At 43.8% G+C, this 68562-nt stretch overlaps 1 protein-coding gene across 1 annotated transcript; it reads right to left on the bottom strand.

Annotated features, from left to right (window-relative positions):
* Positions 1–2279: 2279 nt before the first annotated feature.
* Positions 2280–37123, bottom strand: LOC122638290 (probable phytol kinase 2, chloroplastic). Its single transcript, XM_043831176.1, has 6 exons — positions 36733–37123; positions 29579–29646; positions 29364–29495; positions 28730–28845; positions 2661–2775; positions 2280–2567 (listed from the first exon to the last, which is right to left on the bottom strand). Exons 1-6 carry the CDS (start codon positions 37072–37074, stop codon positions 2390–2392), a joined length of 951 nt encoding a protein of 316 aa, XP_043687111.1. The 5' UTR covers positions 37075–37123; the 3' UTR covers positions 2280–2389.
* Between the last annotated feature and the right edge of the window lie 31439 nt (positions 37124–68562).

The raw sequence follows: 68562 nt of genomic DNA on the forward strand, positions 1-68562 counted from the left end.
CGATGAACCACTGGGCTCCTCGGATTTCATAAGGGCCGTGTTCGATGGTTCCCCGGCGCAAGGTGCTATAGGGTGCGGGTTCTTTTCAACGACAGGCAATGCCCACAGTGCAGAGACGGTCATGGCACTTAAAACCGCACCTGCAGGACCTAACATTTCAAAAACTTAAATTAGGCCCGGTTTTATGAGGTGGGTCTCACAGATCTAGATTAGTATCAACCAAGACCGATCCCATATTCGAAACCGATTCCTAAAGCAATGGGTGTGATGACATGGTAATTCTGACAATTGGATAGATAGTTCTATGATTATATTAGTCATATGTCAGATTTCAAAACTTAATTCAATCAAATACCTCTTCCTATGTATTGATATGCATCCTTGTATTTTTGAGCTGTCTGTGTATGCTAATGTACCCTCTTGTAGTATCATTTTTTTTTTTTTTTTTTTTTTGGTGCAACTTGCTGACCTCTGTATGGACTGAAACTCACACAAACATTAGGAAATATAGATCTACCTGTTTACAAAATTTGGGCCACACTAAATCTACTACATGGTAGAAACTTGGGCTAAGAAGCTTATCAAGCAGTATTGGTAACTTGGCCCTTATAACCAACCACTTAAAAGAATTGTGGCTTGATGCTATGCCTAGCTTGATGAGCTAATTGGCAACATATGCACTGATACACGTACTTTCAAACCTGTGTTCTTTTCACCAAAAAAAAAAAAAATCTGGGTTTTGACAATTGACTTTTTGGGTTGCATTGTAACACTTCAAATGTGCAAATGTGGGTTTGGTGCCTAACATGATCCAAAACTAGAATTGCATATCACTTACACTACATGTCTTATAAAAAAAAATTCCTACACTGCATGTCTTGGTGACTGATTGTCACGCAAACCGGATTTTTATCAAAATAATTATATTATTTTTTTTATTTCAATCAAAACATCAATATAGATCTTTTGATTCTGAGTTAGGTGTTACGAAAGTTGTCTGATTTCAAGAAGGGGTATTAGAAGGGGTATTAAGCTAGGATTTCAAATTTTTTTTTTTATTTAATCATTTTTACAAGGTTATTTTTGCCCTTTAACTTATGGGAAAAGAATCATCAAGACGCCAGAGTATTATTTCTCTCATATGGAGTTCTTTATCATTTGCTCTTTCCTGCTCTTAACTATATGGGTCTCACTGTGAATGATACCATTCTCAACACTGCCATTGATGTGGCATGCAAATTCTCCCTACACTGGCATTGTGGAGAACCCTCCCCCTTTATTTATTGTAAAGATCAACATTAGAATAGAGAGATGACCACCAGTGAATCCTACCATGGAAGTGGTTACATGGCTACCTGATTCAGTAAAAAAAACTGATGGAGTATCTTTATCAATGTTAGAACGAATAAACAAAACACGAACAAAATCAAAAACAGAGCAAGATGACATAGAGATTTTACATGATTCACACACCGATACGATGTGCTACGTCCATTGATGAAGCTAAAGGTGTTTCACTCTGTAATGGAAGCTCAAGAACACACAAAAAACGGCACTGCTGCTCTCTCTCTGAAACTATATATAATACGAAAAACCTAATACTCGCTCACTTTACAACAAAACAGATAAAGAATATAAGTACTCCAAACAGATCGATCGTATCGGCCCAAGCCCTTTGTTACCATTGCTGATCTCATAAAAAGTCCCATTCGAATTGCCACCAAAGAATGTCGGAGCAGTTCAATCTTCAAAACGGGTACACATAACAATCAGTAATCTAAAAAGTGACATGACCTGTCGCTCCTGCCAACATCTCATCAAGGACAAGGCATCTCCTCTCCAAAAGCAAATACTTTTTGTCCCGTTAAGGATCAAAACATTAACGAGGGACTTGTGAGAACTCTTTAACATTTCACCATTTGCTCGAGGGGTATTTCAGTTGGCAAGGACTAACAAACCACAATTAAGAGATCATGAGCTCAAGTCTCCTTGAGGGTTACCTACAAAAAATACTCTTAGACTTCATGTTCCAGTTCAGAGAATGCGTGTGGCTCTATTCTCTAACATAAACAAAGGACCATAGCTTTGAATAAGTTCTGTTCTCACATGCTCTGGTGAGGGTGGATTGGAGGTCCCTCACCTTTGTCAATTCTTGCATAAAGGACATGTGAAAGACCTTATTAAAAGATAAAAAGGAAACAAGTTTTTTTGGGGAGGGAGGGAGGGGGGGGGGGGCGGAATCGTTGGTGTTTACAAGAGCTTGACCACACCACACCAAATTCAATTACCCTTACTGATACAGTGACACAGGAATGCGTGTTAAAAATACACAGGAATTGCGGGAACTCCATTTCAACGGACCAGATTCCAATTTTCCTAGCTCCGGGCATCAAAAAACAAAGCTGCCAATCAATACTGAAGTCAAAGGGACTGTGAGGTTGTCATCAAGCTCTGAACTGATTGGAAGTGATTCCACTACTGCTGTGAGTAGAGACACAATGAAAAAGCCAAAAACCATTTCCCAACTTTCGTGAACTAACCCAAACAAGGAAAAGTAGTGCATATACCTGTAGCAAAGCAACCCAAAATATCAGTCAATCGCCATACGAGAATTGAATGAACTGAGTTGTAGAACAGTGTAAATCACAACAGAAAATTACATTATTGAAGCTATGAAACCAGCAGTTGTCATTGCAATGCTCCCAGCAAAGGACTTGTTCCTGTTATAGGGAAGCTTCAGGCTTCCAAACCGCCTCCCTACTATGTCAGCTAAACCTGAAATGAAAGAAATCCAAACATTCTGCATAAGGTTAACAGAGGCGAGTCGTAAGCAATATCAATGGTAACCCCAAAAAACTCAACAAATCCAAAAGCTTTGCATTAAGTCAATATACGCAAGAACTGTGAGTGTTTCTCCTTTGCTTTAACAGTCACAAAAGTAGTCGAAAAATGGAAACACAGTAGATGCAAGAGGCGGAGAAGCATAAAAAGATAGAAAATGCAAGGAAACAAGAGAAGGAAATAGATGGTTGGAACTAAAGAAAGTAATGATCGTAGGATTTCTAGCTGTAGTGGCACAATACATACATTTTTTACAAAATTATAAAGGGGAAATCGCCACTTCATGGTCCAATTACATAAACTTATTTGGTCAGCCCATGTAATTCTATCATGTATGGATGGCAGAATGATATGGTAGTTCCAACTGTTGGATAGAAAGGGAAACATCTAGATTGGTCACATGTCCAATTCCATACTCCCATCCAATCAAAAACCCTTACGTATGTCCATCCATCCTCTCATAGTCCTCCGGTAGACCTGGAATTTCAAAGTTTTATTTCTTCACTTACAAACTCCAACTGGGTTGAAACTTGACAGGTGGACAGGGGACAATGGGGTTTACCTGCCCACAAAATTTAGCCAATCCGATATACCACATGTTAGATTTTTGGGCTGACCAGATAGGCATTTCCCTCAATAAGAAAACATTGATTGAGTAAAATCCCAGTTCAATAGCCCAGCACAATAGATATTGAAGGTAGTCTGAGAAAGCAAGAATCTGCAAAAGACTTAGCACTCTTTTACCAAAATATTGATTGGTAAAATTAAGACGAACATCTCAAACATTTTATCACTTATTTAAGCACCATGGAAGACCAAAAACAAACCAGTTCATCAAGTTATTGTACGAGGCAAAACCCACTGGATCCCAAAATAACTGAATGCCCTGAGAAAACCCCAACAGAACTGCAGAGACTGAAGTGATCAACTGTCTCTGCATCTGAATGCATACAAACTAAAGTTGGCCATGGATTTCTTTTTGAAGATAAGACATTCCACCATCAACACTCTTTGAAACTTAGTTCACAATAAAAATACTATAAAATGAAGTTAGGAAAAAGAAAAAAGTTCCCCACTCTTATCCCAAATGGTACTGGAGGGGGGGAAGTGAAAAAAGAAAGCCCCTCAACACTGAAGTCATCTATCGTCCTTTCCAAGTGCTTGGAGCAACCATTCATGATGGGCAACAAGAATGATGATGTCTTCTCTCCGATCATTTGGACATCTCTCAGTTGGAGACTCAAATTAATTGTTTGATTGAGAGGAATGATTAGACTGCCTGTGAGATAGCCCTACTTTAGTTATAATAAGTGGCATACAGGTACAAAAACAATAATGCCCTTATGGACATATTTACCCTTATACCCATATTGCAACACTCAAGTTGGTGCATAGATGTCACACATGCCCAACTTGCACATTATAGGATGAAACAACTTACTACTTAATCCCTTTGTAACAACATCTGCCAACTGATCTCCAGATTTTACAAAAAGAATTCAACTCAGTCCTTGATCTAACTTTTCTTTGATGAAATGACGATCTATTTCCAAATGCTTGGTCGATCGTGCTGGACTGGATTATGAGCAATACTAATTGCAAACTTGCTGTCACAATAAAGCATCATAAAAAGCGAAACAGGAAGGTCCAGATCTTTCAAGAGACCTTGAACCCACATCAACTAGTTAGATTTTAGGTTATGAAGGTAAGTACGACGGGGAGAAGAAGAAATGGAAGAAAGAAGGAGAAGGAGACAAGAGGGAAGAAAGTGGAGGCTAGATCGATTGTAATGTGTTGTGTTGGAGAGTATTCTCCACACAGCTATATTACTTCATTGATAATGATAAATATATTACATCCACCTCCCTGAAGAGGTAAAAGGTAAAAAAGAGAAAAATAAAGAAAATACATAATAGGACTGCTAGAACTTAACCAGTTCCTAAAATACCCTTAGACCAAAACATCTAATAACTCTAACACAACTTACAAATGCCATGAGACATGGCACGAAATTTAACTTCAGCACTGGACCGAGCAACAACTTCATGCTTCTTACTCCTCCAAGTAACCAAGTTGCCTCCCACAAAAGTGCCACAACCAGTGGTAGATCACCGATCATCTAGTGAGCTAGACCAATCAGCATCGGTAAAGGCCCCAACTCGTAAATGGCCATGAGAAGAGAGGAGGATTGCCTTTCCAAGTGCAAACTTCAGGTAGCGCAAGATCTGGAACACAGCTCTAAGTGTGAGGAGTAAGGATCATGCATATACTAGCTAACCAGACTAACAACAAAGGCAATATCTAAGCCAGTGTGGGATAGGTAAATCAACTTTCCAACCAATCGTTGATACTGTCCCTTATCCATTGGATTGCCAGTCTTACTAGAGAGATGAACATTCGCTTCAAGAGGAGTATCTGAAGGCCTACAACCCAGCATCCTTGTTTCAGATAAAAGATCAAGAGTATATTTCTGTTGAGATAGGAAAATACCCTTAGTGGAACGGACAACCTCAATACCAAGAAAATAATGCAGTTTTCCCAGGTCCTTGATCTTAAACTCTTGACCAAAATAAACCTTCAGGCGAGAAATTTCCTCTGTCACTCCCAGTGACTACAATGTATCAACGTACACAATGAGAATGGCAATCTTAGAACCAGTCCGCTTAATGAACAAACACCATAGCATTGCTTTGAGTGTAGCCTACAGACACCATAGCTTTGTGGAATCTCCCAAACGAGGCATGAGGAGATTGATTTAACCCATACAAAGCTTGCTTGAGCTTTCAAATCTTTCCCTTGGTTTTCTGACATGAGAAACCAGGAGGAATTTCCATGTACACTTCTTCTAGTTCAGCATGAAGAAAAGTATTCTTGACGTCAAGTTGTTGCAAGTCCCATCCTAAATTCACAACACAAGAAAGAATCACATGGATGGTATTCATCTTTGCATCTGGTGCGAACGTCTCCTGGTAATCTAGACCATAAGTTTGAGTAAATCCTCTTGCAACCAGCCTGGCCCTGTACCGGTCCACTGTCCCATCCATATTTTGCAGTATAGTGAAAACCAATTGCAACTCACAGTCCTTTTTTGTGGTGGAAGAGAGACCAGATCCCAGGTACCATTCTTTCTCAGGGCTTGCATTTATTCAATGGTTGCCTTCCACCGCGGTTCTGTAATAGCTTCATGCCAATTCTGGGGAATAGAAATAGATGACAAGGAAGAAACAAAGGTATGATATGAACCATAGTTGTCATGGCGTCGCCATATCGACGCCATGGCAGCGCCATAGCGTCATATCGCTGAAGAAGTAGGCATATCGACCACCGATATGGATGATATAAGAATATCGACCGATATGGCCTCCATGTCGTTGCCATGGCACCACCATGGACGCCATACCACGACATATGGCCATATCGGGCGACATGGTTGTTTCAAATTATAAAACTTAATTTTTTAACAATAATGTTTTTTTAACAATTTTTTATTTTAATGCTTTTTCCTTAACATAAAAAAAATTAAAAAAACATCAAACAGAAAACACTAATACACAATCACATATTCACATCAGCAAATTTTTTTTTTTTATTGGGCAAATTTCACGGACACCCCCTATAACTATTCGAAAAGGCAAGTATACCCTAAATTTTGCAAAAATATCAAAGACTCCCCTTATTTTGTGATTATATTTCAACTAAATCCAGTCCGTTAGTCTTTTGTGGTTAAGTTGCTGTTAATATTTTTATAATAGCAAAATTACCCTTTCAACAGGGTGAACTCCCCATAATACCCTTAAGGGTAAAACCCTAAATCTCATTATCTCTGTTCATCATTTTCACCGGGTGGCGTAAGAAACAAGAGCAGCGTCGTCGTCCCAAGCCCAAAACCATGGCCGATAACCTGGTGGAGGTGGAGGGTATGGGTACGCCCCTTGGGTAGAGTGCCGTAGAGAATCACGACCCATTTGGAATGCAAAAACTCAACCCATTTGCAGGCTTCATGGTCTTTTTGATTCAGTTAGTCAGAAAGTTTATAGTGGCTTAGAGCCATACAAGAATGCCATTGTTGAAGCTCTGTTTCATTATTATTTGAAATTGGGGAGAAAGGATTATACAGATCTTCTTTCCCCTCCCTCTTTTTATGTGTGTGAAGGAGCTAACCTGGCAAATCCCATCGATCGTGCTTGCAGATATCGACCTCAGGGATGATTGAAGCGGGCAATGGGGAAGAAAACACCTTGCGCTTCAAATCCTGGTGTGCTGAAATTGGTTCACCTGGGTGGGTATGTTGAGCTGTGTTGGGAACCCATTACTGCCCATGAAGTCATGGAGAAGTATCCAAATCACAGTGTCACTCGTCCAGATTTTTGGAGGTATCCGTGGATCGTCATCCAGCCTGATTCTGTTCTGAAACCAGGAAGAGTCGTCTACATCATCCCAAACCATGTAATATTTGATTTGGTCAAAGCTTATAGACTTCGAAATTAGCTTTCTTCATTGAAACATCAATATCAGTCTCCTAGATCTCCTAAATCTCCTAAACAATCTCCTCAACAATCTTCACCGATTGGATCAGGGGCTAAGGTGAATCAAATTTACAGGGATTATGGTCACTATGAGGCTTCTTCTCTGGCTAGAATGACTACCACCAAACAGGTTGCAGATCGACGTGTTGAGACGAATGTAGAGCAACAACCCCCAATTAGATAAAACCAAAAACTCTCTAAATTAAAGATTGCAGACTCACTCACCCACCCTAGAGAACTGGACCTCTCAATTCAGCTCAGTTTGGGCGGTGGAATCAGTTGATTTCTTACAATCTTAACATAACCAGATTCAGAGAAACACAGAAGCAGAGAGACATACAGAGAGAAGAATAATAAATGATAAGAACAAGAAGATGGGGAAAAGGGGAGAGACAGAGAGTGAGAGAAAGAAAGGAGAGGTTGGGTTTAGAAGGAAAAGGGTTGATTAACACCAAATCCATGCTTTTAGGTTCAGTTCGTTTGCTTTCCCCAGATTCTTCAAAACCCGCTTCGTCTATCACATCACCACAACCCAAATCGTTTTTCCTGGAAACCGATTGTTCACTGCTCAAATCCGACCAAAACTCCCCCGAATTCTTATGCGCGAGAGAGAGAAAGAAATCCACGAAAGTTTGCTTGTGAGCCGCCATGGATTCTTCGCTGATGTCCATTTTTGCCTTTTTCCTGCTTCACAGAGAGAGAAAAAGAAACCCACAGAGACAGCAGAGAGACAACGAGCCGAGGTGGGCTGGAAGGGGTGGCGGGGTTGCAAGGGAGAAAGAGAAGGAGGGCTGGAGGGGGTGGCGGTGGTGGTGGTGGTGGCGGCGGCGGAAGAAACAGCAGCAGGGGAGCAAGAGAAGGAGGGATTTAAATTACTAAGAGGGTAAAATTGACATTTTAATTTTGGGGGGTAACTTTACTTAACGTCAGGGGGAAGGTTGACATTTTTGCAAAATTTAAGGTGTACTTGCCTTTTCAAATAGTTATAGGGGGTGTCCGTGAAATTTGCCCTTTTTTATTTAGATGGGTTGTTTATTAGCTTTATTCACTCAATATAAATTACGTTCTTGTAATTGTTTTTTTTTTTGTTACTTTTGCAGTCACTTTTATATGAATCATATCTCAACTCTCATGATTTTTCAACTTTATTATCAGCAAGACTATTGCTATCAATTATTTGATAATCCATGATGTCATATACACTAATGGATATTACACTTTCATGAATTAAACCATAGTAGATTAGTAGTACACTTTCATGTTAATTTTTTATGTTATAGGGTATATATTATATCATACTAAATGACATTAAAAATAGAGAAATAAAAAATAAAACATGGTCGATATGATCGCCATGGCGGGCGACATGTCGATATATCGACATGACACCCCTCCACTGACTTGGATCGCCGTGACGACGTGACAACTATGATATGAAGGAGAAAGAAAGTTGTACGAAACCACCTTAGCAATAGGGTGTTGAGTACAAGATCTTGTTCCCTATCGAACAGCAATGGGTAAATCAAGGGATGGGTCAAAAATAATAGGAGAATCAGAGGGAGTATTACCTAACTGAGAGTTAAGACTTGAATCAGGAGATGACAGTTGGCTAGGTGGTGGTACAAGTATCATAGGTGCCACTAAGGTGGCATCTATTTGCTACTCACGATGACGATGGACATAAACTTTCATGGGCAGCCGAACATGAACAAGAGACTCCCCCCAAACTGAAGGAACTGGATAATTAGAGTCAAAGGCAAGAATAGGGACAGCCAGAGGCACATCTTCACCAAACAGAGAAGAATCCCCCCCCCATAAAGAGGTATCGAAGAGTAGTAGGCAGCGGACTCATGGAACACGTCCATAGAAACAAGGACCTGATGAGAAGGAGGGTGATAACATTTGTAGCCCTTCTGGGTAGTAGAGTATCCAATGAACACACACTTAAGTCCCCAGTGATCTAACTTGCCATGGAGATGATTCCGGACAAAACAAGCACATTCAAAGACTTCAGGTGGAATACAAAAGGTGGAAGAACCCTGGAGAACTGCAATAGGGGCCTTGAAGTCAAGGACATAAATCAACATCCGGTTGATGAGATAAGCGGCAGTGAGGACAGCTTTATTCCAATACTGAGGAGGAACATTCATTTCAAACATAAGAGCACAAGCCACTTCCAGCATATGCTTATTCTTGCGTTCAGCCACACCATTTTGAGCCAGTGTATCACGCAACTGGTCTGATGGATAACCCCATGAGGGGCAAGATAAGACTGAAAGGAACCCTCCATATATTCTCTGCCATTATCACTACCATAATTATCAAGGCAACCAAGGTGTTGTAGAGGATCCAAAAACAAGGCAGACCAAGGCATCCGGCTAGGCGACCAAGGAGCCTAGACGCCTTGATAACTAGAGAATTTTGATGGTGAGTTAAACTGGGTACATATCATAGTTGAAAAAAGTTGAAAACAACAAAACTGTTCACTCTTTTGATGCATCAAATAAATCCAGGTAACCCATGTATGACAATCAATAAAAATCACAAACCAATGATGACCAATAATGGAAGAACAACGGGCAGGGCCCCACACATCAGAGTGAATTAACATAAAAGGAGGACTTCTATTATTCAAAATGGAATAAGTTGAATGAGTTTGCTTGGCTAAAACACAAGCATCACAAAAAGAAATCCCTGGGATTATAGTGCTGAAATAGACTAGGAAAGTTTCAACCAAAGTGCCAACAAGAGGATGGCCTAAGCGCCTATGCCAAAGAAGTAACTCAGAAGATGTTGAAGGAGGACCGGTGTGATGAGCTTGACCCACTGAAGAAGTGTAATTGTCGAGCAAATAAAGACCACCATGCACCCTACCACAACCAATCGTTTTTCCCATCACCAAATCCTAAAAAACACGGTGAGAAGGGAAAAAGTCACTTTACAATTCAGATCAGTGATAAGAGGACTGCTAGAAAGAAGGTTAGTAGAAAAATTTAGAACATAAAGAATAGATGCTAAGGATAAAGAGGGAGAAACAAGTAATAGAACCCTTCTAGAAACCAAGAGGGAACCATCAGCCACTCGAACCTTGTCTTTACCAGAACAAGAGGAATATTGAAAAAGAGACTAGAAGAGCCAGTCATATAATCAGTGGCATTGGAATCGATGATCCAAGGACGAGAGACAATCGATGCACAATGACCACCAAAAGGAATACCTGAGTAGGCAAGGTGGGAGTCAGAGGAGACCAGAGTAGATGTAGAGGTGGAAGTAGGAGCAATGGAAGGCTTCAATCGAGTCATCAAATGCCGAAGCATAGCAAGCTCATCTTGAGAAAGAGAGGAATTGGTACTATCATGAGCAGGTTTAGAGCCTTAGTATGATGTGCAACCTGGGAGGATTGACCACTGCCACGGCCTCGTGAGGAGGTAGGTCGACCACACAACTTCTAACAGAAGTCCTTGGTATGACGTTCCTTGCCGCAGTAGTCACACCTAACCAGTTCCCTATCAGAGGAGACACGATCACTGGATCGAGGACCACTTTTAGGCTAAGTGGACCCAGACAGTAAAGTTGATCAATCCTGAGTAGTATGTTGTAACATAACATTGCGGCGGCTGTCCTCCAATTGGATCGATGAATAAGACTGCTCCAAAGTAGGGAAAGGGTCTCGGTTAAGTACTTGGGCACATGGAACAAAAACTCGATTGAAACCTATGGTTTCGGTCGAGACAACTCGGTTTCGTGGCTACCCGAGACGAAACCAAAGGGAAATTTTAAAAATCCTTGGTTTCGCCCTTAACTCGACTGTTTTGACCATGTTTCAGTCGAACCTTATCTTCTTTAGGTTCTAAAATCACCTAACTCGATCGCAAGCCTTCATTTGAATAAAAATTTACAAAATAAATACCTTGCAGAGTTAACTCTGGCTTCCACCACCGCGGTTTATCCAATCATCAAGCATTGCCGAAAGTATTTAGTTCATGATTTTAAAAATCGGGAATCGGGCAATTTGGATTGGAATCGGTTGACACTTATTCCGATTTCCACCAATCCTAATTGTTATTACCTGAATTGGATTCGGATAGTCCAAATTGGATCTGAATTGGTCGATTCATAGTCATTTTCTTTTTCTAGTTCATCTTGAATCAAACCGATTCATTGGTCGACTCCTGATTCTTGAACCGATTCAATTCTCACCATTCAAGCAGAATTTTGACTTCATTGCTATGCATCTCAGTTTAGAAGTTTGAACTTAAAAAATGCGGGTGAAAGGTCAGACCCAGACCTCGACTTTAGACGCTCACGTAAGTGTATAAGTCTGCAGATCTTTAGGATACCCATTGAAAGGATGATGATAGACAATGTTTACATTCTTAAAAGGAAAAAGAGGGGCATCTTAATGTTTTATTTGGATTCAATCATAGTTGTTGCGTCGCCATGCCGCCATTCAGCGTCGCCATGGCGCGCCATGCGTTGGGAGGGGCATATCGAGCTCATGGTGGATGTCAATATTCGAGCTTCGCGCGCCATGGCGCGTGGACTTACACGATATGGCATATCGGTCGATATTTGTACATATAAAAATTAGATTAAAATTTTTTTTAAACCATTTAATAGCTTAGATGCTTGCTCAAATCACATACACTAAAGAAAGACTATTGCTATCAAGCTTATAAAGGTTAGCCTATCATTTGATTTTTACTATTGCTTTCAATTATTTGATAGGTTAATCTATATTTTCAATTTTTCATACTTTCATATACACTAATGGATATTAGTTACACTTTCATGAATTAAACCATAGTGGCATAGTATATTAGTAGTAGTGTAGTACACTTTCATGTTGATTTTTGATGTTATAGGACATATATTATAGCATACTAAATGACATTAAAAATGGAAAATAAAAATTAAACATGGTCGACATGCTCGCCAACGCCATGCGGGCGACATGTCGATATATCGCGGACACTTGGATCGCCGTGACGCGGACAACTATGGATTCAATGTGTTATTCAGGTTCAAGTACTTTATAATTATGTGAACAATTATAATACCACTTTATCTGTATCGTATTAGCCGACGTTAGTAAACTTGGGTCAATAACCACAAGTACCATTTTCTGATTTTTGGTGAATGTAATTCATGGATTGTGTTTAAAATGTGAAAAATAGGCAACCTGCAAAAAATCAGACCTAAAAAACCTTGTTTTGGGGTCGAAACCTTGGTTTCCCCATCAATGGAAAAATCCTGGTTTCGATCGAAACCTTCCAAAACTCAGTTTTGGTCGAAATCTGGTCGAAACCCGAGTTTTTAAATCTTGCTTGGGCACAAATCTTATCATACTCAACATTCAGCCCAACCGAAAATCATAAACCCAAAACTTATCATCCTGTTTCTTAAAGGTAGTTGCATCAGCAGTACAGGTTGCCAGAAAGGTGTCATAAAAGTCGAGCTCCTACCATAGACTACGCAACTCAGAATAATATTGAGAAAGAGTTTGGTCCTTCTGCTTGGATTCATAAAGCTTCTTACGTAGTTCATAAAGTTGGGCATCATTCCCAACTTGAGAATATGTGTCCTAAGTTGTTTTCCAAATCTTGGCTGCAGTGTCCAATAGGAGATAACCTCAACCAATCTGAGGTTGCATAGAGTTGATGAGAAAGGCCATTACCAAAGAGTTATCAGAACTCCACTTCTTTTATGAAGCATCAGTGGTAGTAAAATTTACAATTTCACCCGTCAAATAACCTGTATAGCCACATGAATCAATGGAGAGGTAATAGGAGCGAGACCGCATCAAATAATTGCTCCCATCCAATCGAACAAAGCTAATAGGGAATGAAGGGAAATCAATATGAACCCCACGACTCGATCCTTCAATTCTAGTTGATGCAGTAGAGTCAGCCAACATAGTTATTACTCTAGTTGATGCAAAGAGGATAGAATAATCGAAGGAGAGATGAAGCCTTGAAGGGATTGATGATCATCACGAAGGACTAACAAAAAGTCGATAGAGGGTCAAAACCCTAAAAAATTCTATCTAACCTCAAAACCTTGAAAAATTCGATTGGAACATAGGAGGGCTCTTAGATCATTTATTCAAGAGAGATTTGAGAACCCAATAGAAGAGGGGATGACACTCAATGGCCTAGGATAGACCCTCCGAGAGCAGTTGTGGAAGGTGACAAAGAGGTGCAGAGAGAAGTCGAAGAAGAGGAGGTGGAAGGTGGAAACCAAAGAAAGAAAAAGGAGAGAGAGAGAAAGGCAGCGGCTAGGGTTGGGATCCCAAGGTGGATCTCAACTCTAATACCATGTTTGACTGAGAGGAATGATTAGACTGCCTGTGAGACAGCCCTACTTTATTTATAATAAGCGGCATACAGGTACAAGTACAATAATGCCCCTATGGACAGATTTACCCGTATACCCATATTAGAACACTAATCGTTCCAACTATGGCTTCAAAACAATTCCTCAATGACACCACCTTTGAAACCTGCCATTTTCTATAACGGAAAATTGTGCCAAATGGAAGTACCACACCATTGGTCAATTTGGTCCTCACGAAATCCATTTACATCACAAACCCTATAATATTTATTTTCTACAGAATCATTGGAAATCCTAGGACATACCGTTACTTTATCTGTGCATCCCATGGAACCTTCAACAGGATGGAGAGGAGGGGAGAGTGCAGGTACTAGCTGGATTTGCTTTTATTGCTCTCTCCTTAGCTTCCCAACTTCTTCCCTAGGTACCATAGCTAAGATCCCTCACAAAGATCAAGCCATCATTCTTAAAGGCCTAACGCCTAGACCCTTCTCACTTGACAATTCTGTTAGTCTGTTTAAGGTTATATTTGTTAATCCAAGGCCATGGCACTCTGCCTTTCTGTTGCATTCAATGGCCTTAGTTACGCATGCCCAAACCACATCAGACAACTTTCCCTCCATTTATCACCTACCAGAGCAATTCTTAAATTGCCTCGATATGTTCATTTCTTGCTTTATGCTTTTTGTTTTGACACTTGCTCTCATCATTTGACATCACAAATTTCACACAGAAGTCCATCAAAGGGAGGGTGCTGCTTCACATTTGACGGCACAACCTGTCCTCCTTCCATATCTCGAATTGAGCTGTCAATTTCTCATTGATCTTAACATCTTTCAGCTATAACTTATTTTGTTCGTGTTGTACTGCTCATATTCAGCTCCATTTATCAGCGTTGACCTTACAGCCATCCTGTAAATTTTCCCTTTGAATTTGAGTGGAAAAGCAAGCTACTAAGCAAGATTACCACCCAAAAAAAAAAATCTCTATTATATGTTTTATATATTCTCACCTAAAAAAATTATGATTAGATATCCAAACGATAATAGGTACTGACCTTGTTTGAAGTTTTATTTGCAGATTAAGAAATAAGATCCATTATCAGACATCCTTTGATTCTTTTATAGCCACACTGACCAGGCAAATAGCTGCTGGAATTAGCAGCCAAATCCTCCTCCCTCTTCTGTTATCAGGTCTGGATAGCCACTGCACCAGAATGTTGATGTGGGGCCTTTGTGGAAGTCAAAGCTTCCTACCAGGTCAGTAGTCAAGGGAGCATTTGATCTTTATGATCCCCAAAATAAGAGGCCATGCAGCCCAGCCCGAAATCAGGTGGAGGATCTCTAGGCCTCTTTCCAATGGAGAAGGGCGAAGATGAGAAGGTTTTGACAGGTCAGGGTCTCTACATAATTAATAATTATCTTGGGGTCAGATTATGATTTCAGTATTAATGAAGGGTCGAAGTTTTCAAAAATTTAAAATAGGAAGATTCACCACCAAAAAAAATTAAATAGGAAGAACTATTTGAGTTTCTCAAGTTTAGGATCTCAGACTATCTTTCGTTGGATTTTGATTTTAATTTCAGATTGATTTCTTAAAATAGGTTAACAAATAATTTTTCAGTCAAGAAATTGAAATTATTTGATTGCATCAATTGAAAATCCATTACGCTGTTGTTCCTCTCCAAATTCTTCTTCCAGCACTGGTAATTCCAACATTGACACTGATCTCTTCTTCCACTTTTCTTCCTCCCCCAGTTGCCGCCGGCTTCCGCTCCCTACGAAATGCTGTAAACCATAGTTGTCAAGGTGACGCCTAGGCGCCTTGCGTCCAGGCCCCCCCCCCCCCCTCTCCAATGCCTTAGGTTGCCTAGATGCTGTGACAACTATGCTTTAAACCACAAAAAGTCTAAAACCTCAAATCTCTTCTCTTGATTTTCATTTACTTATTGTTTCGTTATGCCTCAAGCCTCGAACTTCAATATGTAATAGGGATTTCCACAAGTCAAGGAAGTCAAATAAAAAGAAATCAGTCTCAAAATGAGCTTGATTTCAAGATTTGGGCACCGTTTCTCAAATGCGTCCTTGCAGAAACCCAAATTTTCTTGCCCCTTTGTCATCGAAATCAGTCAACTTGAACAGGATTTCCGGGACATTTAGATGGAACCCTAGAACGAGCCGGTTTGATCACCAGATGCTCCCCTTTGCTAGCTGATTTGATCAACAGATGCTCCTCCTCTGCTACAATGCTACCACTGTTTTCTCCAATAATGATCTCATGTGTAATGGGGAGTCTTCTTGCAAAGAAAGAGGAGGAAGATGAGCTAGAGATTGATCATAGGGGGTGGAGGAGGGTGCGGTGGATTAAGGCCATGAGGGGATTGGGGTGAGGTTGTGCAGGTGGGTGGCGGTAGGGGGTGCGGCGATGAAGGCAACAAGGGGGTTGTGGCAGGGATTGCAGAGAGAGGGTTGGAGGCAGGGTTGCGCTGGGGGTGGAGGTGGGAGGTGGGACAGGGATGCGGCAATGAAGGCAACGAGGGGTTGGGGGGCTGCAAGGGAGAAGGGGCTGTAGGAAGAGCTGTCTCCAAGGGAGAGGTGCTTCATCGCAGGGGGCGGTGGCTCACAGAGGGAGACAGTGGTTGTGAGAGGAGGTGTTGCCAGGGGAGCGGCGGTTCATCTTCTCTGTTCATCTTCTAACGAGAGAGAGAGAGAGAGTAGGCTGAAGAGATTTCGGCGAAACAGCTCCTCACCTATTTCGGGATTTCGACTTCCATTGGTTTCTATTTCCCAAAAATATGGTGTAAAAATTATATCAAACACTCCCAAAAATTGAGATCAGTCCCAATTTCAAAATTGAACTCCAACCAAAGAGAGGCTTAGGTTACTAGGTGATTTCTATTTCTATCCTTTCCTATTCTGGAATAAAATAGACCTAAAAAGAGTGGGGGGCAGTTCAGTCAATAGGTGATGGTTGCTTTTCCTTAAGACATATTAGTAGAGGTGTCTCTGCCATTAATCTAATCTACTAAGTTGCTCCTGTTGCTATTATTGCTATTGGTTAATCTAATTTTCTCTTGTTTTGTGTCATATGGTATGTCATTGTCCACTTTTTCTCAGCTCTTTGCCAGTTAATCATGGTTTCAAGTATTAATGGATCAGCCAGTCCAGATCAGGATCAACTGAAGCCGACCCAGTTAATCCAATATCATTACCAGTACAGTTCAAAAGATTTGTTCCTCTAATGTGACATTTTCAGTCAGGATTGAACAGAATCTGGTCAGATTGATTGAAACGGATTGGATCCATATCGAGAACCCCAGAGGCCAACACAATCCTTAGTCAGGGTGCAAGTCTTAAAAACCATTTTATTAATGGTTCCAATCCATTAGTTTAGTCTCTGGATTCCAGAAGTTTTTGATCAATCTGGGGATCCGCAGAAATATCAAGTCGTGATTCAGTTTCCTATAACTTGCAAATCAGCCTCTTCTTTCAAATCTGATTTCTCCAAGTTGAACTTTCGCGTGGTAGATTGGATTCTCTTGGGACCATCACCAGCAGGAAAAGTTTATCAGTAACCTGGCCTGCATCACACCAGCATGGAACAAGAACTCGGCGAGATCTTGCTAATAACTCGGTTTTATGAAATGGCAAGATGAGATGGCTGGTGAAATGCATGATTTACAATATCTCGGCCAAGATCTCGGTCGAGAGCGAGATCTCGGCTTGAAATCTCATTTCGACCGAGATCTCACCTAACCCCATAAATATCTACAGATTTCGATCGAGACAGTCGAGATCTCGACCATCTCGGTGCCTACTGCCTCTATTGTGCCAAATTGAGTCAAACCTACATCTTTCTTCGCAATTTTTTACGAGAAATCACTGCATGAGTATGAAGAGCATGCTTGAAAGTTTCGGAAGCATGAGCATAGATACTACTAGTGAGAGTCAGTTGTGGCATGCATTTCAACCTCAGTATGACTGAGTATAGCCATGAGAGCACCGGTTCCGAATACAGTGGCTATGGCCAATTTGGGCAGCATGAGTCAGTACACTCTGCACATGAGTTCGACAGTCGGAGCACTGGGTCAGGTTTTGTGGACGACATATTTACAGTCCCAAACCAGCCATACATGCCGATGGTAGTTCAACAGCCTGGTGGCACCTTCAGTTAGTTGATGACAACACTTATATGACTTCTGTGGAAGACTATGTGCGAGTCTTCAGCAGCACTATGACATGGGAATCCTATGTGGCACATTCAGAGGAATACTTGATTCGACAATATGGCTTGGGATGATAGATGTATATGTAAAGATTGATGTATTTTACATTTTTACATTTCTAATGCTTATTTAAGTTGTTTTATATTAATTGTATGCTTTGATTGCTTTCTATTACTAAATTATGTGTAGAATAGGGCCTATTAGTACATCGTAGCCTACCAAACTAGGGTCCGAAGTCAAACTCCTATTTGGACTTTGATTTTGGATAATGTGATAGTGCCATTGTGTTTAAATGGCCCAAACTAGGCTGTATACCTTTCATGACCAAACTTGGTCAAAAACCCACCGGAAACAGCTACTGAGTTCAAAAAAAAAATGCACCAACTCACCGAGATCTCGGCCCAACTCGGTTTTCTGGCTGGGAGAAACCAGTACTGAAACCGAGTTCTCAAACCATGCACACCAGTTTCAGACCACCTCCCTTCGTTCAGACCATTCCCAACCTGTCCAGGAATGTATACAAGATTTTCTGAGACTAATAGACTATAAAAAGTAAGATGGTGAACCCTCATCCTCCCATTACAAATACACAGGTTTCCCTCCAGAGACAGTCGTTGATAGTAAGAATATAACTCCAATTCTGCAATTGAAAAATAAAGAACCTCAGAAGGTTCCCCACTACCCAAATAGCTTCTGTAGGGAAAAAGAAGGTAACAATTAACATTAGTTGCACCTTTTTTTTTGGCTAAAGATCAGCAAATCTTACTATAAGAAAATAAAAATATATATACAGGTTTAATGTCCAGGCATTCCTAGACGAAAATATAAAAAACAGATTTGAGCAACTTCTCCACATTCGGCATGGCATCTGCAGAGGAAGCCACTCAAACAAAAAGATAAGTAAATGAGCACAAAGCTCACTCAACCAAATTGGTATCGAGGACAGTTTTGCCAATCCCACACCACATCTGAAGAAACAAAGGAGAGATGATGCTCCCATTCCGCCGAGCATCTTGTCGTTGCAGCCTTTTTAACTAGGGAATCCGTGACCACATTAGCCTCTCTATAGGTATGAAAGATTTTCCATTCAATGCTATAGAGGAAAATGTTGAAGTGACGCCATTGATCAAGAAGGAACCAAGGAATGGATCGATGTTGGATACATTACACCAGCGAACTAGCATCACATTCAACCCAAAGTTTATTAAAACCAAAATCCTTTCCCAGCTGTATGCCAATAAAGAATGTTGAGATTTCAGCAAAGAAATTTGATTGCACTCCCACATACATAGAAAAACAATGTAATGGAATCCCAAAAAATACCTTCTGATCCTGCATGTCCAGGATTCCCAATTGAACTCCATCAATATTTAATTTTGTACACCCATCATGAGGCTTCTCCCAAAAAACCTCCAAGATCTGATGCGGCGGGAAGGCAACCGTTTTAACCCGTCATCTCCTTTGATGTCATAAGATTTGACATGGATTTAATTCTGCACGGCAATAAGGATGAGCTGTCCAGTAAGTCACAGAAAATAGCCTTCAAAATAACTTTGATAGCTCTTGCCGACACATCAAAAAACCTTGCATTCCTTTCTGTCCATATCTGATTCGGGATCAATATAAGAGCCACCACCCACACCTCCTTAGGAGTACCCATTAATTTTATCTTCCACCAAGAGAAAAGATTCTGAATGGAAAGGAAGCCTGGCCATCTGAAGTTGAATATCTAAAGGAACTCTTTCCAGATAGATACTGATAAGGCACACTCCACAAAGATATGATCAAAAGTTCACATGCATTGGAGCACAGGGTGCATCTTGATACCAAGGGGATTTGACGCTTCATAACTTTGTCATTTGTTGGCAAGCAAGAGTGAAAAAAACCTCCAACCAAACAAAGATTGTCTTGGGCTTAGAGATTTCTGCCACAGATAGGTAGACCACGCTACCTTTGGAGATTTACCCCGAATGTAGTCCCATGCAGATTTAACCAAATGTGAAGTTGTGAACCCGATTGGGTCAATGTCCATACCCTTTTATCTGATTTGCTTGAAGATGGAAGAGGGACCGCTGAAACCATTTCATGGATACTTTTCATGAATTCCAAATCAACTTCTGGGAGGGACCATGCCCCTAGGTCAATAAAGTCCTTAACTTTTGCTGATAACGAAGAAACGAAAGCCCTTGGTATCGAGATAGTATTGTGTAGGGGGTTTTCTGTTATGTCTAATGGGACTATGGCAGTTGGTGTTGTCATTGTTATCAAAACAGTCGGGATCAACACAGTCACACAGGTCATGATGCTTGACACAGTCAGTGCGACAGTCCCACACAGTGGTGGACTGTAGTAGCTCAATGTGGCAGATAGATGGCAGTGTGACATATGACAGTACAGTCGGCAGGTGCATTGATATGTGGCAATTACAGTGACAGAGATGTGTCAGTGTAGTGGCAGTGCAGCTGGAAATGACAAATAATGATTTGGCAGCTTCTGGACATGTGTAGTAGTGCATGATGGTATTTGGCAGTAGTATGCAAGTTGTACACTGTCAGATATGATACGCAGTACAGAAATTATCAGACAGTGCTTGGCAGCAGTTTCTGATGATGCACATTGTTTACAAGTGTTCTGGCAGTGTTGGACAAGTCAGGCAATGCAGGCAGTGCAGATCAGCAAGTTATAGTTCGGACATGTTTTGGCAGTGATACAAAGGCATCCGGGCAGAGTTGATGACATTTGGCAGTGTTATACAGTGTTTAGCAGAAGGTGGAAGCAGCAGGTGAAGGTCCCATACAGTAAACGTGTTGATTTCATAGGTTTGTGCAGTAGCATCCAATTTGAAGCCAAATTGGGAAGGCGAGATGGCAGATTTGGAAGAAGTATTGTACATGGAACTTGTAAAGAATCGAGTCTTCTTTCCAACGCAACTGCAAGTGCGACGACAAGAGAGTTATCATATTTTTCGTATCGTCGCGCAGAAACTGAGCTAATTGGGAGAGTTTACGGATTTTGGAGGTGCTGTCTGGAATTTTTCCTGAGAATGCATATATGGAGTTAAGGTCCTTCCCATCACGAGCATGATGACGAAAACCATGTCGAAAAATACCTTTAAATGAGGGAGATATGACTTAGATTCCATTTCTAGGTTTCTGGTAGGCTGAGGTGTACTGAAGACTGTACACGGGGATGCACTGCATCAATATTTGTGTGGCTGGCATTGAGCCATCTCGAAAGATGATGCTTAAAGAGACTGAGATTAAAGCATGCAAATGTGTGGACTTACCTGACGTGGAAGATTCTGCGCGGCCTTCATGATTGGTCGGGCAGTAGGGATGTAAATGGATATTCGTAAATCCGTATTCGATCCGTGTTCGTATCCGTTTAGGAGAATCCGAATCCGTCCGAAACTAATCGGATACGAATATGATAATCCCCCTATCCGACCGATTATTATCCGATTCGTTTAGCTGTCCAACGGTAATAAAATATCTGAAATATAACTCTGTGTTTGTCTATCCTTTTAAGTTACCTTATTGGATTTTGTTATCTTATTTTTATAAATTTATAAGTTAAGATAATGTGATTCTTTTTCTAGATTTGCTATTGGTTTATATATATTGTTTTATGCAATGTGATACATAGAATTACATATCTATTAAAAAATCAAAAGTAAAAAATGTAAGAGAATAAAAGACTAAGAAGAGTAGACGAAAGGGTAATTACTGAACTCTTAAGTCTTAACCCTAACCCTCATCATAAAAACGGTAAATATGTCAACGGATAGTTGAAAAATCTTATTCGATCCGTATTCATATCCATTTAGGAAAACATGTATTCAAAAAATAACTATCCGGAAATTATCCGAATCCGTCCAAAAACCGATAGGATATTATTCAAATCCGTCCGAATATAATCGGATACGAATATGATAATGCCACTGTCCGACCGAATTCGATCCGTTTACATCCCTATCGGGCAGTATACTTTTGGTATGCCACGTTATACTGGATCATGTCCAGTGTGTGTGTAGCCTGAGCATAATAAATCTGCCTACAAGATTCCACATAGTTGGTTTGTATCACTTCCGCTTTCGTACCTATCCATGTTTCCTGAATGAACCCGGGTCTATGGATTCGGAACTAGGGGTTTTGGTTCAACACACGCAACCTGCTCCAGTGTTAGTCGAGCATATCGTAAACATCTGGGAGATTCCAAATTATAGGCTCTGGTAATCCCCGAGTCGTTAATGGAACAATCACAATCAAACAACAAAAAATCATGTCGCGTTTTTGGATTCTCATCCAACGGCTTTGATCGATGCTGCTTATACACCCACTATGGTGTTTAGTAATTGTACGGGATGACCAGAAAATATTCCAAATAAGAGGCCCATGTTCCACCCACTTCATTTTGTCTTTTAGTGACAGACAAGATTCCAATTGCGCATCCTGTATTCAACCCGCGAGTTGACTGACCTTTTGACCGATGATCTAACAGTCAGAATTGCAGCCGACAGACCTCGTGATGTTCTGAAACCGCACAGCACCGCCCGTGACATTCTGGATTGTCATGAAACTTCCAAAAAATGACCATATTCCCTTGGTTGCAAGGTTTCACTGACACTGAGATTCTGGACTTGTTTTAAGTCCAAATTGAGCGTCATTTTTTGCGTTATTCTCAAGCAAATGAGTAGAATGTCCTAGAACTTAGAGAAGACCATTCCAATGAGTAGAAAACCTCCATTTCTACTATTGAATTTGCCCTGATCACCGTGGCACGTACTTCAATACAATGATCATATCCGAGATGTTATTTTCCATCAGAGGTATTTCAAAGTTGTAAAAAACCCTAAATCATGGTTTTGAAGGGTTTTGTTGATGTTGATGACTGCATTGATGATCGTAGCGCATATGGTTTGATTTCTACGCATCGAGGGAGCAGTTGTCAGTGGGTTTATACAGATTGAGGTAAACCACTCTTGTCAAACCCCTTTTTATTGTATTTCATAGATTAGGTGACAGCTAAGTGTCTATGGGAATACTTGAATTGTAATTGAGTGGGGATTTGCATTATTTATGTTCTCCAATGTAGGGCAAAAATTATAAGCCCACTTTTGGTTATAGTTGGGGTGTTCAGTTGCAGCTGGACAAGCACAAGCATTGCAGCGCCTTTACTGTTGAGGCAGTGTAAATCTTGGGGTTGTAGCCCTTGCTCTTGTGCTACAAGAGTGGAAGCAAATGTAGAAGCACTTGGGCTGTTGCAACAATTAAAATATTGTTGCATATTGGATAATATATGAAATCCTGGTATTGGCCCGTGGATGTAGGCATACTTCCAAAACACTTTAGACCTAATCTCCTTGTGGTGTGCTTGTGCTTGTGGATATTGGAAGTGTTGTGTGCTTTGCAAAGTGGGTGTGCACTATATGGTAGACCTGACCACTTTGGGGTGACGAGGTGGAAGTGCATACGATAGTGTGTTTGCTTTTGAGTATTCTTGTGTGGGAGTGGTAAATTGCCCCCGCCAGTCGGTGATTGTGCTTAAGATATTGCAATGATTATCTGGGTTTGTGTGCCGAAAGAGAGGACAGTACATATCAGTATTTGTGCCAGTAGTGAGTACCATACTGTTAGTGTTGATTGAGATAGTGCCATCGGTGTTGGGAATACCAAGGGTGTGTTGCAACGCGTGTCAGGAATAAATTTGGAAGATTTTTTGTGACCCCAATTCACAACCCCCCCCCCTCTCAGTGTCAATTTTCGGGATATCAAGTGGTATCAGAGTAGATTAGGTTTCCTAAGGAGAAATCTAACAACTTTGGGCTTGAACTGAGAGACCGACAAATGGCAGCTACTGGATTTTTCAGATTATCTTCTACTGGAGTACCAGTGCTTGAAGGCTCCTTATTGGAAGATAAAAATGGAGACCTTTCTAAAGGCTCAAAGCTATGATGTGGGGAAGACAGTTCTCAGAAGATTTGTGAATCCAGAGGTAGACTCACATGCCATTGGTTGTGTTTGCTTTGCTTATGTTTTGCATTCTCATGTAGATAAATTGTTGCCTTGGGCTATTAAGAGCATTTTTCTTGGATATTGTTGGACTCAGAAAGGTTATCGATGTTATGATCCTCTTACTCATCAGCAATTTGTTAGTGCTGATGTGACCTTCGAAGGTACTCCTTATTTTAGTCCACCAATCCCTAGTTCTCCAGTTCCGGCTAGTGATTTGAGTGCACCACCCCCTCCATTGCCTGTGCTTGTTCCTTTTGATGATGTTTCAGCTCCCTCTCCTTCTCTGCAAGTCTATCAACGGCAGAAGCGGCCAGTGCCACCTACGGCTCCACAAATCACTACTAAATTGTCTCCTTCGGCTGAGGGTCCCACTGACTTACTAGTGGCTCTTCGTAAAGGTACATGATCTTGCACAGTTGCACCTAGAAATCCATGTTTGTTATCCTATTAAGGATTCTGTGTCTATCTCCCACTTACCATCACCTATCTATAATTCTGCCTTGTCTATATCTACTAACTCCATTCCCCAGACTTATCACCAAGCTTTGTCTGAGACTTTCTCTCTTGTTGCTCCTCTCAATTCCGTTCGTGTTCTTATTTCCTTGGCTATCAATTTGGATTAACCCCTTAGTCAACTTGACATCAAGAATACTTCTTTATTTGGTGACTAACAGGAGGAGGTGTATATGGAGCAACCTCCTAGGTATGTTGCTTAGGGAGGGAATACACATAGAGTATGCAAACTACATAAGGCTATTTATGGTTTGAAGCAATCTCCTAGGGCCTGGTTTGACAAATTCAGCTCAACTGTCACGAAGTGTGGTTTCTCACAGTACTACTGTGATCACTCTATGTTTGTTCGCAAATGAAGTTCTAAGGTGGTAGTGATGGTGGTATATGTTAATGACATTATTGTATCTAGTAACGATACTACTGGTATTGCATAGGTGAAGAGATGAAGGATTTGGGTGCTCTTAGTTATTTTCTTGGTATTGAGGTTCTTTGAAGCAAGAAAGTTCTCAGCCTGTCTCAACAGAAATATGTTTTGGATCTTTTATCTGAAAGTGGTAAGCTTGCTTGCAAACTAGTTGACACTTGACACACCTATTTACTCACATCAAAAGCTTGGCACAAATGTTGGTGATGTCTTTGATGATCTTCACCAGTACAGGAGATTAGTTAGCAAACTTATTTATATGACTGTTACCAGACCTGATATTTCTTTTGTTGTGGTTAGTCAGTTCATACAAACACCAAGGAAGGTTCATTGGGAAGCGGCTTGTCGTATCTTGAGGTACTTAAAGGGAGCTCCAAGAAAGGAACTCATTTATTTGTCCACACCACAATATTGATCTGATAGGGTTCTCTGATGCTGATTGGGTTGGTGCCGATTGTGATAGGCGGTCTACTACTAGTTATCACACCTTTGTCGGCAGCAATCTGGTTTCTTGGCGTAGTAAGAAGCAGAATACTATGACCCAGTCAAGTGTTGAGGCTGGGTATCGAGCTATGGGTCATACTGCAGGCTGCAACTGAGTTGATGTGGCTTAAGTTTTTTTTTTTTTTGTGAATAAAAATTCATTACCAAAGAGAGAAAACAAAGAGCCCCCAGAAATCAGGGGGAAAAGGGGGGAGAAGAGAAAAACCTACAATACATAGGGCTAACCGACCCTCTAGGGCGAAGAGGAGAGAAGAGAAGAAGGGAGACCCCAGGAAGCAACAATGAGCCTGTTCCTTGGGGAATTAACACAAGAGGAAGAAGGAGAATGTGAGGATTTGGAGGTAACATCGAAAGAGATGGAGTCCCAAATTTGCCTGAAAGACCTAGAGATGGAAGTTCATCTCCTAATATTACGCTCCATCCAGATGTGCGAGATAGTAGCCCCAAAAGCCAACAAACCAATTCTATCGCAAATCGAATTGCCTCCAAAAGCTTTAAAGATCCACTTCCACTCACTCTGAAGGGCCAAAACCTTCCTTCTCCTAGGCCAGCATTTGATGAGGATCCCGACCAAATAGAAGCGAGAGAAGGGGCAGTCAAAGAATAAATGATCAACCGATTCGGAGCCATTCCAAGAAGCGAAGCGGGAGACGTTAAGATGTCTATGGATGAGGAAAGCCTCGAGTTGGAAGACAGTTTGAAAGCGTGCGCCAAACACAAAAGCTATGTCTTGGGATATGGCCTTTGAACCAAGCGACCTTGAACCAATCAACAGAAGGGCCTCTAGATATTAAGTGATTCCAAGCCGATTTGGTGCTGAAGATACCTGCGGCTGAAGGAGTCCAACAAACAAGGTCCCCCGAATTTGGATTCCTCCCAATCAGAGGAGGGAGAGAGTTCCAAATAAAATCAAGATGAGGGGAAGGAGAGGGGGCCCAGGACCCAGAGGAGATGATGTCTGCAACGGTTGAAAGTCTGTGGAGACCAGCCCTGTAAATGTTCCTGGAGCTCACTAAGGGAAGGAGGATGCCCAAGGGATGCCAATGATCAAGCCATAATCTTGTGGTGGAGCCATCTACAATCTTGGTAGTGATAAGTTCACGGGCTAAGCTTCTCCATTTGAGAATGTTTTTCCAAACCCAAGAGGCATCCGGAGAGCAGCTGACAGTCCAGATAGAATCACTTTGAAGGAATCCAGAATAGATTCAATCCACCCAAATACTGTTGTGCTTGGCTGCAAGCTTCCAGATGAGCTTAAGAATTCCAGCCTTGTTGACCTCTTTAATTCTTTTAAGCCCAAGACCCCCTTCTTTCTTAGGCAGACAAACAGAGGACCAGCTGAGAGGGCGGAGGAATCTAGAAGATTCAATACCTTTCCAGAGATAGCCACTCATGAGAGCTTCAATGGCTTTGGTGATGGATTGGGGGAGAACAAAAATACCGGACCAATAGATGTAAGAAGCTTGCATGACTGATCTGATCAGTTCGAGGCAGCCGGCATAGGATAGAAGCTTTCCTTTCCAAAGCTGGAGCTTTTTCCGAAGAAGCTCAAGGATGGGAGTGCAATGATGAGCCGAGAGCCTGGCTGGAATCAGGGGGAGGCCCAAGTATTTGACAGGAAGCTGGCATAGGGGAAACCCAGTTTTCTCTTGCAAAAGGAGCTTAAGCTGATCATTAAAGTTACTTCTTCACAAGTTGAGTTTTCCCATTACTCAACCCATGAAGATGTTTTCTGATAATCAGGCAGTTATATACATTGCCAATAATCCAGTGTTTCATGAATGCACCAAGCACATCGAGGTTGACTGTCCCTTTGTGTGGGATGCTGTTATGAAGAAGTTGATTGTCACTCAATTTGTTTCATTTACTGATCAAATAGCCGATCTATTTAACAAGTCTCTTTTTGGTCCTGCTTTTCGGAGGTGTTATTCCAAGCTGGGCAGGGGTGATTTGTATGCTCCAGCTTAAAGGGGAGTGTTAAAGCTAGCGGTAGTTCATGATGGACCTTTCCGCGAGAGGGGGAGAATCCCCATCATGGTAGGCCTTCTTTAGTTGTCATATTTATCCTTAATTCTTATTGTTAGTGTCCTAGTCTAAGTGTGAGTCCCTGTAACACATTTTTATTTTCTTATAAATATAAGTTGAAGACCAGCAACAGATACACACTGGTTCTATCACTGGATCAGTTTCCTCTCTTCTCTTCTCTTCTCTTTCTCTTCTCTTCCTCTACTCTTCTCTCTTTCTCTCTTTTCTCTGGTTTTGGTTTCATCTAAAGTGCTTAACTGTTACGAAGTGATTTGAATTAGCCAACTCAAAGCTTGGACATGAAGAAGGCAGGCAGGTTTGGGTGACTAGGGTTAATGTGGCAGGAGTTCTAGAAATTTAAGAGAGAGATAAATACAAGGCCATTTGACTCATATAAATCGAAGACAAACAGTGGATTTACAAAACCTGTGGCTAATGGGCCCAACTAGAAGTATTTAAATTCAAGAAGAGAGAGAAAGAGATAAAAGGCTCGTTCACTATGAATAAAAAGCTAGGGTTTGATCATTCCCTAATTCTCTAAATGAGTTTGACTTTTTTACTCTTACTAGAATTTCTAATTGTTGATTGTAATTCTGAGTTTAGAAACTCCAATGAGTGCTTAACCCCACTCCTAAAGAAACAAAATACTAATCTAAGAAATAAAACTCAAAATAAGGCAACCAATTTAAGTAGACTTTGAAAATACCAATCCCATCACAAATTGACACTAAATTAAAATGTTGGAAATCTCATTGGAAAGGTAACTCAATAACCTTTAAAACAACACCAAATCACACTAAAAGATTGAGTTTTGACCTTCCAAAAATAATCCTAAAGAAAAGTGACAGTATAACTAATTTCCTGTAACGCAATATTCCCAATCACCAAAAACTAACCCATGCTTCATTAAGCACGTCCCCGCATCATTCCACAATTTTTGGTGGCCTATAATCTGTATTAGCCACATAAGCTGCAGCTTTCTTCTTATTCTTTTGGAATGGCAGGTTGTTGTTAGCTTGTTATATTGGTTGGCAGCTTACTAGGTAGCTTATTTAATGAATCATTCATAGATCCCTATTTTTTAAATGTGAAGTATCTTGCTCCTTTAGTCAAATGCCTGTTTGTTTTGGTAGTCTTATCCTTTTGTTTATAAATGTTGCAATGATTTCAACACCATCTATGGTCATCTCTGTTACAACTTACATATCTTAACTTTTTAACTTCCCTCATTCTTTCATAAATGTGCACAACCTAACTGAAATCCTAGCCAAGTCGAGTTAACACAATTAAACTTACAAAGAGTTGAAGTTAACAGTAGTACCATCTCCAGCACAGAGATTGCAAATCGCTGCGATTGCTATGGGGGATGTTCGCCAATAAATTGCACAAGCCAACGTTATTGTGGCAGCATAGTATAATGGTCCCTTCAGAAGTTCCCTAATGCATTCAGAAAGGAAAATGGAATTGCAATATGAGAATTTAACTAGTTGTCAGTCAGACAACCCGAGAAATTGAAGAAAATTCAAAATGATTTGACCTCTGTCCAGACTCCAGACCAACCTTTACAGAGCACTTGGCTCAGTTAAAAGTGTTAGAAGTCATCATCTAATGGCCCAAGAAAGATATCCAATGACGAAAACCAACCCAACTGATGAATCCAATCATCCAATCTTTAGCATTTCATTCCAAAGGGGCCAAAGGAATGAAGATTAAGCAATAGGTTGAATTAGAGAAAATGCCTTTTAGAATATTATGGTTTCCCAGTTAGGCCGATTCCTGGTATAGAGATCCTGGTTGGTTGCACAGAATTGTAAGCCAGAAAACTTCTTGACTGTGCACTTGTGCAGCACAAGTACAGGCATAAATGAAACTAACAGACTTAAGTATTGCTCTTAAGTTTTTTTTTTTTTTTTTTTTGGGGGGGGGTTGAATTAGCATTGCTCATAAGTTGTTACCTGTAGTCTCCATATCTACTCATGGACTTGACGATGGCCTCATCTTTCCATAATCCAAGTCCTATTAGAAGCATTCTTATGATATTTACACCAGGTACAAGAGCCGCTAGAATTGCTGCCTGGTTTCCAGAACTGTAATGATTGGACATAGCTGATTCATCAAGAAGATACACTAGAAAATTATGGGGAAAATTCTCTTCAGCCATGTAGACTACCTGAACAGTGGCCAGAAAAGCATGAAGACGAGACCAACGCTTATATGCACAAGCTTCCGCGAAATTTTCTATAGAAAATCAAAAAAACAGTGAGAAACTTCAAATAGCATAAATTAAATAAGTAAAAAATAAAAGAGAATGAGTAATATATAAATAAACCTACAGTTCTCATATCAGAAAAAGTTATACTGATAAGATCTTTTTTTTTCATCTCTTTTTTTTTTCCCCCTAAAGATTCAATTGCCTAACCCCTTTCCACCAAATACTAGAGAAGTCCTGTTAAATAAGGTGCACCAGAATACTGTGGGGGTATTCTGGTCTTTTTACAGCTTTTTTTTTATTTCCTCATGTATTCCTAGCTATGTTGGTTATGCTAGGGCTATTTTTGTCTTTTGGTTGTACTTCTTCATATTATAAATATAAGGCTTGACTGATCTCATCGATCATTCAAGTATTCTCCCAAATTCTGTCTTTTATCATGGTATCAGAGCTACATTCTCTGATCTAGCCTTTTTCTTAGCCCCCCACCCCTTCCATTGTTCTTCCCTTTCTTCTCCTTCCACTTGATCCTCTTCACCCCCCCCTCCTACTCGATCTTCTCCACCTTTTTCTCCTTGTTTCTCTTCCCAAATTAGGGCAGATCTAATGAGGTGATCGTGTGATATAGATGCTGCCCTAATCAATCACCTCTTCAATTGATGATTTAATAAGTTTTATAGTTTGATAGCTGCTGCCCATATTTCTGCGATTTTTTTTTGGAGCTCTCCCCTCTTGAAGATCAGTCTCTCCTTGCAATTGAAGCTGGTTTTCTTATTTGGGATCCATCACTGCAGTTTTGGACAGCTACTATCACAGGTTTTCTTCCCAAGCATTGAAGCATCTCCCAATATCGATCTCCTTTCAGGGTTTTTTTGAAAAACCCTGACACTTGTCGATTTGGGTATTTTTTGTTCTCTGCGTAGGCTGTTTTTGGAGAGCATCCTCATCCACCTTCAAGACAATATCGACAGTTTTTTCTCAGCTTTTGAAGACCCCTAATCCCAATCGATTTTATCTTTCAGGGTTTTTTTCAAATCCCTGCTTATCAATTTTTTGGGATTTAGGGCTGCTTGTTGCTGCCATTATATTCCAAGTTTTGTGTTGCCAGGGAGATCCATCGACCTTCCATATCAGGCCTTTATTTTCTGTTTTGCTGCCAAGGTTTTATCTACACCATGGGAGACTCAGAAGTTACCACGGCTAACTCTGAAGGTGGTTCTCAGCCCCGGACAGAATTCCTTCCTTATGCTGCCTCCATTAAACTCGATGGCACCAATTACCTCATGTGGGCCAGGTCTCTCTCCTTGACTGTGGCTGGTAGAGGACTCAGTGGGCATCTTACTGGCACTCTAAACAGCCTACTGAAGATGGCCTTGCCAAGACTCGATGGGCTGCCAATGATGCTATGGTTATGTCTTTTGTCTTGAACTCCATGCCACAGGAACTTTCCAGCCAGTACCTTCTTCTTGACACAGCCGCACAGATATGGGCTGCTACTAAGGGCACTTATGGACAATGGGGGAATGATGCACAGCTTTATGACATCCGGAAGACACTCCATTCTACTACCCAAAAGGAGCTGTTAGTTACTAAGTACTATGCTGTCCTCAAAAGTCTGTGGCAACAATTAGATCACTATGTTCCCTTTCAGCCCACCACAACTGCTGATGTTGCTGCTTATTCGGCCTATGTGGATAAGTTTCGTGTTTATGATTTTCTGGCTGGTCTTAATGCCCATTATGATCCCATCCGTGTGCAAGTCCTTGGTAGGGTGCCTTTCCCTACATTGGAGCAGGCCTTCTCTTATGTTCTTACTGAGGAAACACGTCGGGCTGCAATGATGTTGGGTCCTCCAGTTGAAAGATCCGCCCTACAGGCTGCTGGTTCTAAAGCTCCTCCATCTGACACTAGTGCTACTGCCACTGCTGCTGCCCCTACCAGGGAGCCTGTCAAGTGTGACCATTGCAACAAACTCTACCACACTAAGGCCCAGTGCTGGAAAGTACATGGGAAGCCTGCTGATTTTGAGGCTAAACGTGGTCGTGCTAAACCTAAAAACAAAGCCAATCACACTGAAAGTGTAGCTCCAGCACCCACTGCTGACAATAGTTTCTCCCAGGAGGAGTTCCAAGCTCTCCGGCGTATGTTACAGTCTTCCACTGCATCTACTACATCTGTTCCTGCCGGTTATTCCACTCCATTAGGTTCCCACTTTGCCCGCTCAGGTATTTCCTTTGCTGGTCACTGTGCATCGGTTGTCTCCACTCCCTGGATTATAGACTCCGGTGCCACTAATAATATGACAGGTTCTTCTACCCTTTTTTACACATATTCCCCTTCTTCTGGCAAAGATAAAATTCGGGTGGCTGATGGTTCCTTCTCTTCTGTTTCCGGAAAGGGGTCCATCAGTTGCTCCCCTTCACTTACCTTGTCCTCTGTTTTGCACATTCCAAAATTTACTACTAATCTTCTCTCTATTAGTAGTATTACCAAAAATTTTAATTGCAAAGTGACTTTTTTCCCTACTCATTGTGTCTTTCAGGAACTGGACTCGGGGAAGACGATTGGATCGGGTAGGCTGCATAGTGGATTGTATCTTCTTGATGATGGACCGCAACAAGCTTTGCCTTCTCAGTTATGTCAGCCATCTTCTTTTTCTTCTGAATTGCACCAGTGGCATTCTAGATTAGGACACCCCCCCCTTTGGGCACCTCATCACATTTATTTCCAGCTTTGTTTAAACATTGTAATAAGGAAGAATTTTTTTTGTGAGCCTTGTGTCTTGGCCAAACAGACACGATCAAATTATCCAATATCTAATAAAAGAAATTCCTCCCTATTTCAATTAATTCATACTGATGTGTGGGGACCTAATCGTAAAGCCTCTCTTCATGGCCAACGATGGTTTGTTACATTCATTGACTGTCATTCCCATTTCACTTGGGTGTACCTCATGCATAACAAGAGTGAAGTTTTCTCTTGTTTTCAGCATTTTCATAAGATGGCCCAGACCCAGTTTAATGCCACTCTCAAGATTTTAAGGAGTAACAATGGGATAGAGTATATGGAAGGTCAGTTCCAACAATACCTTACTGCCCATGGAATTATACATTAAACCAGTTGTGTTGATACTCCAGCCCAAAATGGTGTGGCTGAGAGAAAAAATCGCCATCTCTTGGAGGTAGCTCGGGCCCTAATGTTTGCCCGCCATGTTCCCTCCTTTTATTGGGGGGATGCTGTCCTTACTGGGGCCGATTTGATTAATAGGCTGCCCACTCGGGTTCTTGCTTCCAAGTCCCCTATTGAGCTTTTACATGGCTCTTCCTTTTATATTGTTCCCCCTGAGGTTTTTGGGTATGTGTTATGCTAGGGATACTAGATCTCCTGGCAAACTTGAGCCCCGTGGTCTCCGCTGCATTTTCTTAGGTTACTCTGCCACCCAGAAAAGGTACAAATGTTATTATCCTCCTGCCCGCCGTACCATGGTCAGTATGGATGTTATCTTCCATGAAGCTCTCTCCTATTATTCGTCCCCACCTCTTCAGGGGGAGAGTTTTAGTGAAGATGTGTTGACCATAGACTCCCCTCTTAGGCATGTATATGATGAGTCTACCCCTGCTGTCCCTGATGTTCAGCCTACTGTCCCTGCTGTTCCGAGTGTGCCTAATGTTCAACCTGCTGTCCCTGCTGTTCCAAGTGTGCCTACCCCTACCCTTCCCTCTACGTCAGGGGGAGATATTCCTACACGGGGGAGGTTCCCTATTCTCCTTCAGGGGGAGATGTTCCTACACAGGGGGAGGTTCCTACAATTCCTGCTCAAGGGGAGGTCACCCCAGTCCAGAGAACCATTGGTGAATTTCAGCGGAGGATTGATGCAACAAATTTGAAGGTTTTTGCAAGGAGCAGGACCAGACCTAGGGAGCTTCAATCCGCTATGACACAAGTTCCCATCCAATTGCCAACTCCGAATCCGGAACCTACTTCTCCACCTGGTAATACTTCTTCTTTGGATCTCCCCATTACTGTTCGCAAAGGTGTGAGGACTTGCACTCAACACCCTTTGTCTCATGTTGTTTCTTATGATTCTCTTTCTCCATCTTTTCATGCATTTGTTTCTTCTCTTTCTTCTGTTCGTATTCCTCAAAATTGGCAGGAAGCTCTTACAGATGGAAAGTGGAAGGCAGCAATGATGGAAGAAATGGACGCCTTAAAAAAAAATAACACATGGGAGCTTATGACTCTTCCACTAGGGAAACGGACTGTTGGATGCAAGTAGGTGTTTGTAGTGAAACAGAAGGTGGATGGTACTATGGATAGGTATAAGGCACACCTAGTGGCCAAAGGATTTACTCAGACATATGGGATCGATTACCAGGAGACGTTTGCCCCTGACGCTAAGCTAAATACTGTCCGAGTATTATTATCTTATGCAATCAATCTTGGATGGGACTTGCAACAGCTTGATGTGAAGAATGCCTTTCTTAATGGGGAACTCGATGAGGAAGTGTACATGGACATTCCACCAGGGTTCTCTTGTGACTCCAATCGAGGCAAAGTGTGTAAATTGAAGCGTGCTCTTTATGGGCTGAAACAGTCCCCTCGAGCATGGTTTGGCTGTTTTCACAAAGCAATGGTTTCTATAGGCTACAAGCAGAGTAATGCAGATCATACTCTCTTTATAAAGAGGGTTGGTGAAAAACTCACTATCTTGATAGTCTACGTTGATGATATTGTTGTTACTGGCAATGATTGTGTTGAGATCAGTAGGTTGAAGACATTTCTGGGCCAAGAGTTCGAGATTAAGGATCTAGGGAAACTAAGGTATTTTCTTGGGATTGAAATTGCCAGATCTTCGAAAGGCATCTTCCTTTCCCAACGAAAGTATGTCCTAGACCTACTGACTAAGACGGGTTTGTTAGGGTGGTATCCTTCAGATACTCCTATGGATGCCAATGTTCGTCTCAAGGAAAAGGAGGGTGATTCGGTTGATAAAGGGAGATATCAAAGACTAGTAGAGAAGTTGATTTATCTCTCTCATACTCGTCCTAACATCATCATTGCTATAAGTCTTGTCAGTCAATTTATGCATGATCCCTACACTTCACATATGGAGGCTGTTCTTCGGATTCTTCACTACTTGAAGTCAGCTCCTGGGAAAGGAATTCTTTTGTCTCCTCATGGTCACCTGCGGATAGAGGCACACACTAATGCTGATTGGGCAGGTTCCCCATATCGTAAGTCTATTTCTGGTTACTGTTCTTTTGTGGGTGGCAATCTTGTCACCTGGCGTAGCAAGAAGCAGAATGTAGTGGCTCGTTCAAGTGCTGAGGCAAAGTTTCGTGCTATGGCACAAGGTTTTTTGTGAGCTACTCTGGTTGAAAGGTTTGCTACAAGATCTTGGATTTCCTATTCGCCTTCACATGATGCTGTATTGCGACAACAAGGTTGTCATTAGCATTGCACATAATCCGGTACAACATGATCGTACCAAGCATGTTGAGGTTGATAGGCATTTCATCAAGGAAAAATTAGAAGAAGGCCTTATTTGTGTTCCTTACGTGAAGTCTGCTAATCAGCTTGCTGATATGTTCACCAAGGGACTGCCTGGAAAGGTCTTTCATCCTAATTTAGTCAAGTTAGGCATGAGTGACATTTTTGCTCCAACTTGAGGGGGAGTGTTAAATAAGGTGCACCAGAATACCGTGGGGGTATTCTGGTCTTTTTACAGCTTTATTTTTATTTCCTCATGTATTCCTAGCTATGTTAGTTATGCTAGGGCTATTTTTGTCTTTTGGTTGTACTTCTTCATATTATAAATATAAGGCTTGACTGATCTCATCGATCATTCAAGTATTCTCCCAAATTCTGTCCTTTATCAAGTCCCTTTCAGGGCATGTAAACTGGTACTTAGATTTTAACAAATTAAACTAAATTGATATTCACTTCTACAGAAATCTAACAATATCAAGTTACGTTAGAGATCTAGGAACATGCAAATTATCCTTGAACTCTTCAATGTTATAGTCCATCATTAATACCCCCCCCCCCCAAAAAAAAAAAAGGTTATCACCCATCACATTTGTAATAGATGATTTTTTTCCCCCTCTGAAAGCTAAATATGCTGTCGTGCAACAAGGAAAAAATCTCAATAATTACAGATAATTTCCTCATCATTGTGCATCATATATCAAACGATGTCTGCGTTGTAGTAAAATCAAGATGCTTAAAGTTTAGTTGTGTATTGTTAGAAGGGAGATTTATAGCTCATCAGGTTAGCCAACAAGAGAATATATCATTAAAATTAAACCATTCCTCGTTTGTTCCAGTGGAAGCCAAGGTCCAAAATGGCATAGTCTGATTGGTTGGCTAAGCCAGGGATTGGGAGGAATCAGTGGTGGCCTGGGCATGACTTACTTGTGGAGAATTAGATTGTGTAATTTTTTTTGTTTCTCTTTTGGGGTTTTGTAATTAGTCTTTCTTTTGGGGCCTAGGGCTTCTTTATTTAGTTGCACATTTCCTCTATAGCAATGAAATTTCAGCTATTTATCAAAAAAAAAATCTTGGAAGCCATTTCTCACTTCTGTTATGAGAAAATAATTTATCAACAATCACAAATATATCTTCAATCAGTAGCATCGCCTACTCTCTCCCAGTTTCAAAGACGAAAGATAGAAGTGAAGATAATGTATCCAGAACCAGAAGAACTTAATCAGGACCTTAAGGTGTCTGCTACCTGAATCCTCATGTAATTGCATAAGCTGATGTAACCACTACTGGTTGCATAAACGAGGAAAGAAAATGATATTAAAGGCGAAATGGGGGAACTATATCCACCAAGAAAAAAACATTCAAATTATCTGTAAGAAGTAGTCTTTGCTTCGGACAAGTGAAGCTCTAACACTCCTATCAGTCATCTTATGTTTAGAAGAATCATCTGAAGTCAACCATCGTTCCAAAAATAAGCAAAAGAAGTCTTAAAAATCCAACTCGACAGATTTCAGTACTTCACAGTCTTATATCCCAATCTAAACAGTATTCACCAAAACTGAACTACATCTGAATTTTAAAAAGCAGAGATATGAATTGGCGCGAGGAGATGGAAGAGAAATAGGAACCTGTTCGAGGATCCCAAGCTTCGCCATTTCACCCCAAAATCGAAGCAGAGAGAGAGCGACGCAACCCGTTAGGGTTGCAACGCAGACATCTCTAGTGATCGGGTTTTCCGGCAACATCGACGCGGTAACTGAAGTCCGATCCCGGCAAACCCTTCGGACGGCTGTGGTGTACGATCGTAAACCGAGACTGTCACTGATAATGCCGGCAGAAAAACGAGAAGGTCTATTCAGATTCAGAAGAGTGAAGGAATCTGAAGTTGGGATGTTCGAGTGGCGTTGCTGAAAGCGGAAGAACCGAATTGAAATTGGAGAAGATAATATGTTACTGACCTTGGCGGCCATTAAAATCCTGGATTAATTTTCTCCACCCTTGAGGTATGTGAAATGGCGATTTCCCACTCCAGCACAGCAAGTTTGACCGATCCTGATGATTCATAAATGATATATCCAACATTATAAGTAGTTGAGAAGAAATTTGCAGACATGTGATTCGATAATTGACAATTCAGTTGTCGAGATCTTATTCCAATTTTACAAAACCGCCAAACCCTTGTACACGTGGATTGTGAAATTTTGAAATTTTTCATTTTACATCTGGTGTTCGGTCATAAAGAGGTTCGTAAAATTCGTAACTACCAGTACTGGGGGCGATAATTTCCCTAATAAATCATATCCCCTCACTTCTCTCCCACACATTCTCAGTTATCACCTCTCCGTGAGATTGTTAAAATGAAACTGAAATCGATTGTCAGAATTGGAACTGACATATGAGCAAACCGAATCACACCGTTAAAAACAATGCGATTCTGATTTCATAGGTTGTATCAACGATTCAATTCGATTCAAAATCGAAAAACCGTTGGTTAATCAAATATAAACCAAATAAAAAATTAAGATTAAGAATATTCTTATTTGTTACAAAAAAGGGTTAAACACTCTAAATATTTGGGCTCCATATCGAGAATTTTTTTTTTCTGGATTTCAGTTTGAGTGTCAAATTCTTGAAGGGACACAAGGTTCTGATAATCACTCTAAGTTATCATTGCAACAAGCATGTTTTAGTGGACTTTGTTAATGAATTGAGTGGGGTATGGATTGGTGATGTGCTTAGGTTGGTTTCTCTTGCAGTACTTTGTGGTCTTGAGTAATTGCTTAAAAATATCATTGCAATTAGCATATCTAAGTGAACTTCGTCCAAGGTTAGAATTGTATGAAATAATATAATTTCACTCACATAACAAGGAAATAGAAAATAGAATTAAAGGGTACAAAGGTGAAACTGGATGTGAACCAGTATTACAAACCGCATGTAAACTGATTGTTAATCGGATAGCGAAAACTAAGGCACCGTTTGATAACATTACGCGTGTTTCTGTTCCGTTTCTCACAAAAAAAAACGTATTTTGGTGTTATTGTTTGTAGAATAATGTTCTGGGTTGCAAAATGGTGTTTGATAAATCTATTATAGGAACGTATCCAGAACACTTTTGTACTGTAAAGGTGTTTGATAAAACTTGTTTCTGTAACAGTTTTGTAATGTTTACTATAAATTACAAAAATGTCATTAATATAATAATCCATATAAAATCAATGATTTTGGTACATTAAAAATTATTAAAAATGCATATAAAGTTCATATTAAAAAAAAAAGAGACAGAGATGCACTAAAAGGTTGCTATAAATTACAGAAATGCCATGAACACCATAAATTACAAAAGTTTATGAATCGATTAGACAGACAGAATTTTTAAAGAATACAAATAGGAAATGTTTCATTCATTTTTGCATCTTCAAAACCAAAGAAGCAACAAAATTCATTCCAACTATCAACGAAAAAAGAAAGGAAAATAAAAACACAGAGAAGCAGACATTGTATGAAGCTCATGGTTGTCTTCTATGAATAGTTGAATAAAAAGGGTCTAGGTGGATTCAAACCACCATCCCCTTGGAACATGCTTGAGACATCCTCATGTTCCAAGTACTCTACCAATTTGAGCTAAAGACCTAACAAGTAAAAATTTAAATTTACAAATAACCATGAATGTGCTTTTACTCTGAATTTTCTAGGAATAAAGAATAACAAAATTCCATGTATTTCAGTAAGTTCTACAATTACTCCCATCAATATCTCTTACAAAAACTTCTTACTGACAAAATTTTGTCAGTGAAGAAAACAATCACACCATTCATTTTCTTCTAATTTTAACCTTCAGGGTTCAATTAAGCTTCCCCACAAGCAAGAGAATTGCTCTAGGTAGTAAGAGTGGCACCTCATATTATCCTAAGGTTGCTAATAGAGATGGTAGGTGCATGTTCTCTTACTGGACACTCACACAAAGCTGCCTCGCCACCTGAAATATTAAACAGTGTTCTTTGTAACTAATGTGATGGTACTTTTCATGAGGCATCAAACACTTTAAACACAAGGTGGTGATAGCAGTTGATGGCAATCACATTGTTGTTTAGATGCATTCCCCCACCCCTTTGTCTTCTTTTATGAGATCATGAAATTATAGGCTTTCAAAACTTCTAAATCACTTGTTAAAGATGACTTTTTGATGATTCTAATCATTGTTTTGTAACATAGAATGTGTTGTCCATGGTGTGAAAGCACTTGGAACACATCTATTATGAATTTTTTGTGAGATGTTACACTTCTTTTAGCTCCATATATTTGTAATGAAAATGATACAATTGAGTAATGGGTGTCAAGCAGAACCAAACAGTTATTTCATTCACTTCCCCATTGAAAAAGTTTGTAGTTTTGTACATGAAACATGATTGATTGCTATAATAGAGTGGGACACCACCAAGTGTCTTGCTGACCAATCTTCTCATCCAATGTTGGGAGGGGCAAACATGAATAATAAACAAAGAATTTTAAGATTTTACCAAGTAGCTTCTCACTTTTTCTTAAAACCTTAGAAATAAAAAAATCAGAAGTTTCAGTTAACAAAAAAATTTCTTGCATCCAAAGAATGGATATTAAGTACTTTGGTTGCTATAAAATACATACTACTTTGAATTCTTTGAAGTACATACTATAATGTAGATCAATTCTTGGGCTTGAAATATAGTCGTAGGAGTCAAAGAGGATCTGGCCCATAAGCCAATCGAATGGGCAGTGTTACATCAAGAAATCGTCGAGCGGTCCTGCGAATGCCTTCACCTGCAAAAGGACTAAGGGGTCACCAGAGAGAACCGGTGTGGTTCCGGCCTAGGGCTCTCCGATGCCAAAGTGAGATCTCCTGAGCAAGCAGATGAATAGAGATTATTCAAGATGAGTTGAGGGTGTGAGATACCTTCTCTTTTATAGTGGTCTGTGGCGAGGATTGAGTCCCAAGTTGACATGGAGTCTTCTTCGTGGGTGGAGGTTTCCCTGAGTAGCAGGGCTCCTCTCCGGTTGGTCGTCTTCTAGCTTGATTTAGAGTCCCCGTAGGGTTGTCCTTCTGGATGGATAGATCCTTCCGGATGACTAGATCCTTCTTGAGTCCATGTGGGTTACGTAAGTAGTAAGGGAGGCTCCGGAGTCCTCGTGGTGGTGTTCATCTTGTTGTTGACGTAGTGTAATCTAACTTGCGCTGGTACCCTGTTGGGGTATGTAGCCTTAAGAGAGAGGGTGTCCAGGTGGATCTTCCTTTTCAGGGACACGTGGCGTCTTCCGATTGGTGGGGATGATTTTTGGTTCATCATTTGCCCCCCACTCTCTTGGAACGACGTGTTCAAGAGAGTTCTTATGCACTTGTATGTCATCCAGGGGGTTAGCTGCAAATAATCCCTCTCTGGGGTGATTCTGCCAAATTGTTGATGTGTGGAGGAGGTTGTGGGTTCAAATCCCTCCTCTCACATCTTTTTACCTTTTTTCTTTCTTTTCTTTTTGTAGAGATATATATTCTTCTTTCTCTTTCTCACTTTTTCATTTCTTCTTTCTCTTATCTTGTGACTTGTGCTTTCTACTTTTTTGCTTTTCGGCTTTTCCTCCTTGCCTTGTTCTTTATCCCCATATTGGTGTGCCCCCCAAGTATTTGCTACATGTCTTCTCTCATGTTTTCTCTTGCCTACTAGCCTTGGGGCATAGTGTCTTGTGGTTTGCTTCGAGCTTGCTCTTGTGGCTTGCCTTGCGGCTTGCCTTTGTGAGTTTGTGGTGCCTTGTTCGTTGTCGTCTGAGGTCCGTCGCGTGCCCACTTATTTGATGCGCCCGTCGCGCCCATTGTGCATCACGCCCGTCGCTCCCTGTCATGCCCGCTCGTGCGTCATCGCGCTCGCCTTGTCACGGTCACGGTCTAGGTCACGGTCACGGTCACAGTCACGCCCGCCTGCCGTCGTTGGGCCCGCCCTGGTCACGGTCACGATCCAGGTCAGGGTCACGATCACGCCCGCCTGCCGTCTTCACACCCGCCCAGGTCACGGTCACGGTCTCTTGGTCATTTTTGCTCTCTTTCCTTCTTTTTTTTTTTTTTTTTTTAAGATAACTTTCCCTGATCAGTTCACATGTTGGTGGTTACAGGTTGACATCCCTCTTCGGGCATTGGAGATTTGTTGCTCCAAGTAAGTAGCTTGATCCCTCCTTCATTCATGTCCCCACTTGACGACTCTGATCCGGCCACGACCCCGCTTGAGTCTCCTAAGGGGTCGTTGATATCAGGGAGGTGAACCGCCCTGTTGCGCTGAGTGACTTGGAGCTCGATACCCTTCAGCAGTGTCAGGGATGCAACCCGTTCGATGTTCATCAGTTAGATTTCAAGGCCTTCTTGTGCCTCTGGACATTGAGTCCCAGTAAGATGCTTCCTTTTTTGGCTTGCACCTACATTTATCTTTTGCTTTACTAGTTGTTTCACTCGTTTTGTGGTCTTGATGTGATGTTGTCATGCAGTGGATACGCGTCCGAATTTTAGCTTGCTCCGCAGTAACCTGTGGAAGAAGGCTGCTTCTCAGGGAGGTTCATCTGCGGGGGTCGCAGATGTCGGTGGCTCTTCCGCACCTGTGGTTGTCGGGGCCAGGCGGAAGGGCACTCCAGGCGCTACTCATGTGATGAGCTCTGGTGTGCGACTCGTACTTCTTCTGCTATTGACGATCCCTCAGGATCTCCACCTCCCCCTTCTACTGCCGTTTCCTCAGGGCCTTCTGCATTGCCCCCCTCCAAGAGGAAAGGGGTGAGTTCTTTCGGTGGTGCTGCCGCTGATCTTCCAGCTGAGAATGAGTCACTGGTGATCACTTTGGGCGTGCCGGAGGGTTCTTGCGATGCTCTTACCAAGACCCTCCCGAGTACGACAATCCCCTGAACCGGCGGTCGGAGAGAACCTGCCCCCTCCACCCCCATTGCCGATCCCAGGGATCCAGGGAGGAGGACCGAGGCTGATACCGGCCATACCAGGAGTTTAGTATTTTGACCCGAACACACCCGCAACCAACGCGCAAGTGCACGACTTGCATCTTTAGCTCGCGAAAACAAACCCGATGTTGAGGAGGATCGTACAGGGAGAGCCTGATCAGCAGCAACCCCAACATCGGCCACCTCCGTGGCAGGTAAAGCAGGACACTCACTGAAGCGAGAGCACGGCTAGTACTGCTAGAGGGAGGAGAAGGAACCCCCCCCCTCACAAAGGGATGTGGGGAGAGAAGATCGAGTCCAGGAGCACCGGGTAAGATCATCGACCCGATCGGTCCAAAGCCCGAGGAGAGTGCGAGAAAGGTTACCCGTAATACCCCCCAGGGAGAGATCAATGTGAAGAGGCTCACCACGCGAAAGGAGTGAGCGTGGATCTTACCGTCCCGAGGACGTCGAGATCGGGCGCCGCCTAAAGGACCTTGATGAACGACTGCAAAGTTTTGGGAAAAATGTGGCAGAAGAGATGTTGACAGTTTCAAACTAACACCCCTTCGTCGAAGGGATTATGGAGGCAGAACTCTCGAAGGGGTTCAAGGTCCCGGCCTTCGTACTTTATAATGGCTCGGCTGACCCGATCGATCACATCAATTATTTCAACTCGGTCATGATGGTATATGGCGGGTCAGACACCGCATCCTGTAGATTCTTCGCCGCATCACTAAAAGGGGCAGCCACCTATTGGTTCTCGCACCTCAGGCCAAGGTCAATCGACAGCTTTGCAGAGCTATCTAGGACATTTGTTACAAGGTTCCAAAGCAGCATCAGGCAAAAGAAAATAGTGGCAAACTTGCTGTTCATTAAACAGCAGAAGGACGAGTCAATCGGAGATTTTGTCTCCAGGTTCAACAGAGAGTCACTTGACATACCCGACCTTGACAACTCGGTGGCATTCAATGCATTGTAAAGTGGGATAACTGACATCGAATTGGTAAAATCCCTTATCTTGAACAAAGCCCATAACATGACCGACCTGATCAGTTGGTGTCACTAGTTCGCTAACAAGGCAGAGATCATTGCAGCTCGGAATGAGGCGAGTGGAGTTCTGGAGAAGAAAAAGATAGTGGATAAGGAAAAAGAAGAGAAGAAGGTAGAAAAGAAGGAGGATAGAAAATCCCAAGCTGACAGGGCACCCAGTCCCGAGTACACACCACTCAACGCAAGAAGATCAGAGATATTGATGCAGATAGAGGGAAAAGGGTTGTTGAACCGGCCCGTACCTATGTTTTCAAAGCATGAGGATAGGAACCCTCAAAAATACTGCCATTTTTATAGGGATACGGGCCATGATACTGAAGATTGTAGATAGTTGAAAAGGGAAATAGAGAACCTAATTCGGGACGGGCACCTGTCGAAGTATGTAGATAAGAGGAAGGACTCCCGACCCGATCATAAAGAAGATGAACGGCATGTCGGCAGAGATGATCGAAGAGATCAACAGAGAGATGATCAAAGGCATGACAAAGAAAGAGTGACCGACAAAATGGGTGAGCCCACCGGGGAAATAGGGCAGTCAAGGCGGCCTTTGGCGGCTCCCATCCTTATGATCTTGGGTGGGCCGGGATAAGAATCGGCAAGAAAGGCGAAAGCACACGCCCGATTCATTGGGGTGGCTGAAGCGACCAGTAAAATTGTCAGGACTGATCCGACCATATCCTTCACCACTGAGGACATGGAGGGAATCAGTTGGCCTCACGATGACGCCATCGTTTTACAAATGTTCATTCAGGACAGGATGGTCCATAGGATCCTGGTGGACACTGGAGCTTCGGTCGACCTGTTATCTTACCAAGCTTTCAAATAGTTCGGGTTAAGCGAAGAAAGCCTCAGGCCTGACGGCACTAATCTGTACGGCTTCTTGGGCGCGGCAACAAAAATAGAGGGGAGTATAAAGATACCCGTTACAACGGGGGAATACCCCAATGAGGTCACAGTAGAAATCAACTTCATGGTGGTAAGGTAAGTATCAACTTTTAATGCCATCCTGGGCAGACCAGCCCTGAATGCCCTCGGGGCTGTAGTCTCGACAAAACATTTGAAGATCAAATTTCCTACCCCTAATGGTATAAGAGAATGCCGAACTGACCAGAAAAAATCAAGAGAGTGCTATGTTGGTTTTGTCAAGCAAAGGAGTGGTTGTGGAGGAATGGCCTTGACCATAGATGTACCTGATTATAGAGACGAACTCGTAACACAAAGAGGAGAGCCAGTGGAGGAGATAGTTACCATACCAATCCAAGAAGGAGATCCCGACCGCGTATTACAGATTGGTAGACAACTAAAGGGAGGGCCGAGAGACCAGATGGTGACATTCCTGCAGGCAAACGCTGATGTTTTTGCATGGTCAGCAGCGAATATGTCGGGAATCCCTAGGAGCATCGCAGAGCACCGACTCAGCATAAACCCAATGTACCAACCCGTCCAGCAGAAAAGAAGGAATTTCATTACGGAGAGACTTCTGGCAATCGAGGTAGAAGTCCAGAAGCTGAAAGACTCTAGATTTATCCGCGAAATAGAATCCTCGAGCTGGCTTTCCAACGTGGTCATGGTCCCAAAGTCTAATGGCAAATGGAGGATGTGCATTGATTTCACAGACTTGAATAAATCTTATCCAAAAGACTGTTACCCCTGCCCCGAATAGATCAACTCATTGACGCAACTGCTGGCCATAAAATGTTGAGTTTATGGATGCCTACTCTGGGTACAATCAAATAATGATGAGCGAGGAAGAACAGGAACACACGGCCTTCAGAACTGAGCAAGGGAATTTCTTTTACAGAGTCATGCCTTTCGGGTTGAAGAATGCAGGGGTGACTTACCAAAGGATGGTCAACCATATATTTAGACTTCAGATCGGGCGGAACATGGAGGTTTATGTAGATGACATGCTTGTGAAGAGTGTCCGAGCCAACCATCATCTTGCCGACCTGAATGAATCTTTTCAGTGCTTACGAGTTAATAGGATGAAACTCAACCCGACAAAATGTGTTTTCGGAGTTACGTCCGGGAGGTTCCTCGGATTTATAGTGTCCAAGAGAGGGATAGAGGCAAATCCCGAGAAGATAAAGGCTATACAGGAGATGGAACCCCCCGATCTGTCAAGGAAGGCCAAAGGTTGACAGGGAGAATAGCCGCTCTCAACAGGTTCATAGCCCGAGCAGGAGATAGGTGCTTGCCATTCTTTACAACCTTAAAGAATCTTCGAAATCCAAAAGATTTTTGGTGGACCCCTGAATGCCAAAAAGCATTTGAAGAACTGAAAGAATATTTATAAAGAGCTCCGTTGTTATCCCGACCCGTTCAAGGCGAAGAGTTACAACTTTACCTAGCAGTATCAGCCGTGGTAGTGAGTGCCGCCCTAATCAGGACTGATGAAAGTACTCGATCACAACACCCGATCTACTACGTCAGTCATGTATTAATAGGGGCAAAGACCAAATACCTACAAGTCGAGAAAGTAGCTTTTGCTCTGGTGATCGCAGCACGAAGGCTCCGACCTTATGTCCAGAGCCACCCTGTTGCAGTACTTACCAACCAGCCCTTGAAGAAACTCTTGCACAAACCTGACCTCGCGGGTCGATTGGTCGGGTGGGTAATCGAGCTAAGTGAACACTGCATCGATTATAGGCCTCGAACAGCAATAAAAGGGTAAAGTTTGGTAGACTTTATAGTGGAATGTACCCGAACAATACTAGAAGATGACAGTGGTGATCAGAACGACACGAGTTGTTGGGATCTACATGTAGACGGGTCAAGTAACTCAGTAGGTAGTGGAGCGGGTCTAATATTGACTAGCCCCGAGGGTTTCAAAATCCAGTATGCCTTAAGATTCCAGTTTCTAGCATCTAACAACGAAGCAGAATATGAAGCATTGCTGGCAGGATTGAGGGTGGCCCGTGCGGTTCAGGTCAGGCACCTTGTGGCCTACAGTGATTCACAACTGGTAGTCAACCAACTTCAGGGGAGCTACGAGGCAAGGGAAGAAAGAATGGCCAAATATTTGGAGAAAGCAAGAGCACTCAGTGCAGAGTTCGATTACTTTGAAATAAGCAATATCCCTAGAAGTAAGAACGGGTCGGCAGATGCCCTTTCAAGACTCTCAATAGACACATGGGAGGGCTCGGATCACTCTGTGTACATAGAAAGCCTAGATCGGCCATCGTACAAAGAGGAACCACTCATGAACATAATCGAAGAAGGGCCATGCTGGATTGACCCGATAATGGCCTACCTACAAGATGACGTACTGCCTCATGATCGAGCCGAATCTCAGAAAGTAGTAAGGAGAGCAGCACGCTATGTTGGGTAACCTAGAGGGGGGTGAATAAGTTACCACTAGTGGATTTTGCCTCTTTTTCGATTGGTTGCACACTTATATTAAATATAAAAAGCAAAAGTAAATGAGGCACAAGATTTATAGTGGTTCAGCTAACTTAGCCTACATCCACTCCTCTCAACCTTGAGAGAATTCCACTAGTATTTTCCTTTCAATACAATAGGTGGGGAAATAACACCTTTACAACTCTTTTTAACAGGATAAGAGAATCCTTACAATCTTAGTTCTAGGACAAGAGTATCCTTTCAATCTCTTAAGGATGAGAGGGTCCTTGTACTAATCTAAGTACGGTCTAGATTAATACAACAATGCTTTATCAAATCAAAAGCATAAACAAGTAAATACAATAGAAGTTTGGTATAAATACCTATCAAAGAGTAGTGACACTTTTACCCTTTGAGTGATGGTGCTCAATGATATGAATGAAAGTGATGCACCTTGAGTCTCCTAGATGATTCTCCTTGATGGCATGAGTTGGAGAGGGTGGAGAGTTAAGAGCTTGGTAAGATCTCTTTGAAGAGCTTGAATTGAATAATTTAGCTCAATGATAAATTTTCACTTTTGTACTTTTTCACAAATGTACTATGCACTTTTTCTATTAAAAGATGTATTTTGTTTCTTGTTTGGATGTGTTTTATAAAGCCAAAAGTTGGAGTTTGTTTGTTCTCCAACGGATATAAAATAGTCATATTTTTAGACTGTCGGTCGACCTATAAAGGTTGTCGGTCGACCATAAAAAACTAGCCGTTAAGGCCAAGTTTGGGGCTGTCGATCGATTGTCGATCGACCTACAAGTGTCGGTCAACCTATAATTCTGTCGATTGCAACCGACAGGCTACTGAAAACAGGTGTGTGTTTTTTATATTCTGTAGGTCGACCGACAGACAGTTGTCCTTTTTTTGATTGTCTGTCAAGGGGATTTTTTGTCCAGCTTGCTTGGGACTTCATAGGTTTTTGTCCAACACTTTAATGGCCATGTTTCTTGAGTCTAGGGCATGGGAATGAGTTCCTCCTAGGGTCTCTTACATGTGAATGCAATGTGTGTGCAATGTGATATGCTCACGTAAAGAAATGTGTTCTAATGCACTTGAATCTTCTTGGAGAGTCTTTGTCTTGTTAATTCTTGGCTTCCTTTAAAAGATGTTCTTCAATCTTCAAATTTCTTCTTTTCCTTAACTTTTTTGTTGTGAGCTCCGTTGATCAAGTCTTTCCTGGATGCTTGATGCTTCCAACGTCTGACTATGAAGCTTGCTTAAAGATTGGAATATTAGTATTAATCTTAATGTTTGTTATCATCAAAATCAGTTTATAGAAGAATGTGTTTTCCAACAATCTCCCCTTTTTTTATGATGACAAGCATGTGATTCAAAATATGCATTACTCATGTATGCATGCAATTCAAGATAAATATATTCATTACTTATGTAGGCATGTAACTCAAGATGAATATGCATTATCATACATCATATGATTATTTGAATCATAATTCAAGGTAAAGATAAATATGCATATCATATATGCATTATCACAAAATATGAATATTTGAATCATAATAACTTCTCCCCCTTTTGTCAACGCAAAAAGGAGGTGTAGAGCATGAGTAGCTCCCCTTGAGCCAGTGCTAGTAACCAAGAACAAACAAAAACATTCTTAGGGTGGCTCCCCCTAAGAAAATGACTTCCTGCATGGTTAGAAGAACAGAGAGCAAATAATATGAAGCCCAATAAAGTGTTACTTTTAAAAGCATCACATGCTTCAAAATAGAAGTTCCATGTTTTAAAAGTATGCCACAAAAGTACATATCAAGAGTTCTAATATAAAGTCAGTGATGTCAACTATCTCTACTATGGAGGAGGAGGAAAGAAATGCAGATTGAGACGCTGCAAGATCACTTGGTTCTCCTTTTGGATGCGAAGAATCTCTTCTTGATCTTTGTGGAGAGAGGTGAAGTGATCATCAAAGCCCTTCAGGCGGGTGTCAAGTTGTTGGCAAAAACTTGAAAATTCTCCTCTGGTGACATAGTCTCCTGAGGGTTCACCAACATAGTCTTCATCCTCACTGTCGTCCTCTTCTTGTGACTCTGCTGCTTCACCTGTGACATGTTGGGTAGCTTGCTTCCTTCGAGCTTGGTGTGAAGGAGGAGCCACAACAAAACCCAGCTTCATCTTCTTGATGGTGGATGAGTCAATGTCAAGCATCTTTGGGTCAATGAATTCCCCAGAGAGATCCACCTCATGGAACTTAAGGATGGCAGTTATGAGTCTGCCATATGGAAGGTTTCCTCTGTAATAAGGTACTGCACAGTGTTCCATGGTCTTCATAATCAAGTATGGAAGATTGACAGGATTGGCAGTGATAAGACACCAAGTAATGTAGGCTTGAAAGGGATTGACTTGGTCTCTATGGCCTCCTTTGGGCAAGATATTGTAGCTTACAATGAAACTGATCATCCTAGGTAGTTCATGAAGTTGGATAGCTTTAACAGTTGGTTCAAACCCAACATAGTCTTTCATGATGGCACTATAAATTTCATCTACATTCATAAAGGTCTTGGCATCCCCTTTGGGAGGAAGATATCTCATATCTCCTAAGGTGGGAATTCCCATGATCTCTCCTAGATCTTCATAAGTGAACATGATGGGAACACCCTTTACTAGGGATGTGATGGCAAGCTTATCATTCACTATTTGGGTTCTAAGATTACAGTAAAAGTGTCTGGCAAGGTCAGGATAGCAGGGATCAACATAAACTAAGGTATTTTCCCAACCCAAATATTTAAAATATTCTTCAATGTCATAGTCAAGGAATTGAGAAACTCTTACAGTTCTTTCCTTGTCAACCTTTCTCTTCTCAAATCTTCCCCAGAGAATGGAGGCTTCTTCTGAGATGAAGAGAGACTTGTCATATGCTGTAGAGCTCTCTTCAACTTTGGCTTTCTTCTTTGGTTGCTTGCCCTTGCTTTGCTTTGGAGCCATTTGAAACCTAGGGCTTTAGAGATTTGAGAGAAATAGAGATTTTTGGGTTGGAAGTGGGTAGATTGTGTAGGAAGAGTGATTTGGGGCTTGGATTTGGTGAAATCTCAAGGAATTTTGCAGGGTTTTGCTTTGGAGTTCAGAGAAAAAGGGTTTTGGAGTGGAGAGGTCTCGAGCAAAAGAAGAGGGAAATGAAAAGAATCCTCTCGGTTCTTGTTTAAAAACGAATTTTTTTCGTGTCGATCAACCTACACGAGTCTGTCGGTCGACCGACAAGTCAAAAATAGGGATTTTATGGGATTTTAGCCCAAAATTCTCTAGCAGCCTGATTTTTGGGCTTTTTGAGGATTTCACTTTACTCAAAAGGGTTGCAGATCCCGAGTTCTCTCCTCAAATAGCAGAATCTCTCTTCACTTAATGGCTTGGTGAGGATGTCTGCAAGTTGTTTTTCAGTTTCAATGTATTTTAGAACAATTTCCCCTTTTTGAACTGTGTCTAAGAAAGTGATGCCTAATATCAATATGTTTGGCTCTTGAATGGAGAATGGGATTTTTGCTTAAATTGATTGCACTTGTATTGTTGTAATTAATTGGAGATGAATCAAAATGTATCCCATAGTCCATGAGAGTTTGCCTCATCCAAAGGACTTGGGCACAACACCTACCGGCCGCAATGTACTCGGCTTCAGTAGTGAAAAGAGCAATAGAGTTTTGTTTCTTGCTAAACCATGAAACCAAGCAAGATCCTAAGAATTGACATGTGCCACTTGTACTCTTGCGATAAAAATGGCACCCTGCAAAGTCGACATCCAAAAAGCTTATTAAATCAAAATTTTGGTTAATTGGGTACCATAATCCTACATTTGTAGTACCTTTAAGATATTTAAAGATCCTTTTAACGGCACTAAAGTGGGATTGCATTGGGTTGGCTTGGAATCTAGCACAAGCACACACGCTAAACATGATGTCTGGCCTACTAGCGGTGAGATATAGAAGGCTGCCAATCATGCCTCTATAGCGTGTAGGGTCTATGGGAGTACCTTCCTCATCTTTAGATAGCTTTAGAGAGGTACTCATGGGGGTGCTAGATGACTTTTGTCTATCAAAATCAAATTTCTTGAGAAGTTCTTTAGTGTATTTAGTTTGACATATAAAGATTCCATTTTTGGTTTGCTTAATTTGAAGTCCTAAGAAAAAATTTAGTTCACCCATCAAACTCATTTCAAATTCATTACTCATGCATTTACTAAATTCAACACAAAGATTTTCGTTGGTAGATCCAAATATAATATCATCAACATATATTTGTATAATAATAGAGTCTTTTCCTTTATGTTTCACAAACAAAGTTATATCAACCTTACACATTTGAAATCCACTTTGGATTAGGAATTCTCTCAATCTCTCATACCAAACTCTAGGAGCTTGTTTGAGTCCATAGAGAGCTTTGTTAAGTTTGAAGACATGATCCGGATATTTTATATCCTCAAATTCGGGAGGTTGTGCAACATATACTTCCTCCATGATAAAGCCATTTAAAAAAGCACTTTTGACATCCATTTGGTACAACTTAAAATTTCTATGACATGCAATAGCAAGTAGCATTCTAATAGATTCCAGTCTTGCTACCGGTGCATAGGTTTCATCAAAATCTATCCATTTTTGTTGATTATATCCTTTGGCAACTAATCTAGCTTTGTTTCTAATAATTGATCCATCTTCATCAAGTTTATTTCTAAACACCCATTTGGCTCCTATAATAGAATGATTTTTGGGTTTTAGAACAAGCTCCCAAACATTGTTTCTTTCAAATTGATGGAGCTCTTCTTGCATAGCTACTATCCAATCACTATCTTCCAATGCTTCTTTTATGTTTTTAGGTTCAATTTTGGATATGAAGGCAACATTGTTGCAAATGTCTTGAGTTTTAGATCTAGTTTGGATTCCTTTGTCTAGATCTCCAATGACATGATCCAAGGGATGGTCTTTCTAAGGTCTAACCTCTTTGGGTAGATCCTTTGGTTGGTCTTCGGGTTCTCTTAGAGAGAAATTTTCTATGCTCTCCCTAATCTCAACAAATGTATCATTATCATCAACCAATGGCTTGTGTCTATCTTTAGGAAGAGATTCTTTAAATTTTATATTCATTGATTCTTCAATAATCAAGCTTTTCTTATTGAAAACTCTATAGGCTCGACTATTTGAAGAGTATCCAAGGAAAATGCCATCATTGGCTTTAGCATCAAATTTTTTTAAGTTATCCTTAGTATTCAATATATAGCATATACACCCAAATATTTTAAAGTAATCAACTTTAGGTAGTTTATTATGATAGAGTTCATAGGGTGTTTTGAGTAATATAGGTCTAATTAATACACGATTTAACACATAGCAAGCCGTATTGACCGCTTCGGCCCAAAAATATTTTAGAAGAGAGTATTCATTTATCATTGTTCTAGCAGTCTCTTGGAGTGATCTATTCTTTCTTTCAACCACCCCATTGGATTGAGGTGTTCTAGGAGCGGAGAAGTTATGGGTTATGCCTTGTTCATTGCAATAACTCCCAAATTGGTTGAGATTGTCAAATTCTCCTTTATGATCACTTCTAATGGTTGTTATGAGATATCCCTTTTAGTTTTGTATTCTCTTACATAGAGATGCAAATTCATCAAAGGCTTCATCTTTATGTTTTAAGAATAGAGTCCATGTGAAGCGAGAGAAATCATCAACTATTACAAAGGTGTATCTTGAACCGCCTAGGCTAGGTGTAGTAATAGGTCCAAACAAGTCCAAGTATAGTAGTTCTAAGGGTCTAGTGGTAGACACTTCATTTTTAGATTTATGAGATACCTTGATTTGTTTTTCTCTTTGACAAGCATTACATACATTGTCCTTTTCAAATTTGAGTTTGGGTAAGTTTCTAACTAAATTCTTAGATGCAATGGTCTTAATCACTTTTACATTAATATGTCCTAATTTTCTATGTCATAGGTAGGGATCAACATCATTTGACATAAGACATGTATTACTAGAATTAGCTTCATCTAATAAGCAAATATAAATATTATTTTTCCTAATTCCTTTCAAGATAGTCTTATAATTCAAAATTTTCACTAAGCAATGAGAAGTTTTGAAAATGACACTATATCCTATATTACATAGTTGACTCACGCTAAGCAAATTATACTTTAAATTATCAACTAGGCATGCATTGGATATGATTGTACCTCCAATGGTGATTTCATCGATGCCAATGATTTTTCCTTTGCTATTGTCCCCAAATGTCACCCTTCCTCCATTGTACTTATTTAGCTTGGTGAATAAATTGGGGTTAGCCGTCATATGCTTGAAGCATCCATTATCAATATACCATTCAATTGCTTCCTTGCTCTTCAAGCATACCTACAAAAACAATCAATTATATGTTGGTCCCCATAATCTCATGGGTCCATTGAGGTTAGGATCGATCATACCCTTAGGTATCCAAGCTCTTCTAGAATTTTGATTTTGTGTTGTAGGTGTGAGAGATGTAGGTTTTTTATGTCCATATGATTTTTGGGTTCTTCTTGGCCCTTGAAATTTATAGTGTCTATATGGAACATAGTAATTTTGTGATGTGTAAGACTTATTGTTGATATAGGCCCTTTGGTGATCATGGGGCCTAGTGTATGTGTTTGGTCTATAGTGATTTTAAGGTCTTTGGGGTGCATATGACATATATGAAGTATTTTACCTATATGGTTGAAATGGCTTAGGCTTGGGGTATTGCCTTTGTGGCTTTTGGGGCACAAATTCTCTTTGAGGTTTGTTGGTCCTCTTTTGAGAAGTATAGTAGAATGCATGATGCTTCCTTTTTGTATCTGGTTATTTATATATCACCTTACCATCAATATAGGCACCGATGCAAGTTTCATGCCCGGATAAATGACATTTTTTACATACAATGCTGATACATCCAATATTCACCGCGCCAATCAACGACCGCCACGTGTCACAGACACCCGCTCCATAGCTAAGGGGAACGAATCGGGGTCCCAGCACCACGGGGGCGCGGCCACCACTCGGGAGCGACCCCGCATCAGGGCGCGGCCTCCTCACCAGGGGCGTGGCCTCACCCAGGCTCGACCTCCTCACCCAGGCGCGGCCTCCTCACCAGGGAGCGGCCTCACCCAGGCCGCGGCCTCCTCACCAGGGCGCGGCCTTACTCATGCGCGGCCACCACTTGGGCGCGGCCTCACCTAGGCGCAGCCATACATCCAGGCGCAGCCTCACCCAGGCGCGGCCTGCACCCAGGCACAACATCGTGGGCACGTGAGGTGGGGGCCATCCATCTACGATCCGATCGTATCGCTAAGACTCATGTCACTACCAGGACTCTAGACCGCCGCTTAGAGGTCACGTCATCCAGACGGATTCAAGCACCAAGGACGTTATCACCACACGCGGGTATCTATCCACCAAGGATCCTGATGCCACCAGGACACTCCCTCCCACGGGGAGATGGCCAATCAGGATAGAGCCCCGTCACCCAGGGCCTCTATCCACTCAACGGCACAATCGCCATCAAACGGGGACTCTCCACACCGCCATACACCGCCATATGCTACTATAAAAGGCAAGGTACGCAACCCCATCAAAGGACATCAAAACTCATACTGAATAATCACTATTCATCTGTTTGCGCCAGGAGATCTAACTTTGGCATTGGAGAGCCCTAGGCCGGGACCACACCGGTTCTCTCTGTTGACCCCTTTGGTCCACTTGCAGGTGACGACACTCGCAGGACCACTTGACGATTTCTTGACGCAACAGATTGGCGCCATCTGTGGGAACGACGCTAGCCATTACAGCTACTAGCTCGCTTCCATACTCATTCAATGGCACGAAGGAAGACTACCACCACCAACAATGGAGCAAGGAATGGATCACCACCCCCAGAGTGCTCTCGCAGAGCCAACGACCAGGACCATGTCCCTCTGGAGGAAGAGATCCCCCTTAATGACCAGTTCGTGATCGCCGAGCCCAACAATGACGAGGCCGACGATGTGGTGGTGGAGGTGACACCTGACCCCAATGCTCTAGCCACTGTGGGTCAGATCAACGACCTGCAACGACAGATCCTCGATGAACAACGACTCTTTCGAGAATACCTGACGCAGCGTGCGACATCTCACCGTCGGAGGACTTCACCATCAGCAAGGGTGGAGTCCATACCTCAACAAGAGCCAAACCCTAGGAGATCATCTCCCAGGGGCGCGAGATCAGAGAGACTTGCGCGATAGGCAACCCCCACTCCGCAGCGGGGGGAGCCTTCCCAGCATCCCAGGAGAACAAGAGACCTCTCGCCACGGTCAGAACGTGGGAGGATGCCAACACCCAGGGCGAGGGTGTCTAGCCCACAGAGATCGGTCTGGAGGTCTGTGTTCGACGGACGACTGGAAGAAGGTCACATACCACGATGAAGCCGGACCTGCAGAGAAGAAAGCCCCTCACCTTCATGACAGGGTTCATCACGGCATGACCATTCACCATCCTGCCAACACTCAAGGCGGGAGGGGACATCCAGGAGAGAGCGTGAACGGGGTCGCAGCGAACGTTCGGCTAGGCGTGGGGGGCAGACACGGGACAAGGAGCTCGATCAAAGACTCCGCGACCTGGATGAGAAGCTGGAAGGGTTGAAGAAGCAGACCAAAGGCGAGACACATTCCATACCTGGACAACACCCCTTCTCGACAGAGATCATGTCAGCCACACTACCTTCCAGGTTTCGACTACCCACCTTTGAACTCTACAGTGGTACCACTGACCCTAATGACCACATCAACTACTTTAATGGCATGATAACGCTGTATGGGGGGTCGGACGTGGTATCCTGTCGGGCATTCCCTGCGTCCCTCAAGGGAGCAGCCACATCATGGTTCTCCAGGCTACGACCGAGATCTATATGCTCGTTCGCAGAGCTATGCGAACAGTTCGTCACCCATTTCCAAAGCAGCGTCAAGCAGAAGAAGACCACCGTCAATCTACTAAACGTGGTACAAAACCCTGGGGAATCTCTCAGGGAATACGTTACCAGGTTCACCAAGGAGTCCCTGGAGGTTCGAGACTTGGATGACCAGACACAGCATGCAGCCCTAGCAGGAGGTATTAGGGACCTGGACTTGATCAAGGACCTGGCACGTCATGAGACCAGGACTATGAAAGAGCTCCTGGAGCGATGCAGCGAGTTTGCAAATATGGCCGAGGTACTACAAGCTAGAACAAAAATAATCGAGGCCAAGCCACAGGACAACAAGAGGTCAGCACCTGATGACCGCAAAGAGGGTAAGAGGTCGAGGACAGAGCGCCGACAAGAGAAGAGCGACCGCCCATCTAGGAGGACAGACCGCAGCCCAGAGAGAAGTGAGAGGGCAAGCACCCCTGAGTTCACACCACTGAACACCACCAGGTCCCAGATACTCATGCAGATCCAGGACCGTGACCTACTCCATTGGCCATGACCCATGCTAGCAGCGCCAGAGAAGCGAAACCCTAACAAATATTGTCTCTTCCACAAAGAGAATGGGCACGACACAGAGGAGTGCTATCAATTGAAGAGAGAGATAGAACAACTGGTAAGAGTAGGAAGCTTGAACAAGTATGTGAAGGGGAGACGTGACAACCGCTCAAGCCAAGGAGATAGAGGTCGCGACCGAGACAGAGTGGAACCGAGACGAGAAGAAAGAAGAACAGATCGAGAGAGAGACCGCCCAGAAGAGCGGAGAGATGCCACAGAACCTAGTGGCACCAAGGGACCTCCTATCCTCACCATACTTGGAGGACCAGGGCAAGAGTCCACCAGAAAAGCTAAAGCTCATGCCAGGTTCGTGGGAGTGGCAGAGAAGCCCAGCAAGATAGCCAAGACTGAGGCGGTGATCTCCTTCTCGGATGAAGACCTGGAAGGACTAAACTTGCCGCATGAAGATGCCTTGGTAGTACAGGTGGAGGTAGCCAATCGACCTGTACACAGGGTACTGATAGACACAGGGGCGTCTGTTGACGTACTCTCCTTGGATGCCTATCGATAGTTCGGGTTCGGGGACGACCAGCTCAAACCAGAGCCCACTTATCTCCATGGATTCTCAGGTGCCACCGCCTCCATCAGAGGTACCATAGAGCTACCCGTCACCTTCGGGGTACACCCTCGACAAGTAACCATCATGGTAAATTTCATGGTAGTCAAGTCCGTGATGTCCTTCAACGGCCTCTTAGGGCGACCATCACTGATAGCCCTTAGAGGAGTCATATCACCACTTCACCTGAAGATGAAGTTCCCCACCGAGAATGGGGTAGGTGAAGTCCGAGGAGATCAAAAGAAAGCAAGGGAGTGCTACGCCACCTTCATGAAAAAGAATAATGGCAACACCCATGGAATGGCACTCTGCCTAGAGAGCATGATCAGTGACCAGAGAGATGAACTGACAGAGAGAAGGGGAAGGCCAGTGGAAGACCTCATCCCATGGCCCCTCAGCCAGGATGACCCCTCCAAGGTCGTTCAGGTCGGCTCGCTGCTAAGCAAGGAACAGAAAGAAGGGCTTGGACACCTCCTCCAAGCGAACATGGATGTCTTCGCATGGTCGACCTCCGACATGCCAGGAATACCATGTTCCATAGCGGAACACCGACTACATGTCGACCCAACCAGGAAGCCCGTTCAACAGAAGCGGCGTAACTTCGCCCTCGACCGACAAGCAGCAATCAAGGAGGAGGTCAAGAAGTTAAGCCGATCAGGGTTCATCAGAAAGGAGAAGTTCCCAACCTGGCTCGCCAACGTGGTCATGGTACCAAAGCCAAGTGGGAAGTGGAGGATGTGTGTCGACTACACCGACACTGAACAAGGCATGCCCAAAAGATGAGTACCTTGCCCGGATCGACCTCTCGATCGATGCCACCGCCGCCATGAGATCCGAGTTTCATGGACGCCTACTCCGGATACAACCAGATCCTCATGTATGAGGATGATGAGTCTTACACCGCATTCCGGACGGACAAAGAGAACTACTGCTACAACGTCATGCCGTTCAGGTTAAAGAATGCAGGGGCCACCTACCAGAGAATGGTCAACAAGATGTTCGAGGACCAGATCGGGCGCAACATGGAGGTATATGTGGATGACATGCTCGTGAAAAGCGTCCACACCAACCAACACCTGACCGACCTAGAGGAAGCATTCACGATCGAGGAGGAACCGGATGAAGCTAAACCGCAAAGTGCGCCTTGGTGTAACGTCGGGAAAATTCCGGGGTTCATGGTCTCAGTCCGTGGAATAGAAGCCAACCCATCCAAGATCAAGGCCATCCAAGAGATGGCACCTCCTCGAACGGTCAGGGAAGTGCAGAGGTTGAATGGAAGGGTTGCCGCCCTTTCCAGGTTCGTGTCACGATCAGGTGATAAGTGCTTACCATTCTTCAAAACATTGAAGAACCTCCGAAGCCCTAAGGACTTCACATGGACGGAAGAGTGCCAAAAGGCGTTCGGAGAATTGAAGGAGTACCTAGAGAGCCCACCCCTGCTTGGGCGATCGAAACCTAACGAAGAGTTGCAGCTCTACCTGGCCGCCACCCTTGTCGCGGTCAGCGCAGTACTGCTGAAGGAAGAAGACAAAGTCCAGAGGCCCATCTACTACGTCAGCCATGTCCTGATCGATGCAGAGACCAGGCACACTAGGATCGAGAAGGTAGCCTATGCATTGGTAATGGCAGCCAGGAAGCTACGACCATACTTCCAAGCCCATACCATCACAGTCCTCACAGACCTACCCTTGAAGAAGATATTGCACAAGCCGGATGTCTCCGGACGATTGATAGCATGGGCGGTGGAGTTAAGTGAGCATGACATCAGGTTCCAACCAAGGACAGCCATAAAAGGCCAGGCTCTTGCAGATTTCATTGCAGAGTGTACCCAGTCTGAGATCGAGTCACAAACAGGGGAGCCCGAAGAGAAGGATCACGGATCGTGGGACATGTTCGTGGACGGGTTGAGCAATGCGGCAGGAAGGGGCGCTGGGCTCATATTAACCAGCCCCGAGGGATTTCGTATCCAATATGCTCTCCGGTTCACCTTCCAAGCAACCAATAATGAAGCAGAGTACGAGGCATTACTAGCTGGACTCCGGGTGGCCAAAGCCATCCAAGTCACACACCTATCCACCCGGAGCGACTCCCAGCTCGTGGTGAATCAGGTGAATGGAGAGTATGAGGCAAAAGATGAGAGGATGGCATCATACCTAGCACGCGCTCAAGCATTGATCGAGGGTTTCGAGAAGTTTGAGATGGTTCGAGTTCCCAGGGAGGAGAACGCCACCGCTGACGCCCTATCCAGGCTAGCCAATGAGGAACTCCGAAATTTGGCTAGCGCAGTCTATGTTGAGATCCTGCATGAGGCAATGTATAAGGAAAAGTAGGTTAATGAGATCACGGAGGGACCTAGCTGGATGGACCCTCTACTCAACTACCTCCAGAACGATGTCTTACCAGAAGACAAGGCCGAAGCAAGGAAGATCAGGATGAGAGCTGCAAAGTACACCGTCCTAGACGGGCATGCACAAGCGGGGCAACAGCACCACTACTCCGGTGCCTAGGACCCAAGGGGGCGAGTACACCCTAGCCGAAGTCCATGAGGGGATATGTGGAAGCCACATGGGGGGACGAGCCCTAGCCTACAAAATCCTCCGCCAGGGACTATACTGGCCACGAATGCAAGAGGAGGCCATCCAATATGCCAAGAAGTGCGAGCAATGTCAGTTGTTCGCCCCAGATCCCATCTACCCGCCACCAAGCTGACATCAATCCTCAACCCCATACCTTTTGCCATGTGGGGACTAGACATCTTAGGCAACTTCACCGCAGCACCAGGAAACAGAAAGTACCTGGTCGTCGCGATCGACTACTTCACCAAGTGGGTTGAAGCTAAACCCTTGGCCAAGATAACAGAGACAGAGATGGAGAAGTTCGTCCGCGACGACGTCATCTACAGGTTCGGGGTACCACGGATCCTCGTCTCAGACAATGGAAAATAATTCAACAACCCTAAATTCCAAGCATTCTGTCACAGCTACAACATCGACTATCGGCCTGTGTCGGTAGCATACCCACAGGCCAATGGTCAGGTGGAGGTCACCAACAGAACGCTACTGGAAGGAGTCAAGAAAAGGCTAGAAGGAGTCAAAGGCAAGTGGGTAGAAGAGCTACCAAGCGTCCTGTGGGCATACCGAACTACAGTACGGACGCCCACAGGAGAGAGCCCATTCCGCCTAGCATATGGCACTGAAGCATTGGCGCCGGTAGAGGTCTGCGCTATGTCCCATAGGGTTCTGCACTTCAATGAACGCACCTATGTCGACGGACTGCGGGCGAACCTAGACTTTATAGATGAGGTCCGCGAAAGAGCACTACTAAGGAACGTTGCCTACCAGCAACGTACTGCCAGGTACTATAACGCCAGGGTCAAGGAAAGGCTATTCCACCAGGGAGATTTAGTACTACGGAGGGCAAGTGCATCGCAGCCACAGAAGGCGGGGAAGCTGTCACCCAACTGGGAAGGACCCTACATAGTCTCTAAGCAGATACGCCCAGGGACTTACCGCTTGAAGACTCCAGGGGGCAAGAAGGTAGACCGTACCTGGAACTCAGAACATCTGAAGAAGTACTACCAGTAGAAGCATAGCAGTAGTGGTAGTGATAACAGAAGCAGTAGCAGTAGGAGTAGCAGTAGACGACATCAAGGACAATGTGAATTTCAGTCAAAATAAAGAAATGTTGCAAGAATACTTGTCTTCTCCTACCACTCAATCGAATCACGGCCACTACATTAAGGCAACATGCCAACATCGAGACTTCATGCCTAAGGCGAGATGCCAACACTGAGGCTTCATGCCTAAGGCGATATGCCAACACTGAGGCTTCATGCCTAAGGCGATATGCCAACACTGAGGCTTCATGCCTAAGGCGATATGCCAACACTGAGGCTTCGTGCCTAAGGCGATATGCCAACATCGAGGCTTCGTGCCTAAGGCGATATACCAACACTGAGGCTTCATGCCTAAGGCAACATGCCAACATGGAGGCTTCATGCCTAAGGCGATATGCCAACATTGAGGCTTCGTGCCTAAGGCGATATGCCAACATCGAGGCTTCGTGCCTAAGGCGATATGCCAACACTGAGGCTTCGTGCCTAAGGTGATATGCCAACACTGAGGCTTCGTGCCTAAGGCGATATGCCAACATTGAGGCTTCATGCCTAAGGCGATATGCCAACACTAAGGCTTCGTGCCTAAGGCGATATGCCAACATCGAGGCTTCGTGCCTAAGGCGATATGCCAACACTGAGGCTTCGTGCCTAAGGCAACATGCCAACATTGAGGCTTTATGCCTAAGGCGATATGCCAACACTGAGGCTTCGTGCCTAAGGCGATATGCCAACACTGAGGCTTCGTGCTTAAGGCGATATGCCAACATCGAGGCTTCGTGCCTAAGGCGATATGCCAACACTGAGGCTTCGTGCCTAAGGCAACATGCCAATATTGAGGCTTTATGCCTAAGGCGACATGCCAACATTGATGCTTCATGCCTAAGGCGACATGCCAACACCGAGGCTTCAAGCCTAAGGCAACATGCCAACACTGAGGCTTCATGCCTAAGGCGCCATGCCACCATTGAGGCTCTACGCCTAAGGCGTTAACTATCAAGGGTCAGAGAGCATCATTGCGTAAATAATCACCAAGAGACAAGGCAATCAAAGAAAAGCAAAAGCGATCACATAGAAAAGTCATAGTAGTTACAACTCAAGTTCAAAAAAAAAAGAAGGAAAAAGGTTGAGACGTCTACAGGATCGGGACGACCGTAAGGTCAAGGGATCACAGAGTGGTGGATCACCTCCGACCCAGCTGGAGACATCATGTCCGCCTCAGGAGGACGCGCAGCAACACCCCCCTCAGGCAGGGCAGCCTCCACCTCTGACATCGGAGCGCTCTCCACCACAGCTACACCCGGAAGCGCCGCAGTAAACTCAGAAAACCCCAAGACAGAGAACTCATAGTCAGGGGTCACCTCCAGGACACAAGCGGCTAAGTCCCGGACCCCTCCCTCATAGGCGGGCTGAAGCTGCGCCTGATACAACGTCGAGAGCGCAGAGGATGTCTGGAACTCAGCCACAGCTCGCTCACCTGCAGATGCCAGCTCCACCTCATGCCTTCCCCTCAATGAATGAAGCTCCTCCTCCAAAGCAAGAACCCTAGCCGAGCTCTCGGCCGCACCGCCAGAGGTCACACGCAGCTCCTCGAGACACCTCTAGGAGCTTCCCGGATGCCACAATGAGCTCCCCCGACACCCTCTGCGCGTCAGCCTCGGCCCTCTCACGGGCATCGACCTGACCCTGGAGCTCCCTCTCCATGTCACGCAGGGTGCGTTGTATCTGCACCTCACGAGAAGCGTGACCCTCCAGTCGAAGCACCGCCTCAGCAATACGATGATGGACCTACAATCAACATGGCAAGCGATAAAATAATGTAAAAATAAATGGAGCAATGGACATGATGAGACAGAAAAGGAATAACTCACCGAAGCCATGTCATGGTAGAGGGTCTGAGCCAGACAAGCATTGCTAAGCCTCTGCAAGGCCATCCTCGCGGTAGGGAGCCTGCCCCTATCCACCCACTCCCGCGACACGCCGGCTTCGGCCAAGGTCGAGCCCTCCGGCACGCCCAAGGTGATCACCAGGGACTCACCCAGCGTGGGAAGATCAGTGGCAGTACCGCCAGAGGAACTCACACCTTTCCCCTTGGAAAGGGGCAATACAGAAGATCCAGAAGGAACAACAGAGGGAGGCAGAGGCACAGAGCCTGGAACGCCATCGTCACAAGGAGAAGTACGGGGAAGGAGGACCCGCACGCCAGAGCTCGTCACGCGGGCATGTCCTGGTCCACCCTTCCGCTTCGCTCCAACAACCACAGGCGCAGAAGCACCACCAACATCGGTCACTCCAGCAGATGGACCACCCTGAGAAGCGGCCTTCCTCCGCAGATTGCCGCGGAGCAAACTGAAGTCCGGACGCGTATCCACTGCATAGATCGACCAACCAATCAGATGACACATACATTCAAATACCAACATGCCAATCAAGTACAAAAGACAATGCTCTTACCAGGACTCAGCTTCCAGAGAGACAGGAAGGCCTCCGAGTCCAACTCCTGGACGTGGAACGGATCGCGACCCAGGCACAGCTTGAGGGAGTCACCCTCAAAATCACTCAGCTCAAGCCCCTGATTGACCCTCTTGAGGTCAATAACTTCCCTAACAGTCCGTAATGGGCATCGGGGGACCGTGGCAAAAAAGAAGCGATCCCTCCAATACTTCACGTGACTAGTGATCCCCATGAGAAGCTCCACAGAGGCATAGGGCCCCTTGAGCACGCGGCGAGCAAAGTGATAGCATCCATGGTTCCCCTTCTTCAACAGATAAAAGTGGGAGAAAAGGGGAACAGTGGCGGTACGCCCCAGGCGGGCGAAGAAGGCATAGAAACCCAAGATCACCCTCCAAGAGTTGGGTAACACCTGCCCAGGGGTGAGGTGCCAATGCTCTAACACTAACTCGACGAAGCGAGGGATAGGAAGGCGAAGGCCCTGGAGGAAAAATGAACGGTAGAGACAGATCTCCCCTGCACGATGAGAGAAGGCATACTCGCTAGGCCCTGGAGCACGCAACATGACCTCGGCGGGAATATGGAACTCCTCACGGAGGGAAACCAAGTTAGAAGGTGACAAGATGCTAGCAACAGGGCCTAACCTATCAGCAGGACCGACGGCTGCGGATGCCGCCCCAGAGGTCTGACGATCCCTACGGGGATCGGAGACACTAGAAGGTCCCACTCCTCCATCAGTATCACTAGGGGAGGGTATAGAGGAGGGAGTACCCACAGAAGAAGGCGATCCGGGGGAACGCTCCTCTGAAGATCCAACCCCGATTGAAGCAAGGCCAAGGTCACCCCGGAACGACATGAAGGACAAGAGGGGAACGAACTACTTACTCGAGAAAGCAATCTCCCCGAAGCTGGCAAGAAAAATGAAAGGAATGTCACCTGCAAAATATAAACAGCAGATCCATCACATACAAGAGGAAGAATAGGGAAGAAGAGCGAGGGTTCATCACGCCCACGCCGCGGCCACCATAGGCGCGGCATCACCGGCAAGGTGCGGGCCACACCCAGGCATGGCCACCCAAGTGCGGCCAGCCAGGCGGCCACCCTCGTAAGGCGCAGCCACACCCACAGGCGCGGCCACACCCGCAGGCGTGGCCTCACCGAGGCGCGGACACCCCCGCAGGCATGGCCTCACCGCGGCCACATCCGCAGGGCGCGGCCTCACCGCGCACGCCCGCAGGCGCGGCCTCACCTCGGCCACACCCGCAGGCGCGGCCTCACCGCGGCTACACCCGCAGGGCACGGCCTCACCGCGGCCACACCAGCAGGCGCGGCCTCACCACGGCTACATCCGTAGGGCGTGGCCTCACCGCGGCCACACCCGTGGGGCGCGGCCTCACCGCGGCCACACCCTCAGGAGCGACCTCACCCGCGGCCACACCCGCAGGCGCGGCCTCACCACGACCTCACCTAGGCGCAGCCACACCCGCAGGCGCGGCCTCACCTAGGCACCGCCTTACAAAAAAAAAAGAGAGCAAAAGGAAGAAAGGGGACCGATTTACCTCAGACAAAAGGTGACCGCGCGGAAAGACAAGCACACGGCGACGACGTGGCCACACCACGAGGCACAATCAAGGGATAGAGGTCACAAGAGGCAAGGCACTCAAGCCAAGCACCACTAAAGCCTTCCAAGCAAACCAAGGCACCAAGATAACACAACCCCAACACAAGGACCCAAAATCAAGCAAAATGGATACTAGTGGAGGTGACCCAAAAACAAGCACATGGTGGGCACCAAAGAGAAGACAAAAGACAAAAAGGGGGAATTAAAGGAGAGCAAAAGGGGAGACAAAAAGTAAGAAAGAGAAATGAGAAGTGAAAGAAGAAGGGAGAGGAAGGAACATATACCTACAAAAAACAAAAAGAAAAAGTGTAGGAGGTAAGGTTTGAACCCCCAACCTCTCCTACCTCATTAGTGGATTTACAGGCAAACCCCACAGGAAAGTCTATTCGCAGCGGACCCCTCACTATGCAAAGACACCTACTCTCTTGGACATCCTATCCCAAGAGAATGGGGGGCAAATGATACATCCAATATTCACCGGGCCAATCAACGACCGCCACGTGTCACAGACACCCGCTCCATAGCTAAGGGGAAAGAACCGGGGTCCCAGCACCACTCGGGGGCGCGGCCACCACTCGGGCGCGGCCCCGCATCAGGGCGCGGCCTCCTCACCCAGGCGCGGCCTCACCCAGGCGCGGCCTCCTCACCAGGGCGCGGCCTCACCCAGGCGCGGCCTCCTCACCCAGGCGCGGCCTCCTCACCAGGGCGCGGCCTCACCCAGGCGCGGCCTCACCCAGGCGTGGCCTCCTCACCAGGGAGCGGCCTCACCCAGGCCGCGGCCTCCTCACCAGGGCGCAGCCTCACTCATGCGCGGCCACCACTTGGGCGCGGCCTCACCTAGGCGCAGCCACACATCCAGGCGCAGCCTCACCCAGGCGCGGCCTGCACCCAAGCACAACATCGTGGGCACGTGAGGTGGGGGCCACCCATCTACGATCCGATCGTATCGCTAAGACTCATGTCACTACCAGGACTCTAGACCGCCGCTTAGAGGTCACGTCATCCAGACGGATTCAAGCACCAAGGACGTTATCACCACACGCGGGTATCTATCCACCAAGGATCCTGATGCCACCAGGACACTCCCTCCCACGGGGAGATGGCCAATCAGGATAGAGCCCCGTTACCCAGGGCCTAGAAGAAGAAGACCGAAAAAATCAAAATCAAGCTTTAAAATAAGGAAAGCAAGAGGTTAATCAAGGATCGGGAAGGGGCAGTACCTTGGCGATCTCTTTATAGGCCATCTCAACAAAATGACCATGAGAGAGGCTTTTTAAAGAAGCCACATCCTTGGGGAGACGACCCTTAACCAGCAACTCTCGGGCCACTGCACGATCAGCAGTGGTCGAATCGGTCGGGGTCAGGATCCAGCGAGGGTTGAAGAGGTTGGGCCGGTTAAAACCCAAACGATCGGATAGAACTACATTGTCCGAACTGAGCGGGAGGGACTGACTCCCGTCCTCCTGCTTCTTATTCTTTTCGTGGTCATCAGGAAGACCAACATCACCAACCTTTCTTTTATTTTTATTACCCTTGGGAGGAGGGGTGCGCCCCGTCTCTTTCACCTCCGTCGGGCTCTTGCCCTTCACCTTTTCTTTTTCCCTCTCTTTCTCTTTTTGCTTTTGAATTCCTAAGCCCGTAGCCTGCTTGGGACGGTCCTTAGAGATGTCATCAGTCCCCTTGTTGCTCTCCTTTGAAACTCTCTGCCTCTTGGCGACAGTCGTAAGACGTGCCGGGTCGAGCTTCACTAAAACATAAAAAATACACTCAGTGAGAACAAAAGAAATCATTTAAGGAAATATGGAAAAGGAGACGGGGGATGGGTTGGACTGACCCGAACTTAGACCCCATCGAACGAGAAAGACCTTTGAGTGAAGGTTTTGCACATCGAACTTGGGGCCCAGAAGAGTGGCTTTCACCGACTCTTGCTCCTTTCGGGTCAGACCAACCAAACGATTTTTGACTCGAAGATCGATTTTTGGCCACCCCGATCTCAGGGGATTGTCGGGGATGACTGCAAAAACGAATTTCCCTTTCCAAAATTTTTTGGACGGCGAAACTTCATCAAAAAATTTGAACTGCTTCCACGTTTCACCCAGGTCGCGGCGGCTGAGTAATACCAACTGTCGTTGTATTTCTTCAAACAGTAAAAGTAAGCAAAAAGGGGGAGAGTCAACTCACGATTGCGAATCGACAAGTAAATAAAAAAGCCAAAAATAGTCTTCCAGGAATTTGGCATGACCTGACCTGGTGCCAAGGCCCAATGGTCCAATACATCTACAATAAAAGGGTGAATAGGGAATCTGAGGCCAGCCTTGAGTGCGTCCATATGGATGCAGACCTCGGGCAGGTGGGGAGAACTAGCCCTCTTATGTCGGTTCGGCCGACGGGTAACAACGTCAGGAGGAATATGATACTTCTTCCTAAGGGCCACGATAGTAGTGTCAGTATACGTGCACTCATAGTCCTCAACCTTTTGAGAAACCCGCTGGCGGGGTACCACGTATGCCACTTCCACCTCCTCCGCGTCATCAGGGTCAGAAGAACCCTCGTCATCATGATCTACCGACCCCTGCCCTTCTTCGTGGTCAGGACGACTGGGCGAGATGGGGTTTTGATCAACATTGACATGACAGGAGGTCTCCACCCTGGAGTGGTCAGGACGGACAGATATGGTCCCGACCGGATGGTCTCGAGATGATCGGGATGTTACCTCTTCACTCTCATCCGGGTCATCAAGATCCTCAGAGGAGGAACCCTCTGGATCACTTTCCTCGCTAAAGCCCTTGACACTCCCCTTATCGGGTATAGGTTTGAATTCGCTATCAAACAACATACTTACTATTGAAAAAGAGGAAAGGATGAACCGAGAACCTAAGCAGGAACCGAATGCAGAAAGATAAAAAAACCCGAGCACGAGAGCACCAATAGCAAAACGGTGAAAAATGGCTAAGGAAGGTCGAAGAAAGAGTGCCTATTTATTGGAAAAAGAGCGGGAAAAACCAATGATCCAATGGCCAAGAACCGCTGATCGAACGGCCAGGAATCACATCGCATTACCTCGCATTACCTCAGAATCACACGTTAGGCTTGACCATAGGTCATACACGTGTCAGCTAGGGACGCTGCCATCGAGGATTATGGGGGACCGAAGTTATCCTCTACAAACAGAGAAGTTTAAGTATTGTGCAACGTCTTAAAGCTATAAATAGCCATGCCAGGCTAAGGTATGGGGGCTCTCGATTTTTTGACTTACTCAAGCTCTTTAGTTTGAGATTTATCTGTTGCAAGCTCTGACTTAGGCAACGGAGCAGACTAACCAGCTTAGGCCGGGGGCTTCTTTGTCTTTTTGTGGTTTTGACTACACAGGACCACTCAGGGACGACCCGACCAGCCGAACCGTTGTACGAGTCAGAATTTGTCACAACAGGTTTTAACCTTAATATAGATTGCTTGTTTGCAGATTCCACCCGTGTTTTTTGGTTCCTCTAGTGTGGAAGTTTCTGCTTTCAGCAAAAATCTGCCATTCCTGTTCTTAGGAGAAGGATTTGTTCTTGCTAAAGTGCTTGATCTCAACAATTACTTGTGATTCTTGGCATAGTTTCATTTTTCCTTTTTTTTTTTCCTTCAGAGTTTCCCTACAGGTTTGAGTAAGAAGAATTATAAAAAGAGAAGTGGGGGAAAAATGAATGTCTTCTTAGTCATCTGTAAATAATTTTGAATCTTTGGTTACTTTGTTTGTGAAATGAACTTAGTCTTCTTCTCTTCGGGGAAAAAGAATGTCTTCTTTAGTCATCTGTAAATATAGCCCCTTTGTATCTACTATGCTTGCCATGCCTTTGAATCTTTGATGGGGTTATTTATTAAGTGGAGTTGAGATTCATCCATATTAGAGCTTGCGACATTAATATTCTGGAAATTTTTTTTCTGGCAGATCGACATCAAGTCAGTTGACATCTAGCCAGAAGTTTTTTATTCCCTTTTAAGGGTTTGTTCACTCGTGGTAAGGCCATTCAATCTAAAATTTTGGATCCAATCAGAGCTTCAGATTTTCCTAGTTGGTTTTCTCCCATTCTGCTAGGTGATACTCTGTTTCTAATGATTTTTCAGAATTGAAGATTTTGAAATTAATTGGGATCTACCCGATAGATCCCTCTGATATTGCACTCAAACGCAACCCCCTGATCACCGCCTCCTATCACCGCTGCGCCCAAATGCGACCCTTGTGCCTTCTTGTTGCGGCCTCTCTGTCGCAGGTAAGTTCGAGTAGCAAGGGAAGGGAACGAGAAGGGGAAGGGGGTGTGAAGTTTGGGCTTCCCTGAGGGCAAAATGGTAAGCTC

Source organism: Telopea speciosissima, chromosome 8 (genome assembly GCF_018873765.1).
Source record: "Telopea speciosissima isolate NSW1024214 ecotype Mountain lineage chromosome 8, Tspe_v1, whole genome shotgun sequence".
Classification (NCBI taxonomy): domain Eukaryota; kingdom Viridiplantae; phylum Streptophyta; class Magnoliopsida; order Proteales; family Proteaceae; genus Telopea; species Telopea speciosissima.

Bases quoted from the DNA above. Each gene is read 5' to 3' on its own strand.
- LOC122638290 (XM_043831176.1), bottom strand. From the start codon at position 37,074: ATGGCCGCCAAGGTCAGTAACATATTATCTTCTCCAATTTCAATTCGG. The intron at 28,846-29,363 runs GTAACAACTTAT...TGAATGCATTAG, and splicing joins AGTAGATATGGAGACTACAG to GGAACTTCTGAAGGGACCAT. The intron at 2,568-2,660 runs GTAATTTTCTGT...GCTTTGCTACAG, and splicing joins GGTTTCATAGCTTCAATAAT to GTATATGCACTACTTTTCCT.